This window comes from Pseudophryne corroboree, chromosome 2 (assembly GCF_028390025.1).
Source record: "Pseudophryne corroboree isolate aPseCor3 chromosome 2, aPseCor3.hap2, whole genome shotgun sequence".
Lineage (NCBI taxonomy): Eukaryota > Metazoa > Chordata > Amphibia > Anura > Myobatrachidae > Pseudophryne > Pseudophryne corroboree.
Window position 1 is genome coordinate 824,738,563 of NC_086445.1, and position 72,089 is coordinate 824,810,651.

Here is a 72,089-nt window from a genome sequence, read left to right on the forward strand (position 1 = left end):
GATCAGCAGAGCAAACTTTAAAATATGTTTCTTGACTCAATTCCAGATCTGTTTTTCTTGTTTTAAAATTTTCATTTAATATTAAAATATTCCTTCTTTAAATATATCTTAGCATGACCTACATGGTTAAAGCTTTGCATTTCATTTGTGTTTGTTGAAAAATAAAAATAAAAAAAGCCACCAATCAACCTAATTGTAAAAATAAGAGAAAACTACAGGAGGAAGCAGAGAACATATTATCTTAATAAAGGAAAGTCATCTTTAATTAAAAGTTAACCCAGTGATGTATCCTAGGTTAGGCTCAGTGATAAAAAAGTCTAATAGTAAAGTAATACATTTAACATTCTAAGACCTATAAAAACTATAAGGGATGTTATTGTGGTTATGTGTTTTATTTAAGGTATAATATACTGTATACAGTATATTGGGTCTTTGCTAGTTGGAGAAAATCTCTCTTGGTGCTATATCTTGTGTCCTTGTGCTTTTACCAGTATGATGGTCTGCAACAAGCTCACGGATTATAAGGATGTAAGAGTAATATGGAGGAAGTATTCAAAGCCTTCCCTGTTCCTTAGGGTATAAGAGACACATATCTGTGAGACATAGATACAAACATTAAGGGCATCCCTAGTGGTATACAGTATAACTAAAACACAAAGTTATTTGTTGAAAACTTTATGATACAAACAATGATGAGCATTGATTTTGTAGAGATTTTGGAAGATTTAGATCTATGAGGAGTATGATGTAAATGTTCTTATTGTGAAATGGCGAATGGATAACCGGCCCCGTAAAGAGAATGACGGAGGCCCTCATGTCGGCCCTAGTAGAAGGATCTGGACTCAGAGGAGAGGCTGTCGCGCAGGTGCCCTAGTGAGGTGGCGGTGGCGAGGGCACCGGTCTGCACTTCCCGCGATCCTGCTTTCGAATGTGCGCTCACTGGCAAACAAGTTCGACGAATTGTCCCTCCTTCTGGGCAGCGCTGGGTCAGGCATTACAGGGTCATCCGTTCTCTGCTTTACGGAGACATGGCTGGACGACCATATTGTGGACAACCCGATGTCTCTGCCGGGCTTCAGTCTCTTCAGGGCCGATCGCTCCAAGGTTCTCTCAGGAAAAACGAAGGATGGTGGCATCTGCTTCTACATCAACGACGGATGGTGCACCAATGTCACGATCATAGGCAAATCATGCAGCCCTCACCTGGAGATGCTGAGTATCAACTGCAACCCCTTCTATTCCCCCCGGGAATTTGCCTCAATTGTCCTTGTGGGAGTGTACACCCCCCCCCCCCTCGCCTGCGCGAGCGAAGCCCTGCACCACCTGGCCGTATGTATATTCGACATAGAACAAAAACACCCAGACTCTCTGCTTATAGTACTGGGTGACTTCAACAGAACTAACCTGAGCAAGGAGCTACCTAAGTACACACAACAAGTCACGTGTCCCACCAGAGAAGGGCGCACCCTTGATCACTGCTATACTACCCTCAAGTCTGCCTTCCGGTCTATCCCGCGTGCTGCACTCGGCCTATCTGACCACTGCCTCGTCCACCTACTCCCTACCTATACACAGAAGCTGAGAGCAGTTAAGCCTGTCGTTAAGACTGTTAAGAAATGGACCAATGAGGCCAAGATGAAGCTCCAGGCCTGCTTTGACTGCACGGAATGGGGGGTCTTTGAAGCCTCGGCAACCGACCTGAATGACTTGACAGACACTGTCACATCCTACATCAGCTACTGTGAGGACATGTGTGTACCTACCAAGACTTACCGCATTTACAACAACAACAAGCCCTGGTTCAATGCCCAGCTCAGGCAACTTCGTCGAGCCAAAGAGGAGGCCTATAGCAGCGGTGACAGAGCACTATACAACCGTACTAGGAAATCTCTGACTAAAGGAATCAGGCTAGCAAAAAGCGGTTCTCGGACAAGCTGACAAACGATCTCTCCACCAATGACCCCGTATCTGTATGGAAAGGAATGCAATCCATAACCAACTATAGGAAAACATCAAAATCCACCGCCATGCACCAAGACCTTGCAGATGAACTGAACCACTTTTATTGCAGGTTCGCAAAAGAAGTCCCCTGCAACCCAAACAATCACCTCTACGATGCCCCGAACACCGACGGCCAACCCCAGGCACTGCAAGTCACCCAAGAAGAGGTGGAGGCATTGTTCAAAAGGGCCAAAACCAGGAAAGCTCCGGGTCCTGACGGAGTGTCACCATCTGCCCTAAGAGCATGTGCGGGTCAGCTCGCCCCCATATTCACCAAGATCTTCAATAAATCGCTGGAGCTACAGAAAGTACCTTCCTGCCTCAAAAGGTCTACTATAGTCCCGGTCCCCAAGAAACCCACTATCACGAACCTGAACGACTACAGGCCGATAGCACTGACGTCTGTGGTCATGAAAACGTTCGAGCGTCTGGTTTTGAATCACCTGAAAACTGTGACTGGCCCCCAACTGGACCCCCTGCAGTTCGCCTATCGCTCGAATCAGTGTGTCGAGGATGCAGTCAACCTGGGCCTGCACTACATTCTACAGCACCTACACATTCCCGGTACCTACGCGAGGGTCCTGTTTGTCGATTTCAGCTCGGCCTTAAATACAATCGTCCCCAGCATCCTCCACCCCAAATTACTTCGCCTAGGGGTCCCAGAAGCTACCTGTTCCTGGATAATAGACTTCCTGACAGATAGGACACAGATGGTGAAAGCGGGGGAATTCACCTCTTAAGCACGGTCCATTAGTACAGGGGCCCCTCAGGGCTGTGTCCTCTCACCCCTGCTCTTCTCCCTGTACACAAATGACTGTACCTCAGAGGCGCAATCAGTAAGGATCATCAAATTCGCCGATGACACCACCGTCATCGGCCTCATCAAGGATGGGGATGAATCGGCCTATAGACGGGAAGTAGACCGGCTGGTCCAGTGGTGCATCCACAACAACCTCGAGCTCAACCCCCTCAAAACTGTCGAGATGATAGTGGACTTCAGGAAGAAGTCATCTAGTGCACCTCCACTAACGATTGCTGACAGTGTGGTATCGCTAGTGGACTCCTTCAAATTTCTAGGGACCACAATCTCCCGGGACCTTAAATGGGGGTCCAACGCTGACGCCACTGTTGGGAAAGCGCAGCAGGGGTTGTTCTTCCTCAGGCAACTAAGGAAGTTCAACATCCCACAGAAGCTTCTGCTCCTCTTCTACTCCGCGATTGTGGAGTCGGTACTGTGCTCCTCGATACTCGTATGGTACAGCTCCGCCAGCGCGAGAGACAGACGCATGCTCCAAAAGGTGGTCAGAACCGCAGAGAAGATCATCGGGGCCGACCTTCCCTCAGTCAAGGACCTGTACTTGTCCAGAGCTAAAAAGCGGGCAATGAAGATTGTAAAAGACCAGCTACACCCCGGCCACAGCATGTTTAACTTGCTTCCTTCAGGCAGGCATTACAGGGCTGTCCCCGCCAGATCCACCAGAAGCCTCAAAAGTTTCTTTCCCCAAGCGGTCCGCCTGCTGAACTCCTGAACATTGACTGACTAGACCTACATGTAACTCACTTGTGTTCCTACCGTATACCTATCTGTGTGACTTTGCTTACCCCCCCCCCCCCACCTGCTTATCTGTTACCTACTTGGCTGTTGTATAGCAAACCGAAGACAAATTCCTAGTATACGCACGTATACCTGGCCAATAAAGCTGATTCTGATTCTGATTTTGAAAGCATTAAACATGACTGCTTACTTTTGTTTGAAGCTGGTTAAGCAGTAAGTAGCATCTCTTTTTTGCTCATCAACATCCTATGGGCATTATCTCTTGTAGTTTGGGCAGCAAAATCCAAATGTTTGTGTAAATAAAGTACACCATCTGGGGACATCATTTCATCCAGACACTAGAAACACAGTAATTTTTACAATTTATTTAAATACTTACCCCTCCAAGGTTGAGACCTTCAGTGTCGTGATGCACTCTCGGTCATGTGACCGCCATCATCCTGACCACTGGTATTTCCTACCAAATCAGTTTTATCAACTGCATTAACTTGTTCAATAATGATTGTAAAATCATGTTTAGCTGTCATTTTGAATAAGATAGTGAGGGGTTAATTTATATAGTCACACTGTGTCCACACTAAAGTTCTCCTCCACAGATACTTTGTCATTGAACCTGTATTTGATTGCTGAAGTGTATTCAGTGTTATCTTGGAAATGTTTGGAGTGTGATCACTCTGTTTAGAAAAAAATAAAAAAGGGCCCAGATGTCAAGTAGTCTTTCCATCAATGGATTGAAGTGATTTAATGTAAGCTGGTGAAAACTGGCTGGGTGGAGAAAGCTCTTTGGCTAAGTAGATATACTATACTAGTGAGATAACAAGCCATGCCCCCATTAAAGAAGTATTTTATCAAAATAAAATCAATAGTGACTTAAGTGACAAAAACAAATACATTAGTTATTAAAACCATGTAAATATTGGCAAATTTAAAACAATTCCATTTTGACTTAAATTAATTTTGTTTGTTAACTGGCTTAGTTTTCTATTAACACAAAACAACATTTGCAAGCTTGTAGTACAAAACAAGCGATATAGCCAATGCAAATTAAAAAAAAAAAGGTGTTTGTGAAGCTTTATCATATGCATATCAATTTTCATGGAGTATTCAAATTTGTCACTTTAACTGGATCACTGCACGGCAGGAAAAGTCTCTTTTTATGCTCCAGGCAATGCTCGCTGGGGGAAATACGAAATGACCATGTTGCCATGCATTGTACTAAGGATGATGCATCTACTGTATGGCTCTTCACACTCTTGATTAAAACACCTGCTTTTCACTGATAAGAACTAAGGGCCAAACTGGATGTGACTGCAGTTGGATGGCATGTGTCAGATACTTGTGTTGTCTTTTAAAAACCCAACGGATGTGTAATAATTTCTTCACATACATGGCTGGGTTCACTTTTCCCTATATATATATATATATATATAGTCCCTTATAAATGAAACAAGTATTATAATACCAGAAAAGTTCATGTTATCAGGATAGTTAAAAAACTTGCATTTTTTATTCTTCACTATGTAAAGGCGAAAACTCACTACGCTAATAAATTTCAGATTTCGACAACATTTTCATTCATGAATACTGAGACTCTTTGGAGGATTTATTGTCTCTCCAAGATGTTCTGAAGTCCATAAAGGTAGAGACACTTGGTAAATGTTAATATTCTAATGCATTCAGTATCTTATACTTCAAGTGATCTGAGGCAGTCTTTCTTTTGGCTTTTCATTCCAATTATTTATGGACAATAAACCCCCTGCCCTAATGAGGTAAATAGCTTATAGTGTTTCCAAAAGTGGGGATGTAAAATTATAGTTATCTCTCTACTTGACTAACTTGAGTTTTCTTCTCCAGAAATGTATTGAATACATTGCAATAGCTCTCTGGTTTACTTCATTGCAAAAAGTTGATATAATGAAGGGCTTTTTGTTTTTGTTAAGAACTTCACAAATATTCCATGTTAATTTTAATTAGGAGTTTATTCAAATTATTTTAACTATAAGTGTTATTAATGCTTAAAGTGTGCAATAGCATTTTTCTTTTTCCGATATGGTACTAGAAGCCTCAGCATAGTAGCACCCCTTATTATGTTTAAAAATAGGATGTGTGGACTTCCGGTTCCAGGCGCATGGAGTGAGCATCGCAGCTTCTCAGCTCCGCTCCATGCCCATCTCACTGTGACTGTTACATGGCTAATATTAGCCTCCAGACACTCATTGCCTTACTGCCTGGGGTACATCATGGACAAATTTGTGACTTCGTCCCAGCCGCCGCGTTCTGAGCTACAAGCGCCGAGACAGGTGAAGCGTGGTGTGAACCCTGCAATGGCGCCGGACTCAGAGGTACATACAGCTTCCCCGGCCAGCAAAAAATATGTTATGGAGGCAGAAGACACTGACCCCACACACCCACTTGAGTCCTCAAAGACACCACTTACCTATACAGACCTGGTTGATGGGACAACTTCCATGGTCGGCCCACTGCTCTCCAAGGCGGTAAGTGATATAACAATGCAGATACCGCACTTAAATTCACGTTTCTCAGGCGCTGAGATTAGAATAGGTTCCCTTGCCCATAATATGGCTGACTTACAATGTGAGGTTAAGTGCCTTGAGAAAGATAATTATAATCTAATCAAACACATGGAAGACATCGAAAATCGCTCAAGGTGTAACAATACGCATATAGTCGGGCTTCCAGAAACACTCAAGGGCCCTGCTCTGGAACAGTTTGTTAAACAAACTTTGCCCCAATTACTGGGTATTCAAGATGTGTGTAAAGACATGATTATAGAAAGAGTACATAGAGTGGGACCCCCAACACGCCCAAACACGCCCGAGGGTTATGCTTTTCAAATGCCTGAGATATACGCACAAACTAGAGATCTAGAAAGACTCATGGAAAATACCAGTAATACAGTAGGTAGGGAAGAAGTTAAGGATTTTTCAGGATTTCTCTGCAGAACTGACGAAAGCTCCAAAGGCTTTTTCACCTATCTGCACCAGGCTTGTTGCCAACAAACAGAAATTCACCTTGATATATCCTGCTAAGCTACGTGTGTTCATTAAAGATAAACATTATGACTTTCTTTCCCTGACTGATGCTGCTGATTTCCTACAGGATCTGGATAAAGACCCTGCTGCTGACATCACTGATACAACCTGATGTGTCTGCTGTGCTCCTTAAATGTTTCTCTTCCCGGTGTAAGATATATGTCCTACCTGCTTTTCACTGATAATCAAGGTGTTCATTATACCATGCCAAGCTCGGAGGAAGTGTTGCTCCAGGTTTGTTATTGAGGATTTCCCTAGCTCTTTTACTATTACTGTTTGTTTTTTTGTTACTCACCAGAAGTTGTGTGATTTTTCCATACTGTGACTGACACGCTGTGCATGTTGTACAATGCTTCAGTTATACAGTTATTTTTTCTTCGCATATTTGTCTCTGTGTCTCCCCCACTTCATGTTTCCTCTCCCTTTCCCCCCCCATTTCCTGCATTTTATGGCATTCTTGACTTCGACTTATAGATATGTTTGGCTCGGAATGCATTGTTTTGAATATCCTCCCTAAATCACTATGTCAGGACTCCGTATAGGTTCAATTAATGTTGGAGGTTTTAAGTCCCCTGCAAAAATGAGAGAAATGCTAGTTTACTTTAATACTTTAAAATTGGATTTAGTCTTTATACAGGGGGCCCACCTTATACCTTCTGAAATGTTAAAGCTCAAAATGTTGGGTTGGAATCTACTTTCCTGCGCTTCCTACACTTCTAAAGCTCAGGGTGTAGTTATATTAAGCAAACATACATTCCCTTATGATTTGATCACAAAGAAAGAAGACCCTGGTGGTAGATTTGTCATTTCTCACATATCTTTACACTCCCAGGTATTTACTTTATGTAACATCTGTACTCCCACTGCCTATAATAAACAGTTCTTCCAATCATTGCTAGCAGACCTTATTCCTTTTGCATATGGCTCCCTTATAGTGTGCAGAGACTTTAATTTAATTTCGGATAGGTACTTAAATAGATCTTCTCCTCCCAGATCTTAATTCTCACTACCTAATCTAGGAGTCCCTCAATTTGCCTTACAGCTCTCACTTATTGATATATGGAGAGCTTCAAATCCTACAGTAAAGGAGTATACTTGTTTATCGGCTGCGTATCAAACCCTATCCAAAATCGACTATCTCTTGTTATCGCAAACCTTGTTCACTAGAATCTCAGCTGTAGAAATTGAACCAATAACAGTTTCAGACCATGCATTACAATGGTTTGATCTAATTCTAACTGATGAAAGGCCCTCTTGGAAGTTCCCATCTCACCTCCTTACCTTTCCTGAATTTAAGAATATGCTTGCCAATAGCTGGAAGGATTTTCATGCTGACAACCAAACCTGCTCTATTGCTGAACCCCCGCCCCTTTTTAATTTCCTATATGTCTTGGTTAAATAAAGAGTATGCTGCTTCATATCTCACTTTACAATATTCTCTTTCCTCTACCTACTCTAAATTCCATTGTGATCCGACTCTTACAAATAAATGTAGATACATCCTGGCTAAAACACACTTCAATGAATTTCTAAATAAACGAGGTGATAAATATCTTTACCGCATGAATTACCGATATCACAGATTCGGCAATAGATTGGGTAAACTTCTTATTAACATTTTACATGGCTGTAGGCCCTCAGCAATTGTGAAGCCTCTTAAAAAAACTAATGGAACTCTCACTTCCTCTAATAAACAAATTGCTGAAACTATGAAAGATTTCCATTCTAAACTATATTCTCCTCCGCCAGTTGCCTCAGACGGCCCTGACCCATCACATAGTACACAGGGATGGTTGTGGCCTAATATGCCCTTTCCTTCTCTCACTCCAGACATGCAGAAGACCCTGTGTGACCCTGTCACACCTGGGGAGGTATCCAAATCATTAGATCCTTGAAGCCAGGGAAGGCATCGGACCCAGATGGTTTTTGAGGGAGTTTTTATAAAGCTCTACATCATAATATCTTAGATACCTTAGTAAATACCTATAATTGTATTTTTACAAACTGGTAGAGGCCCATTATATTTTAACTCTGCTTATATCAGAATTCTTCCTAAGCCAGGTCATGATCCCTTTTTACCTGAATCTTACTGACCCATTTCAGTCCTAAATTCCGATTATAAAATTCTGACCAAATTGTTAGCCAATAGGTTGAAGGAAATACTACCTACCATAATTCACCCGGACCAAACCAGCTTCATCCAAGGCAGGCATTCAGTTTTAAATGTCTGGAAAGTGATAACTGCTGTTCATTGCATTCAGCGTTCTGTGGATGGTCCTCCCCCAGGTGTGATAGTGTCTTTAGATGTAGAAAAGGCCTTTGATTTAGTCCTGTGGCCCCATTTATATAATTCAATGGCTCGTTTCGGAATCCCCACCAGTTTTATTTCATTTATCCAACTTCTATACACCAATCATTTATCACAAATCCTATGTAATGGCCAAATTTCCTCCTATTTCCCTATATACAGATGAGTCCATATTTATCTTGACCTTTAATAGGATTAACTGAGACTGGACAGTCTGACTTAATCCCCTGCTGTTTTGTTCTCTGCATTGTATTGCAGCTGAGAACAATAGATAAAGGGTTTATGTTAATAAACCATGTTGTGTCTAGGTGCAGCAAACTGGCCAACATAACCGTGGACCCATCTGTACAATAGTACAAGACAGGGTGCTCCCTTTCACCCCTCCTCTTCGCAATATCAAACGAACATCATAATTCTACTGTTTTTAAAGGTATTATGGTTTCTTCTCATGAATTAAAATATCCCTATTCGCAGATGACATGCTGCTTTTCGTGACTGACTCTTTACATTCACTTCCTGCTATTATGTCAATCATTGCTGATTTTGGGAAAAGTTCGGGTTATAAAATTAATGTAGACAAATCCGAAATTTTACCACTTGGTTCTTTTATCTTAGACTTGACTACTTTCCACATGTTCACGCAATTTAAAATTAACACTGCTCAAATAAAATATTTAGGTGTGTATATTCCATAAACAACTGACAAGTTATATGCAGCAAATTTTTCCTTCCTTATATCTAAGGTTTCAACCCTTCTGACCACTTGGAACTCCATGCCCCTATCTCTTTTGGGAAGGGCTGCTGCGGTAAAAATGATAATATTCCCTAAATTATTTAATGTGATTCAAATGTTGCCTATTGCTTTGTCCAACAGAGACATTATAGGTATTAAATCTGTGATCTCCTCCTTCCTGTGGAATAGCAAGCGTTCTCGAATTGCCCTCACCAAAATGACTCTCCCCAGGTCTCAAGGAGGCTTGGGCATCCCTGATTTTAAGGCATATTCTTTAACTGTATTTTTCAGATATGCTAGTGATTGGTTGTTGGACAGCTCTACCTATACTGATAACTCTTTAGACCTAGCCCTATTTGCTCCCTATTCACCGGTGGCACTACGTTATATCAAATCATCCAACATACCCAAATCCATTTATGCTAATGTGTTGTTTCATGACACTTACATAAATTGGATTAGTTTGCATAAAAAAATTCAATAGAGACTTCAGATTATCACCCTATTTGGCTATATGGGGCAACCCTTTTTTCTCTTCCTCCATCTACAATCCAACCTACCAATTCTGGAAGAAAAATGGCTTACTTTTAGTGAACAAGGTTTTTGATCCAGGTGGCCCCTTTTTTACCTTTAGTGAATTCAACAAACTTACTCCCTACCGAACAACCACTTTTACTTTTATTTACAACTCCGACACTATATTCAATCTCTCCCAATGATTTTGCATGCTTCCCCTAATCTAGATACAATACTTAATACACTGCATAGTTGCAAGATGAAACCTTATAAAGTGAAACAACTATATCTACCATTAATAGACTCTAGAATACTCTTACCCAACCACGCTACTCATTTTATGATGAAATGGAAATCTGATATTCCATCCCTTCCCCCTCTACTGTATATTGGCCTATAATAAATGCAATAAATATTTTAAGTCGGCCTATCTCCAAGAGGTACACTTCCGCTTTATTCATAGGGCTGCCGCTCAGAGGAAATATATATCAGATGTAGATTTTGGTAGCTGTACTAAATGTGGTATGCATAATGCAAATTTTTTTCACTGTTTTTTGGATTGTACCAAAATTCGCAGATTCTGGAACAAAATTGTATTATTTTTGAAATGTACTAGGAATATCATTGTCTTTAGAGCCTATAGCTTGCTTGCTTCTTTATTTTGATAAGTGGTTGGAAGACAAATCTTAATGCATATTTCTGCCGTTTATTGTGACTGTTTTGACGTTAGCTAAAAAATGTGATCCTAATTCATTAGGTAAAAAAAAATCTGCACCTACGATCCAAGAACTACAGTCAAAACTATTACAATTGGTTTATTTTGATATACGTTCTTTGTTACACAATGAGGACTTGTCTCTGAAACATTTCCACTATAAATGGGACATGTATATATTAACCTTGGATGATTATTATTTTATTATTTATTTATTAACAGTTTCTTATATAGCACAGCATATTCCGTTGCGCTTTACAATTAGAACAACAGTAATAGAACAAAACTGCTCGCAAGCTTACAATCTATAGGGAAATAGGCATAGATACACAAGGATAGATGCTACCTATTGCATAATGGTCCACCAGATTGCTAGGTTCTTAATGGGTTGTATGATGATACCCCACAAAGTTGGCCAAGTGTCAGGAGGGTGTGAGACTAAAGAAAGACAAGATATGTGATGTTATGAATACTCTACAGAGGATGTAATTAGATAGGGAAGCACTGAAGGTTATGTGGGTGGGTCTGGAATTTGATAGGCTTGTCTGAAGAGGTGAGTTTTCAGGGAACATTTAAAGGTTTGGAGACTAGAGGCGAGTCTTACTGTGCATGGGAGGGCATTCCACAGAGTGGGTGAAGCCCAGATAAAGTCCTGTAATTTTGAGTGTGAACAAGTAATGCGTGTGGATGAGAGACGTAGATCTTGTGCAGAACGGAGAGGTCGGGTAGGGAGATATTTTGAGATGAGTGAAGAGATGTATGTTTGTGCAGTTTGGTTAATAGCCTTGTATGTGAGTAAAAGTATTTTATATTTAATACGGTAGAATACCGGTAACCAATGGAGGTACTGACAGAGCGGATCTGCAGACGATGAACGTCTGGCAAGGAAGATTAGCCTCGCAGCTGCATTCAAAATGGATTGTAGTGGTGAGAGCCTATGTTTGGGAAGACCGGTCAGGAGACTATTACAATAATCAATGCGGGAGATAATGAGAGCATGGATTAGAGTTTTTGCTGTGTCTTGTGTAAGATATGGTTGTATTTTGGATATGTTTCTTAGATGTATGTAACATGATCTTGAGACAGATTTAATGTGGGTAACAAAGGACAGTTCAGAGTCAAGAATGACACCTAGGCAGCGAGCTTGTGGGGTAGGGGTGATGGCCGAGTTCTCAACAGTGATAGAGATATCAGGTTGGAAACTACTATTGGCCGGTGGAAATATAATTAATTCTGTTTTGGAAATATTAAGTTTGAGGTGGCGAGATGTCATCCAAGATGAAATGGCAGAAAGGCATTCAGTGACATGGCCCAATACAGATGGTGACAAATCAGGGGAGGATAGGTAGATTTGAGTATCATCCGCATACAGATGGTACTGAAATCCTAAAGAGTTGATTAGTTTTCCAAGAGATGTGGTATAGATAGAGAAAAGCAGAGGACCTAGGACTGAGCCTTGTGGTACTCCAACTGAGAGAGGTAGCGAAGGATCTCGCTCACAAATTCAACAATACTTGGGTTCACAGGATTTGTCTAGAGCTCTCTCCTCTGATCTCATTCCCAACACCCTGTGACAGAGGCACTAAGTTATATCTTTGCTGTTATCCACAGTATGGTATCATTGTACTATTTGCAGGATGTTTATATTTATCCTTTCCTGGTCATACACCTTTATTACGTATGTTATATGATATTGTTTATTTGATTTCATAAATACCTACAATACCATTGTGGATCCATATATTTATCCCCTACTCCCTCGCCTTCCTCCCCCCTCTTGGTATCCCTTTTGTGTATGTTTTTCTTGTCTTCTGTAAACTGTTTCATGTCTTTTGTATACTCTGCAAAAACTTAATAAAATGTATTTGGAGAAAAAAACAGGATGTGCACTCCAGCCCTCAGCCCCCATCTCCTCTATATTTGTGTATGTATTGTACACTTGAAAGTGAGGCTACTTCATTCTGGTATTGGCACCCATCCCATCTACCCTCAGGTATTTGAATTAGCACAAGTTCCTACATTGCTGACTACATATTATAATGGGCTCTATTCAAAGGTAAGATCTGGATACATTTATATCATGTGGTAGAGATGTTAGCAACCCACTGTTAAAGAAGGAGAGTATAGGCCCTTTAAAAGACAAGTTGGGAGTCTTAAGCAAAAATGATAATGACATAGCGGACACACTAAATTAGTTTTTTTCAACAGTATTCACTAGAGAGGACCCAATTCAGGGACTGACACACAATCTCAATAATGAGAATATCCCACTGATAGGTACTTATTTAAGCGAGGAAGTAGTCTGTGACCGATTAATACATTTAAAGATTAATAAATCACCAGGTATAACCCGATGGTATTCACCCAAGGGTTCTAATGGAGCTTCACTCTGAACTGGCAAAACCGCCACTTTGATCTTTAAGGATTCAGTTATATCAGGTATGGTTCCCAAAGACTGGCGTATAGCGGAAGTAGTGCCTATATTCAAAAAGGGAAGTAAAGCTGAACCAGGTAATTATAGACCAGTTAGTCTTACATCTATAGTGGGGAAAGTATTGGAAGGTATTCTAAGAGATAGTATTCAGAAGTTCCTTGAAGTCAATAAGGTCATTAATAGGAATCAACATGGGTTTATGAAGGACAGATCCTGTCAAACCAACTTACTTGGCTTTTATGAAACAGTAAGCGCAAACCTAGATCAGGGTAAAGACGTGGATGTAATCTTTTTAGACTTTGCCAAAGCGTTCGATACTGTACCACACATGAGACTTATCTACAAGCTACAAGAATCAGGGCTAGGAAGCACAATATGCACTTGGGTCAAAAACTGGTTAGATAATAGGAAGCAGCGCATTGTGGTTAATGGATCTTTTTCAACTTGGACTGAAGTGCTAAGTGGTGTGCCGCAAGGCTCAGTATTAGGACCGCTATTGTTCAATATTTTCATTAACGACCTAACAGAAGGTCTAGAGAGCATGGTGTCAATTTTTGCAGATGATACCAAATTGTGTAAGGCTATAAATACAGAGGAGGATGCCGAGTCTCTTCAGAACGACTTAGTTAAATTAGAAGCATGGGCAGCCAAATGGAGAATGCGCTTCAACACAGACAAGTGTAAGGTAATGCACTGTGGTAACAAGAACAAAAATTACACCTACCTACTAAATGGGGTAAAATTAGGGGATTCTGTACTGGAAAAGGACTTAGGTGTCCTCATAGATAGCAAGCTAAGCAGTAGTACCCAAAGTAGGACTGCAGCAAAGAAGGCTAATAAGATATTAGCATGCATAAAATGGGGTATTGATGCTAGGGACGAGAGTATTATACTCCCGTTATATAAATCACTAGTGAGGCCACACCTTGAATACTGTGTACAATTCTGGGCACCGTACTACAAAAAGGATATCCTGGAGCTAGAAAAGGTACAGAGGAGGGCGACCAAACTAATTAAGGGCATGGAGACGATGGAATACAAGGAAAGGCTTGAAAGACTAGGCATGTTTACATTGGAAAAGAGGAGACTAAGAGGGGATATGATCAACATCTACAAATATATAAGGGGACAATACACAGAGCTTGAGCGGGACCTGTTTTTGGTTAGATCAACACAGAGGACTCGTGGACACTCGCTCAGGTTAGAGGAGAGGAGATTCCGCACAATACGGCGTAAAGGCTTTTTCACGGTAAGGACAATATGTGTTTGGAATTCCCTGCCCGAGGGAGTTGTAGTAGCGGAATCTGTAAACACCTTTAAGAATGGGTTAGATAAATTCCTAATGGATAAGGATATCCAGGGGTATGGTGCATAGTCATGCATTATAGTTACTATATATAGGGATAAAATGCAACGGCTGACAGCAGCATCAGTCAGAAATTTTAGTCAAATCATCATGCATAGGAGACCACAAATAGGTTGAACTCGATGGACAATTGTCTTTTTTCAACCTCAGATACTATGTTACTGTTCTGCCTTTCACTAAGTCTATTTGACAAATTCTAAACTCACAGTTTAACCACCTCTACTTTTCAATAATCCCAATCAGATGTGATTAGGTGCAGAATGGTGTTTATTATGCAATAGAGGAAATTGGTACAACTGTAAAAATACAAATAATGAAAAGCAATTACAATATGCAAAGGTAGGAGGCAATGTAAACATAATGTACAATATGGAGAAACATGACCAAACACTGTATGCAGATTACATGAAATGACATATGGAAAGTATTGTCTTCAGTGTAAAACAATAATAATAATAATAATAATAATAATAATAATAATTTTATTTATATAGTGCTCTTTCTCCAACAGGACTCAAGGCGCTTTACAGACTTCAAAAACAATGCACATAATACAGAAGATTTAAGTAATACAGCAATAGATAAGTCACGCAGACATAAAAGAAAACTTTGAGCACATAGAAAGTATAATGCATTATTCATGTAGGCATTTTGGCTAATAAATTCCAAGGGTTTGTATTCCACCCTCACAAGGTATCAGGTGCGACAGCCATCTCGGGTGCACTGCGTAAATTTACCTAGGGTTGAATAGTCTACCCCTAGAAGAGATAACACAAATGGGGAGATTGCAGAGTCCTAAAGTTCAGAGTAGGGTCCCAACAAAACCATCAGGTCCATGTATTTTTCATCCCATCCACAAGCGCACCAGATGAGGCAGCCATGTTGGGTGCACTACAAAGGTTACACTGTGGGAGATGAGCCATACAAGGGCCAAATGCATGTATGGGAAATCTGACACATGTGTAGTAGTATGCTATACCCTGCATGGAAAGATCCAAATGAAACACACCCTGCCACAGAGGAACCATCTGAGGCAGCCATCTGGGGCACACTGCTTAGGGAATAGCCCACAGTGGGGTTGAAGTACACTGTAAGAAGAAAAAAAAGAGAAAAACCCATTTGCAGGAACCAAAAGATGAGGAAAATGGTAATAACATTATTTTGAGAAAATTAGATATGTCCTGGTTTCATGGAGCAATGCGGGTGGGTTTGAGAATGTGGGGAGGACACTAATGTCCAATGGAAATTACACTACTGGTCCTGGTCCTGATGCTCACTCCCTTCAGTTCCCTGCTCAGCTTAAGGGGTAGGCCCAGGGCCTGTCATGATGTTATTGGACGGAGGGGTAGTAGGCATTGGTCCCGGTGTTCTTATGGCAGAGGTGAAAAGCGGCCATATAATGCTCCTGAGTTGCCATGTTTTTGGAACTAGTTTAATTAGAGATTCTAGTATAGTCCAAAGTCCAATTCCGGTTTAAACTCCGGTTATAACTTCATCCTTAAAATACATCCTTAACAAATGCATACTTCAAAAATGCTTGGAGACCAAGTTCTGACTGCAGGCCTTAATGATATTGCTCTTAAATGCTAAAACTATGTCAGCTGGCACAGGGGGGGGTGCAATAAGAAGTTCTGCTAATTAACAGAGGGGATTATGCATTGAAAACAGATCACAGACAGTTACAGACAAACTTTCTTGGGGTGTGAAAAGTGTAGCCAGAGAGAGATGATAAACCCAGATATACAAGCATGAGGATGTTTTTTTAACCTGTGAAGAAAGGAGAGATCGGTTTCCGTTCAGTGTCTATCTTCATCCTTAAAATACATCGTTAACAAATGCATACTTCACAAATGCCTGCAGACCAAGTCCTGACTGCAGGCCTTGATGATACAGTTAGCATACAGGATATAACATTTAGCAGATAGCAGATTTAAAGGTCAGTATCTCTTACCATTACAGTCTATACTGAGGGTGAGCACATGTTAGGCCTGGCTAGTACCATGTGGGAAGTAGAAAATGAGTGTTCCCAGTTTTCTCTTACCAAGAATACACTGAGATCCTTGCTATGGTGGGCTGTGAGGTTAAAAATTGAGCTGCAGTACTTCTGTGCTGACCACTAGAGGGAGCTGATAACATAAATGACTGTAAACAGAAGTAAGATGTACAGTATATGATGAAGGCATGAAACACAGAAATAAGACATACAGTATATAACAGACATATGCTGAAGGCATGACACCCATCTAATGAAGCTCACCTGGACATTGGTGGATGGACTTACATACTGTATTTGGCCAAATGTGTGCTAAGAACTGTACTTATACTCCATCTTAATTCTAATACTTTATCAAAATGATTTTGACTATCAGTGTTCCTGGTGCTTAGAGTGCGCATCAGTATTTTTCTTATTCTTTCACCTTTTTGATTTTGTTGCCATGGGACAAGGCACATTTTTTTGCCTAGGTTACCATTATGGTTACAACTGTTCATAGAGAGTTTTTTGTCATACAAAGTGGAAATGAACATCGTTGTCTAAAAGTATGCGTAAAAAGGGTTGTAGCCACATGTCTGGATGGCAAATCCTTTATGACTGCACTGCAGGCTTATTGTGCTTAATACTGCTTTACACTAAATAGGACATCAACACAGGATGTGGATGTATGGCTGAAACTCATCTGCAGCCAAGCCCCCTGACAGTCTGGAGCCTAGATAATTTATACTCCTCCGCTTCCTATTTGGTGTCCATGGTCCTAATGTGAAAAACACTTTTGTAATAAAAATAACATACTGTATCTGCTTTTCTTCAGTGAATATTTACCAAATATCGTAAAATTCCTAGGTTACATTGCCTCAGTGAGTTTTTTTTTATTGGAAATCTTTTGAAGTCTTGTCAATGGAGCTAAATAATTATCCTATGATCTATTCAAAATATGAATCATATGGAAGAAAATTCACAGCTTTAAGAATACAATGCAATCAGAAAAAAAGACTAATGTTTTTTGTAGAATAACATCCAGCTCTAAAATTAATTCTTGATGGATTACACAAATAAAATTCCATCTGCGATGGATTTCTTTGCGTTTTTGTTCTTCTCAAACAGAACAAAGACACAATGTTCTACTCTTTATTTGATTTTTAAACCATCTGTTCTTTCTAGGCCCTTGTACTTAAATTATTAGTTGGATAACATATACAGTAATTCTCATGTTAAAAGTTCAACTTGACAAATTATCTTGGCAATTTATTTATTAAGAAAATATTAAACCTAAATTATTTTTTGAGCACATGACTCAGTAAGGTGAAATTGATGATGGGAAAATATATATAACAAATTGCATCTTATTTTCTGAGTGGAACAAGCTAAAAGTGAAAAAGTATTTTAACTGTCTATTGAAGAGATATCTATTCATACATGCTTAAGTGATATATGCGTAATATGTAATGATTAACAACTGCACAAGTACCACAATGCCATGATGATATAATATCTCCCAATATGACAGTACTGTGCTGTATTTTCAGAAAATAAATATACTGTAATTGTTATCATTCCAAATCAGTGACTTCAGATATGTTACAAAGTTTCACAAATAGAGTTACACTCATAATTCTTATTTTTTTTCATTCTACTGTATGTATGATAAAAAAATTAGTTGTGCTTTTAACTATCAGGATTAACAGGTCCATGCAAATAAGTATGTTGTGCAGCATTCTTTATTTTGGGAGCTGGATTAAGCAAATATGTGTAACTTGGAAGGGTCCCTCTGTCATGTAGATGTAAGTTGGATGGTAAATGAGACATCTTTTACAATGACCCCGATGTAGTTGAAGGCGCTGCTTACATAGAAGCAGTAGTGATAGCACTAATATGGTAACGCAGCAGGAGGTATCATGTCTCCTGCTGCATTACTGATCCAAACTATGTACTAACGGTTTGCTGTGTGACCCATGAGGTCTGCCACCCACCGCAGGAGCTGCCTTGAGGAGAGAAAATCTCTGTTTTCTGATGGAAATCCTGGCCTTGTCTCCCCTGCAATGGCAGGAACACACCGCCGTTTGGAGAAACAGAGGCCATCACTGCCCCTCCCTTACCCCCAAATGGCATTAGACTGTTACTCACTGACAGTTTCATGCTGACCTGGGTCATGCATTTGTGCAAAGTACGGATAATCAGTAATTATGAAGGACACAGTACCTCCAACCACATCTGAATAAGGGCCAATGTGTTGCAGCAAAAGTAGAAAACCCAGTTGCATTTCAGTAGGTCTTACCCAGACTTAACCAGACTTACCATGCTTTAACATTATTGTACATGAGTGTCCTTTTCAGCCACTGTAGTAGCAGTAGCATATACCCTATGATTTCCTTTTGTTAATGATTTTTTTTAGCTGTGAGAAACACAGCTTTGTCCTATACATGTGATGGAGAGGTTCTGGAGTCTCTTGTGTGATGAATGCATAAACTGGTATAGCTACAGTAACTATGAATAATTAGAAATCAATTGCCTGCAGTATCCTGTCACACCTAGAATGATGCAGCCTTGCTTCTTATTGTTTGATAATAAAAATTATAGCACTGCCCCATTATTGTCATTTGGCTCTGTTATCCACAATTGATTTTAAATTAAAAAAAATGGATAAGTAATTGAAGTGCATTTTTATACTTAGTCCCTTGTTTTGAGGGTCACATATCTAATTGGACACATTAACATAATCAAAAATAAAATGTTAATTTTTAATACTTTGTGGAGAATCTTTTGCAGACAATGTCTTACTAAAGTCTGGAACTCAAGATCATCACAAAATGAAATGAAGGGATTTCTTCTTTGTTATGCTTTGCTTTGCAGGCCTTTACTGCAGATATCTTCAGTTGTTATTTGTCCATGGTTCTCTCTACGTTTAGTATTATTTTTAGCAAGTGAAATGCTTGCTTGATTGTATTGAGATCAGGTGATTGACTCTACAATTGCAGAATATGCCACTCCTTTGCTTTAAAAATCTCCTGGGTGGCTTTTGCAGTATAATTTGTGTCAATGTCCTTCTGTTCTGTGAAGCATCGTCCAATCAACTTTGCAGAATTCAATTGTATCTAAGCAGAGAGTATCTCTCTATACACTTCAGAATTTATCTAGATGCTTCTGTCTTCTGTCACATTATCAATAAACACTAGTGACCCAGTGCCATACAAAATATGTAGTATGCTTTCAATCATGAGCCATTCAAATCCTTCTTCACATTTTTTAATCCTTTGCTTTAAAAAGCTCCTGGGTTGCTTTTGCAGTATAATTTGGGTCAATGTCCTTCTGTTCTGTGAAGCATCGTCCAATCAACTTTGCAGAATTCAATTGTATTTAAGCAGAGAGTATATCTCTATACACTTCAGAATTTATCCAGATGCTTCTTTCTTCTGTCACATTATCAATAAACACTAGTGACCCAGTGCCATACAGAAGATGTAGTATGCTTTCAATCATGAGCCATTCAAATCCTTCTTCACACTTTTTTTAATTCCCATCATTCTGGTACAGTTGAAATTAGTTTCATCTGTCAAAAGAATGCTGTCCAAAAACTGGGGGGAGGCATTTGATATGCCAGCTGTTTGTGTTGCAGAGATCTCCAGTCCACTGTTTTACCCTCACAATGTACCAAACTGTTGATTTAGCCACTCCTAGGGGTCTATTCATGAAGCAGTGAGAAGGGTGGAGTAGTGAGCCAGTGGAGAAGTTGCCCATGGCAACCAATCAGCATTGAAGTAACATTTATAATTTGCATACTATACAATTGTATGGACCAGTTGACTGGTTGTCATGGGAAACTTCTCCACTCTTTTCACTACTTCATGAATAGACCCTCTAATGTCCCTACTATCTCTATGATGTTTTTTTGTAGCCTAGCAATGGCCTGTTTCACTTGCTTTGAGAGCTCCATTAACCACATGTTGTGGGTTCACAGCAACAGGCTCCAAGTGCAGATATCACACTTGGAATCAACTCTAGAGATGTGCACTTGAAATTTTTCGGGTTTTGTGTTTTGGTTTTGGGTTCGGTTCCGCGGCCGTGTTTTGGGTTCGACCGCGTTTTGGCAAAACCTCACTGAATTTTTTTTGTCGGATTCGGGTGTGTTTTGGATTCGGGTGTTTTTTTCAAAAAACACTAAAAAACAGCTTAAATCATAGAATTTGGGGGTCATTTTGATCCCAAAGTAATATTAACCTCAAAAACCATAATTTCCACTCATTTTCAGTCTATTCTGAATACCTCACACCTCACAATATTATTTTTAGTACTAAAATTTGCACCGAGGTCGCTGGATGACTAAGCTAAGCGACCCTAGAGGCCGACACAAACACCTGGCCCATCTAGGAGTGGCACTGCAGTGTCACGCAGGATGGCCCTTCCAAAAAACACTCCCCAAACAGCACATGATGCAAAGAAAAAAAGAGGCGCAATGAGGTAGCTGTGTGAGTAAGATAAGCGACCCTAGTGGCCGACACAAACACCTGGCCCATCTAGGAGTGGCACTGCAGTGTCACGCAGGATGGCCCTTCCAAAAAACACTCCCCAAACAGCACATGATGCAAAGAAAAAAAGAGGCGCAATGAGGTAGCTGTGTGAGTAAGCTAAGCGACCCTAGTGGCCGACACAAACACCTGGCCCATCTAGGAGTGTCACTGCAGTGTCACGCAGGATGGCCCTTCCAAAAAACACTCCCCAAACAGCACATGACGCAAAGAAAAAAAGAGGCGCAATGAGGTAGCTGTGTGAGTAAGCTAAGCGACCCTAGTGGCCGACACAAACACCTGGCCCATCTAGGAGTGGCACTGCAGTGTCACGCAGGATGGCCCTTCCAAAAAACACTCCCCAAACAGCACATGACGCAAAGAAAAAAAGAGGCGCAATGAGGTAGCTGTGTGAGTAAGCTAAGCGACCCTAGTGGCCGACACAAACACCTGGCCCATCTAGGAGTGGCACTGCAGTGTCACGCAGGATGGCCCTTCCAAAAAAAACTCCCCAAACAGCACATGACGCAAAGAAAAAAAGAGGCGCAATGAGGTAGCTGTGTGAGTAAGCTAAGCGACCCTAGTGGCCGACACAAACACCTGGCCCATCTAGGAGTGGCACTGCAGTGTCACGCAGGATGGCCCTTCCAAAAAACACTCCCCAAACAGCACATGACGCAAAGAAAAAAAGAGGCGCAATGAGGTAGCTGTGTGAGTAAGCTAAGCGACCCCAGTGGCCGACACAAACACCTGGCCCATCTAGGAGTGGCACTGCAGTGTCACGCAGGATGGCCCTTCCAAAAAACACTCCCCAAACAGCACATGACGCAAAGAAAAATGAAAGAAAAAAGAGGTGCAAGATGGAATTGTCCTTGGGCCCTCCCACCCACCCTTATGTTGTATAAACAGGACATGCACACTTTAACCAACCCATCATTTCAGTGACAGGGTCTGCCACACGACTGTGACTGAAATGATGGGTTGGTTTGGACCCCCACCAAAAAAGAAGCAATTAATCTCTCCTTGCACAAACTGGCTCTACAGAGGCAAGATGTCCACCTCATCATCATCCTCCGATATATCACCGTGTACATCCCCCTCCTCACAGATTATCAATTCGTCCCCACTGGAATCCACCATCTCAGCTCCCTGTGTACTTTGTGGAGGCAATTGCTGCTGGTCAATGTCTCCACGGAGGAATTGATTATAATTCATTTTAATGAACATCATCTTCTCCACATTTTCTGGAAGTAACCTCGTACGCCGATTGCTGACAAGGTGAGCGGCGGCACTAAACACTCTTTCGGAGTACACACTTGGGGGAGGGCAACTTAGGTAGAATAAAGCCAGTTTGTGCAAGGGCCTCCAAATTGCCTCTTTTTCCTGCCAGTATACGTACGGACTGACTGACGTGCCTACTTGGATGCGGTCACTCATATAATCCTCCACCATTCTTTCAATGGGGAGAGAATCATATGCAGTGACAGTAGACGACATGTCCGTAATCGTTGTCAGGTCCTTCAGTCCGGACCAGATGTCAGCATCAGCAGTCGCTCCAGACTGCCCTGCATCACCGCCAGCGGGTGGGCTCGGAATTCTGAGCCTTTTCCTCGCACCCCCAGTTGCGGGAGAATGTGAAGGAGGAGATGTTGACAGGTCGCGTTCCGCTTGACTTGACAATTTTCTCACCAGCAGGTCTTTGAACCCCAGCAGACTTGTGTCTGCCGGAAAGAGAGATCCAAGGTAGGTTTTAAATCTAGGATCGAGCACGGTGGCCAAAATGTAGTGATCTGATTTCAACAGATTGACCACCCGTGAATCCTTTTTAAGCGAATTAAGGGCTCCATCCACAAGTCCCACATGCCTAGCGGAATCGCTCCGTGTTAGCTCCTCCTTCAATGTCTCCAGCTTCTTCTGCAAAAGCCTGATGAGGGGAATGACCTGACTCAGGCTGGCAGTGTCTGAACTGACTTCACGTGTGGCAAGTTCAAAGGGCAGCAGAACCTTGCACAACGTTGAAATCATTCTCCACTGCGCTTGAGACAGGTGCATTCCACCTCCTATATCGTGCTGAATTGTATAGGCTTGAATGTCCTTTTGCTGCTCCTCCAACCTCTGAAGCATATAGAGGGTTGAATTCCACCTCGTTACCACTTCTTGCTTCAGATGATGGCAGGGCAGGTTCAGGCATTTTTGGTGTTGCTCCAGTCTTCTGTACGTGGTGCCTGTACGCCGAAAGTGTCCCGCAATTCTTCTGGCCACCGACAGCATCTCTAGCACGCCCCTGTCGTTTTTTTTAAAATTCTGCACCACCAAATTCAAGGTATGTGCAAAACATGGGACGTGCTGGAATTTGCCCATATTTAATGCACACACAATATTGCTGGCGTTGTCCGATGCCACAAATCCACAGGAGAGTCCAATTGGGGTAAGCCATTCCGCGATGATCTTCCTCAGTTGCCGTAAGAGGTTTTCAGCTGTGTGCGTATTCTGGAAACCGGTGATACAAAGCGAAGCCTGCCTAGGAAAGAGTTGGCGTTTGCGAGATGCTGCTACTGGTGCCGCCGCTGCTGTTCTTGCGGCGGGAGTCCATACATCTACCCAGTGGGCTATCACAGTCATATAGTCCTGACCCTGCCCTGCTCCACTTGTCCACATGTCCGTGGTTAAGTGGACATTGGGTACAACTGCATTTTTTAGGACCCTGGTGAGTCTTTTTCTGACGTCCGTGTACATTCTCGGTATCGCCTGCCTAGAGAAGTGGAACCTAGATGGTATTTGGTAATGGGGGCACACTACCTCAAGAAATTGTCTAGTTCCCTGTGAACTAACGGCGGATACCGGACGCACGTCTAACACCAACATAGTTGTCAAGGCCTCAGTTATCCGCTTTGCAACAGGATGACTGCTGTGATATTTCATCTTCCTCGCAAAGGACTGTTGGACAGTCAATTGCTTGGTGGAAGTAGTAAAAGTGGGCTTACGACTTCCCCTCTGGGATGACCATCGACTCCCAGCAGCAACAACAGCAGCGCCAGCAGCAGTAGGCATTACACGCAAGGATGCATCGGAGGAATCCCAGGCAGGAGAGGACTCGTCAGAATTGCCAGTGACATGGCCTGCAGGACTATTGGCATTCCTGGGGAAGGAGGAAATTGACACTGAGGGAGTTGGTGGGGTGGTTTGCGTGAGCTTGGTTACAAGAGGAAGGGATTTACTGGTCAGTGGACTGCTTCCGCTGTCGCCCAAAGTTTTTGAACTTGTCACTGACTTATTATGAATGCGCTGCAGGTGACGTATAAGGGAGGATGTTCCGAGGTGGTTAACGTCCTTACCCCTACTTATTACAGCTTGACAAAGGCAACACACGGCTTGACAAATGTTGTCCGCATTTCTGTTGAAATACTTCCACACCGAAGAGCTGATTTTTTTGGTATTTTCACCAGGCATGTCAACGGCCATATTCCTCCCACGGACAACAGGTGTCTCCCCGGGTGCCTGACTTAAACAAACCACCTCACCATCAGAATCCTCCTGGTCAATTTCCTCCCCAGCGCCAGCAACACCCATATCCTCCTCATCCTGGTGTACTTCAACACTGACATCTTCAATCTGACTATCAGGAACTGGACTGCGGGTGCTCCTTCCAGCACTTGCAGGGGGCGTGAAAATGGTGGAAGGCGCATGCTCTTCACGTCCAGTGTTGGGAAGGTCAGGCATCGCAAACGACACAATTGGACTCTCCTTGTGGATTTGTGATTTCGAAGAACGCACAGTTCTTTGCTGTGCTTTTGCCAGCTTGAGTCTTTTCATTTTTCTAGCGAGAGGCTGAGTGCTTCCATCCTCATGTGAAGCTGAACCACTAGCCATGAACATAGGCCAGGGCCTCAGCCGTTCCTTGCCACTCCGTGTGGTAAATGGCATATTGGCAAGTTTACGCTTCTCCTCCGACAATTTTATTTTAGATTTTTGAGTCCTTTTTTTACTGATATTTGGTGTTTTGGATTTTACATGCTCTGTACTATGACATTGGGCATCGGCCTTGGCAGACGACGTTGCTGGCATTTCATCGTCTCGGCCATGACTAGTGGCAGCAGATTCAGCACGAGGTGGAAGTCGATCTTGATCTTTCCCTAATTTTGGAACCTCAACATTTTTGTTCTCCATATTTTAATAGGCACAACTAAAAGGCACCTCAGGTAAACAATGGAGATGGATGGATACTAGTATACTTATGGATGGACGAGCGACTGCCGACACAGAGGTAGCTACAGCCGTGGACTACCGTACTGTGTCTGCTGCTAATATAGACTGGATGATAATGAGATAAAATTAAAATATATATATCACACTAGTACTGCAGCCGGACAGGTATATATTATGTAATGACGGACCTGCTGGACACTGTCTGTCAGCACTGCAGACTCCTAAAGTAAGCTACTAGTATCAAGAAGATAGAAAAATAAAATAAACCACGGGTAGGTGGTATACAATTATGGATGGACGAGCGACTGCCGACACAGAGGTAGCTACAGCCGTGGACTACCGTACTGTGTCTGCTGCTAATATAGACTGGATGATAATGAGATAAAATTAAAATATATATATATATCACACTAGTACTGCAGCCGGACAGGTATATATTATGTAATGACGGACCTGCTGGACACTGTCTGTCAGCACTGCAGACTCCTAAAGTAAGCTACTAGTATCAAGAAGATAGAAAAAAAAAATAAACCACGGGTAGGTGGTATACAATTATGGATGGACGAGCGACTGCCGACACAGAGGTAGCTACAGCCGTGGACTACCGTACTGTGTCTGCTGCTAATATAGACTGGATGATAATGAGATAAAATTAAAATATATATATATATCACACTAGTACTGCAGCCGGACAGGTATATATTATGTAATGACGGACCTGCTGGACACTGTCTGTCAGCACTGCAGACTCCTAAAGTAAGCTACTAGTATCAAGAAGATAGAAAAAAAAATAAACCACGGGTAGGTGGTATACAATTATGGATGGACGAGCGACTGCCGACACAGAGGTAGCTACAGCCGTGGACTACCGTACTGTGTCTGCTGCTAATATAGACTGGATGATAATGAGATAAAATTAAAATATATATATATATATCACACTAGTACTGCAGCCGGACAGGTATATATTATGTAATGACGGACCTGCTGGACACTGTCTATCAGCACTGCAGACTCCTAAAGTAAGCTACTAGTATCAAGAAGATAGAAAAAATAAATAAACCACAGGTAGGTGGTATACAATTATGGATGGACGAGCGACTGCCGACACAGAGGTAGTTACAGCCGTGGACTACCGTACTGTGTCTGCTGCTAATATAGACTGGATGATAATGAGATAAAATTAAAATATATATATATATATCACACTAGTACTGCAGCCGGACAGGTATATATTATGTAATGACGGACCTGCTGGACACTGTCTGTCAGACTCAGCACTGCAGACTCCTAAAGTAAGCTACTAGTATCAAGAAGATAGAAAAAAAAAACCACGGGTAGGTGGTATACAATTATGGATGGACGAGAGACTGCCGACACAGAGGTAGCTACAGCCGTGGACTACCGTACTGTGTCTGCTGCTAATATAGACTGGATGATAATGAGATAAAATTAATATATATATATATATATATATCACACTAGTACTGCAGCCGGACAGGTATATATTATGTAATGACGGACCTGCTGGACACTGTCTGTCAGCACTGCAGACTCCTAAAGTAAGCTACTATTATCAAGAAGATAGAAAAAAATAAATAAACCACGGGTAGGTGGTATACAATTATGGATGGACGAGCGACTGCCGACACAGAGGTAGCTACAGCCGTGGACTACCGTACTGTGTCTGCTGCTAATATAGACTGGATGATAATGAGATAAAATTAAAATATATATATATATATATCACACTAGTACTGCAGCCGGACAGGTATATATTATGTAATGACGGACCTGCTGGACACTGTCTGCAGAATGCGTTTATAAAAACACCACACGATGAGTGTTTAACTTTTTCAGGCAGACAATCACAATATACTGGTGGTCAGCAGACAATCACAATACTGGTGGTCAGTGGTCACTGGTCAGTCACACTGGCAGTGGCACTCTGGCAGCAAAAGTGTGCACTGTACTTAAAATATGTACTCCTGCTATAACTGCTCCCCAGTCTCCCCCACAATTAAGCTGTGTGAGCAGTGAGCACTCAGCAGTCAGATAATGATATACAGTATATGATGCAGCACACTGGGCTGAGCACAGATATGGTATGTGTGACTGTGTCACACTGTGTATCGTTTTTTTTCAGGCAGAGAACGTATTCATTAAACTGGTGGCACTGGTCACTGCCACTGGTCACACTATCAGCAGCAAGTAGTACTCCTCCTATATTATGCTCCCCAAAATTTGTGTCTCTCTCTCTCTAGTACTATTAGTCACTCTAAACGGAGAGGACACCATCCACGTCCTCTCCCTATCAATCTCAATGCACGTGTGAAAAATGGCGGCGACGCGCGGCTCCTTATATAGAATCCGAGTCTCGCGATAGAATCCGAGCCTCGCGAGAATCCGACAGCGGGATGATGACGTTCGGGCGCGTTCGGGTTAACCGAGCAAGGCGGGAGGATCCGAGCCTGCTCGGCCCCGTGTAAAAAAAAGCTGAAGTTCGGCGGGTTCGGATTCAGAGAAACCGAACCCGCTCATCTCTAATCAACTCCAGACTTTTGCATGCCTAATTGATGAAGACATACAAAGAAAAGCAACAATCTGTCAATTAAAATCTTTGATACAATTGTTCATTTGAAAAAGAGGGGGCAACATATTAAACAGCTGCTATTTCTAATCACTTCCTCCAATTTTGATGTGAATACGCTCAAATGAAATATGATAGTCTGCATTTACAAACCGTATTCATTATATAACTGTAACTTAAATATGTTTAAACAGCTAAAATAACAAAAATTGTGTCAATGTACAATCATATATGAGCTTAACTGTATGCAATTCTTGAGGTACATAGCTTGACTCTAGATGCATCAGGCCAGATGTAATAGCGTTCAAGATTGATGGAGGTACAGGATGCCGTCCAATCTCAGACATTTTTTTAAAGCAGCAGTCATTTACAAGGCATACTAAACCAAAAACCAAATATAAGCGCTAGACTGGAGTGTGTGTCAGCTGTCACAATTTTACCTCAATTAGTACTAATCTTCCCTATTGTGGACTGCTGTCCTCCAAAAATGGGTTGTTGAGTCCCACTAATTATAACACCAAACGAAAAAACAAATTGAAGGCGCTGTCCAGAATAGAGACTATTTATTAAAATAATTTGTAATTAAACATGAAAAATACTATACCCTTTTGCTACTATTCTTCAATTATTCAATAAAACATCAAGTTTATTAAAAAAAAACACTTAGCTTAAAATTTACTACTAGCACAGCTGTGTACAATAGTTACACTTGCTAAATGGTAATGTATCAAAGAAAATTGCAAAAGGTTTGGAGACCAGCCCCCGCTTTTCATATTTCAATACAATTCAGCTGCACAGCAGATTAAATCTATTGTTGAAAGGAATATGCAACTGTTAAAACATGATAAATTTCTAGCCCTATATTAAAAGAGAGAAGGAAGGTAGTGTTTAGGAAGTCCAGAAACCTAAAACAAAAACTGGCACCCAGTATGTTACGAAGAAAAAAATTAGGTGATTTAATGAACCATAATATGACATAGATTAGCTACCACCAAAACCTAAAGGGTTCTTTAGGTGTGGACGGAATGGATGCATGACCTGCCCACATGCAGAACATAGAAGTAATATGGTCACTTCCTATACAGATGGAAAATCCCATCCATTAGAAGACTTTATGAATTGCCAGTCTGCATATGTGATCTATGTTCTAACATGTGGGTGTGGAATTCAATATGTGGGTCGCACCATTCGTAGTCTGAATGTCAGGTTCTTAGAACATAGGAGAGGGATAGTTAATCAATCTAAAAATCATAGTTTACCAAGACATATAATGAATTGTGAAAAAGGGAAATTAAAAGATTTACAAGTGAAAGCTATTGAACAGATCAAAGTGACTGCTAGAGGGGAGATATATATTGTGAACTATGTAAAAAAGAGGCCTTCTGGATATTTAAGTTGGGGACATTGGTACCATATGGTCTTAACGATACTATTGAACTAAATACTGTCTAGGGGGGTTTAGAATAGGATTATAGTCCGTCCTTGTCTTTTTTTTATTATTATATTATTATTAATAATAGATAATTTAGCCTTAAGTAAGAATATATTTCTATTAAAAATCCTTTCTAAGGATTGAAACTAGTGATTCTGTACTGTGATTGTTATTAGGGTTTATTATTAGATCAATAAGTATTAAGATAAGGGTACAGTCTTAGAGGGATTTGGATCAATACCCATATCCTGCTTGTTATATTAGATTAGATCTCATAGTTTAATTGTCAATTACAGTGTTCTATATGAATGAGAGATATTTACATAGAAATTATTAATTGATAAATAATGATTACTGGATAATAATTTTTAATTGTTGACGGATAATTATTGATTGATAATAAGAATTTATAAATAATTGTATAATGTTAAATATTAAATAGTGATGTTCTGTGTGTGCCGGCTGTCACAAAAATGGTCCCAATAAATAGGGACTCTATTAGTAAGATTTTATTAGTAAGATAATGTAAGAAAGTTTATATGTCTCTTAATTTTACTATTTTATGCGCACGTTGCTGAAAACTAATTGATAGTGAAAGGGTTAAAGCACCTGTTGAGATGATGATTGCTGCATTCTGTGAGGATAAAAGCAGTGAGTCTGAAGGGGGAGATATACTTCTGATGAAACAGCCATTAACATGAGGCTGAGAAACGCGTTAAGTGTTATCCCTACACTTATGGATACAACCATCTGAAACGAGATTAATCTCCAAGTGCCGGTGAGATTTCGTTTTACTCCCAGAGATCGTGAGGTGATCCTGGTCAGCCGCTAAAGCCGCCCCCATATCAGCCGAAAGAGTGCCCCGGTTCCAACTGCCTGCACCTAATTATATTGGAGGCGGACTACGAGACTTCCACTGTGAGACTTCTGGCGCAGAGGTCAGCGGTGGAACCGCCGAGCTTAACGTGGGGACGAACGCTTGACAGGAGATGCAGCTCTAGGCGGCCAGATTTGAAAAGACACAGGTGAGCACTAATTACAGATAGCCTTAGCGGCTCCACAATTGACTGTGAATTACATCTGACAGTCTCCACAACGCAATTGCCATTTGAAAGTGTCAGTAAACGGGGACAGCCGTTAAAATCATATACAAACGAGATCAGTAAAACTGACAGCTTTTCACCTCATTTGATGGATTTTATTTCAACAGCACTGTGAATAATAATTACCTTCTATCAGCGGGAGGATATAAGCAATTATAAATACTATTGTATGTGGTATTTTAATCCTCTAGATAAGTCTGGACTTATAGGTTTCAGCAGGCTGTATTGAAATTAATAGTGTTTCACTGTGGTATGGAATATGAAACAATTGTTTCAGATGGTGTAGCCAGTGTTGATTTATTAACAAGTGTAACTATTGTACACAGCTGTGCTAGTAGTAAATTTTAAGCAAAGTGTTTTTTTAATAAACTTGATGTTTTATTGAATAATTGAAGAATAGTAGCAAAAGGGTACATTATTTTTCATGTTTAATTACAAATTATTTTAGCAAAAATAGTCTCTATTCTGGACAGCGCCTTCAATTTGTTTTTTCATTTGGATTTACAAGGCATGACAGCCACTCTAAAAAAAAGTCCAAGATTTGCTGGCAATCTCGTCTGCTATTGCATGTCGCCTTTTATGTCTGTAATGTGTCAAGAAGGTGAGCAATTCTTCTTTATCCTGCATAATGGCCAGTTTAGATAGAGAACAAAACATAAGCTCATTGACATACAGTACTGTACGTGGGTAGAGCCATCTGAAGGAATACAATTGGTTATATTATGACTTATAGCCTGGGTACAAAATAATTATCTATCAGCAAAACTCTGAATCAATCTTTTGTCGGTAAAAGCAAAAAGATGTTGATTATCCTGGTGTATGGGAATAAAGAAAAAACAGAAGAGAAATCCTGAGCCTTTCCTAAAGCATCTTTTTTTTTAAATACATTCTTTTTGTTAATATTTTGTCCTCCCAGTATACTGTATACATCCAATGTCTGCTGCTGCTCTGTCCAGCTACCTTGGTGCAACCTTTTGGCCTAAACTGGATAAAAACAATATTGAGAGATGTGAGGTGTTCAGAATAGTCTGGCAATGAGTGGAAATGAATGTTATTGAGGTTAATAATACTGTAGAAACAAAAACACGTCCAAATTATGTTATTTTAGCTGTTTTTATGATTTTTTTAATACAGATCCAAAACCAAAACCCGCAAGGGCAGTTTTGGCAAAACCAATACAGATTCAAAACATGAAGGACATACAGATCCAAAATAAAAAAACAAAACCCGAAAAAATTGCCCGGTGCACACCTCTAGTGAAAATGGAGGTGTGTTTCCACCATTTAGGGAAGAGTTCAGGGATCTCCGTCATTGCCTCTGTGATGGGCGGATTGCATGGCTCCATAGGTGCCATAAGCGTGCGATGGTGGGAGTATGATCCAATGCTGCAACCTAGGATGCAACTCGGATCACTGCTGCAGCAGGATGCATCTACTTGCAATAGACACCTCCAGCTACATCACATACAGCGCTCTTACTATGGCAACTCCAACCACATCTGAATGAGACTCATTATGACATTTTCCAGTACTGCTCTAAAGAATCAGCAAGAACATGAAGTAAAATACTTAGAAAAACCTTTATGACAGGCATTTTGTTTGGATGCCCTAGTTGATGACTTATCAAACATATAACTTCAGTGTTATGAAGGGTTAACATACTGCATTATAATACAGCTAGAAAACAGTGGATATATTTACTGAAGTGGGTTTATAGAATTATAATTATCATTTATCTAGCACATTCTAGAACATAGGTCTTCAACATGCAGCTCTCCAACTGCTGTGGAACTACACATACCAGTATGACTTAGCTCAGTTTTAGCATGCCTTAATAGCAAAACCATGTCAGGGCATGCTGGGATGTGTAGTTCCCAGCAGCAGGAGGGCCGAAGGTTAAAGGCCCATGTTCTAGAAGATAATTGCTAGTATCTAATTGGTTGCTATGGGCATTTTTCCACTTCTAGAAACCTGCACTTTAGTAAATATACCCACAAGTCTCACACATACATTACATCTAGTACATTAATTCCATAGTTCCTTCTTTCCCCAAGCAACTATCATGTTGAACTCGACTATTGCCTAGACCATCCCACAACCTTACACGGAAGATGCAACTCAAGCACCGCCATGTTTCCCTTCTCTGTGTTGTGTTATGCTGCATTTTGTCGTTGCCGTCCTATTCTGTTGTCCTTTTGTGTTGTCTGAGAGCAGTGGTCATCGGAAACAAATTCCTTATGTACTCTGTATTTGGTACTGATATACTTGGCAATAAAAAGTGATTCTGATTCTGATTCCTTGCTCAAAGTTTTTATTGTTGGACAACTTTTCTTACATTTTAGCCAACTATATTAGCCATACTGCTATATAATTGGTTTACAGTAGCAAGGATTTTATTTTACTGTGTATGCAGTAACACTTAAACTCTGGTATAAACCCTAATGGACTCTGCCACCTGGACCTATTTAATGAAATTTGCTAGAGTGATTTTGAATGAAGATTTAATATACTTAAAATGTAATGTTTCAGATGCAAAATAGTGTATAAAATAAAAGGTTTTACTTTGCAAACGATGACTCTTTTCTGTGAACATCTGCTATAAAGCATGCTACAGTATATAATGAAGTATTTACTACATGATACGATGAAGACACCATTTCTATTTCTAAATCACTATGTGTAATCTGCCACTTATACAAATGTTGTTCCTGTTTACTTTCAAATGAGTTGCATTATGAGACTTAATATAAATTTTGCTTATTTCAATGAATATGCTTTTATAATAGAAAACAGCAAATGCAAACTAAGTGTTATCAAGTTTGAAATGTTACTTTTATATTTACTTATTTATCTTGTAAATAGTTTTACCTACACTATGTTTCCAAGCATGTACTGTTATTAGAGATGAGTCAACTCTTAAGATCTTACCCTCTATAGTAAGATCAGACTCAAACTGGGTACAAACCTATGCAATCAAGCTTTAGATGTGATGGTTTGATTGACAAAATTTCCAATCAAACATCCCCAAAATACAGCTATACCGTTGTATCCCTCTATCGAAAGAAAATGATTGTACCACCATAAACATTTTCTAATCAGGTTACAGTCACGGCAGATGTAAACAGAATCACCATAATGGGCAGGAAAAGGGCATGATTACAGAACCTAAACAAGCAGAGAAATTACAACACATCTCCATTTTCTACTCTTCTGGTGTGGAGAGAATATGTTCAATCATTTTAATCCCCATCATGAGATTGAAAAGAATTAAGGCTCATGCTTGTATTGTTGCTGATGTGGTGACAACACTAAAAGTTATTAGAAAAAAAAGAGGAGCAAGAATCGTAGTTGTTGGACCAAGGAATGGCTGCTGAGATTTGACACCTTCTTACATATGCCATTAGTGCAGGAGATCCATGAGAACAACCCTGGGGACTTTCAGAATTTCTTGTGTATGGATGAAACTACCTTCCAGGAGTTTCTCACACTGGTCACTCCATTTATAGAGAAATAGGAAACATATTTTAGGAGGCCTACAGTATTTCAGCTGAGCAAAGGCTGGTGGTTATACTATGCTATCTGGCTACTGGGAGGTCACTGGCAGATCTGAGGTAAAGCATGGCTATATAATCACAAACCACAAAATATATTTAAACAAGGGAGCGCTAAGAACAGGGTCAGTTTAAATCACACATTTATTACAATCCACATATAAACAGCAAATAAAATCAAGGATAATATCCAGATATTAAAAACAATATAGTGCACTCTTTATTTAGTCCCATGCCCTGAGCTCGAATTAGTAATTGTCTATTCACACGGATAGATCCGTACAATCTCCACTGGTACGCATTAATTGTGTCCAATTGTAACCATGCTGTCTTGATAATTAATTGGCTTTAGACAAGGCAACCTTCTTATTATTTGTATCCAGCAAAAATGTATCAGTCACTGGAAGGCTCCTTAATAGATAGCAGTAGGGGGAGAGCGCTGTGTAGTAAATGGATGCACAGCGGTATGCTACGACCCCTACGTCCCAGCCGCAGCACGTCTTTTAGAAATATAATCACAAACCCTGGGAAAAATCATGCCTGAGACCTATGATGAGGCCATCACTCAAGTATTGCAGGACAAATACATGAAGGTAAATAAAATGACCAACACAGTAATTAAAATTTTATTTTATTTTATTAAATTAACAAATGGTGAATAATTTGAAACAAGAATTACGATCCAAATAAATATATACAAATATATAATTTAAATTTGCATATACATTCTAACTTGCTTTAAAATATTAAATATAACTTCACCTAAAAACTTCCAAAAAGTAAATGTAACTATATAAAATTAAAGAATATAAATATATATATATATATATATATATATATATATAAACAACACAATTCCAGAGTGTGCTAGTACATAGTGCCAAATTCAGACCTGATCGCTCGCTAGCATTTTTTTGCAGCGCTGCGATCAGATATTGGCCGCCTACAGAGATGTGTATTCTAGCTGTGCAAGTGTGTGAACGCATGTGTAGCCGAGCAATACAAATAGATCTTTTGCAGTTTCTGAATAGTCCAGGACTTACTCAGTCACTGTGATCACTTCAGCCTGTCCGGGACTAGAATTTACGTCATACACCCACCCTGCAAATGCTTGGACACACCTTAATTTTTCCAACCACTCCCAGAAAACAGTCAGTTGCCACCCACAAAGGCACTCTTTCTGACAATCACCTTGCGATCGGCGGTGCGAATGGATTCTTTGTAAAACCCATCGCACAGCAATGATCAGCTTTGTACCCGAGCGATGCACCTGTGCATTGCAGTGCATACGCATGCCCAGTTCTGACCTGATCACAGAGCAATGAAAGAAAACTAGCGTGTGATCAGGTCTGAATTACCCCCTAAGTGAGGATGTATTATACCCTATTCTCATCAGTATAAAATATTTTCTTGGAGGATGAATTCCTTATGAGTATAATTCTTATTCTATCAATCTTAGTCCAGTAATGGTATGGAAGGAAATCCTGTAAGAAATGCCCTCTCACCAAAGAAGATAATCCAAAAATAGAGCCAAATGGCCAATATGTAAAAGATATCAAATATTTATTTTCAGTTTTAAAATGGTTCAATAGTCTTTCATAGAATGGTAATTTTTACATACATAAAGTCAATGATCCACAACCAATACAGGAGAGATGTTGCAGTAGCTCAGGGAAAAATACTGATTGCAGTGGACAATGAACTTTTAACCATACACGTTTCATCCTGAGTACTTCTTCAGGGTTAGGTATCTTAAATGGGTGAATAAACATAAGGCATGATGAGCATTGAGGTGTGTGATGGAGCACACATGACTTTAACTGTGATGGACAAAGCTAATACATACCAAAGGACATCCAAAGGGTAAGTATAGGATGATTTCAAATATGCATTTGTTTAACAGGTGGATTGTGTCTCCAAATATATATACTCTAAAATCTAATAAGGAAGAGTATCCCAATTGGGAATGGTAACTATCGGAACATGTTAAACAATATTTGTGGTTTAAGTAGAAGCTTAAATAACTTAAAATAAGTGGTACATACCAGATTCAGTTTAAAAAATAGGAAATGGAATGTTCTTGTCCAAAAAAAACATTAAATCCTACTACTGGAGCATTATAGGTGAACTGGAGCTTCTTCAAACTCTATATTGCCTAATAGGGAAAATATTTAATTTTAACACCATGCACATAGCAATTGGGTATTTCATTGTTCTTATAAAAGAGGGGCTATATAAATAACCAAATAAAAAAGTAAAAAGATTATCCTATGATAGTTTTTTTATGTTTGTCCATAATTGGCTATATTCTGTTAATAGATCATTTGTAGATAAAATGTGGTTTCTTTAAACTCTGTAAATCCTAAAGGAAAGAGATATTTACTTTAACACTATATACAGTATATGGTTATCAACTACTTAGATATTTTTGGAAAAAATGCATACCCAGATAAAGAGAAAATAAGATTTATCCTATAATTGCTTTATCTGTAAATATAATTGAAGTGGTACACTTAAAAGGACCTCAAAAAAGTAACAAAACTAGAGATGTGCGGCGGGCACTTTTCGTGTTTTGGTTCTTGTTCCTTCCTCGTGTTTTGGATCTGGATTGGTTTTGCCAAAACCACCCTTTCGTGTTTTGGTTTTGGATCTTTTTGGATGATTTTTGAAATAAACAAAAACAGCTAAAATCACTGAATTTGGGGTTAATTTTGTTCCTACTGTATTATTAGCCTCAATAGCATTAATTTCCACTCATTTCCAGTCTATTCTGAACACCTCACACCTCACAATATTGTTTTTAAGTCAAAAGGTTGCACCGAGGTGGCTGTATGACTATGCTAAGCTAAGGAGTGGCACTGTATTGTCAGACAGGATGGCAGATTTAAAAAATAGGCCTCAAACAGCACATCATGCAGGAAGTAAAAGAGGTGCAATGAGGTAGCTGTTTGACTAAGCTAAGTGACACAAGTGTGTGGCACAAACACCTGGCCCATCTAGGAGCAGCACTGCAATGGCAGACAGGATGGCATTTAAAAAAACAAGGCCCCAAACAGCACATCATGCAAAGAAGAAAAAGAGGTGCAATGAGGTAGCTGTATGACTAAGATAAGCGACACAAGAGTGCGGCGCAAACACCTGGCCATCTAAGAATGCCACTGCAATCCCACTGCACTAATGGCGTATACCATATGCACGTCTAACACCAGCATATTTGTTATGGCCTCAGTAATCCGCTTTGCAACACGATATATATATATATATGGCAGGATCACTGGAATTATACGGCAGGATCACTGGATTTATATGCCAGTACCACTGGAATTATACGACAGGATCACTGGAATTATAAGGCAGGATCACTGGAATAATACGCCAGTAACACTAGAATTCTGCAGCAGGATCACTGGATTTATACGACAGTACCACTGGAATTATATGGCAGGATCACTGGAATTATACGGCAGGATCACTGGATTTATATGCCAGTACCACTGGAATTATACATCAGGATCACTGGAATTATACGGCAGGATCACTGGATTTATACGCCAGTACCACTGGAATTATATGACAGGATCACTGGAATTATACAGCAGGATCAATGGAATTATACAGCAGGATCACTGGATTTATATGCCAGTACCACTGGAAATATACGGCAGGATCACTGGAATTATACAACAGGATCACTGCATTTATACACCAGTACCACTGAAATTATACGGCAGGATCACTGGAATTATACGGCAGGATTACTGGATTTATACGCCAGTACCTCTGGAATTATACGGCAGGATCACTGGAATTATACGCCAGTGCCACTGGATTATATGACAGGATCACTGGAATTATATGCAGGATCACTGGATTTATATGCCAGTACCACTGGAATTATACAGCAGGATCGCTGGAATTATACGGCAGGATCACTGGATTTATATTCAGAACCACTGGAATTATACGGCAGGATCACTGGAACTATACACCAGTATCACTGGAATTATACGGCAGAATCACTGGAAATATACAGCAGGAACACTGGATTTATATGCCAGTACCACTGGATTATACAGTATGTCAGGATCACTGGAATTATACGGCAGGATCACTGGAATAATACACCAGTACCACTGGAATTATACGGCAGGATCACTGGAATTATACGGCAGGATCACTGGATTTATACGCCAGTCCCACTGGAATTATACGGCAGGATCACTGGATTTATACGCCAGTACCACTGGAATTATACAGCAGGATCACTGGATTTATATGGCAGTACCGCTGGACATATATGGCAGTATCAATGGGCATATACAGTAGGATCACTGGACTGGACTTATACGCCAGTACCACTGGAATTATACAGCAGGATCACTGGATTTATATGGCAGTACCGCTGGACATATATGGCAGTATCAATGGACATATACAGTAGGATCACTGGACTGGACTTATACGCCAGTAGCACTGGAATTATACAGCAGGATCACTGGACTTATATGGCAGCATCACTGGATTTATATGGCATTACCGCTGGACATATACGGCAGTATCAATGGACATATACTGCAGTACCACTGGACATATACAGCAGCACAGGGATACCACCACTGGACTGATGCATGACAACACAGCACCACTGCAATGGACTGGACTTATACAGCAGCACTGGACATATGGCAGCAGAGGACACCACCACTGTGACTGAACTGATGCAGCAGAAGACACTACCACTGTACTGATGCAGGACAACACAGCACCACTGCAATGGACTGGACTTATACAGCAGCACTGGACATATGGCAGCAGAGGACATAACCACTGTGACTGGACTGATGCAGCACAAGACACTAACACTGAACTAAAAGAAATGGTATAGAGAACTGCTGCGCCTCCGAGAGCTGCTATAGAAATGTCTACAAGGTGTCACTTAACAACCTCAATAATGTAAACCAGAAAAATGTAAACATTACTTCTGCGCTCATCAAATCTATAACTATACACCACGATAAAATAATGAGAAATAACAAAAGTCTTTCGGTAGATATGGGGGAAAGTCTATTTGAGTATAGTCCCTCCTTCCTCAAATGTCTCCCATGTGAGGGTGAAACCGTAGCTGGAAGTGTTGACGGGCGTACTGTTACTCACGTTGTATCATAACGTTTTCCTCCTATAAAGGTATCTTTGATTCTTATATCTAATGAACATCCAGATTTCTTTGCTGCTCCGGATGAAGAGGTAAACTTCTCGATACCTCAGATAAAGGAGAGGAGACAAACGACCAATGGTGTAGTATGTAACAAATCTGGAGGGTATGTCTACTGAACCGTATCTCTAAATAAGTGATGTGCGTACCTTACTCACATCACAAATGGGTGACGAATACATATAATGAGTATCTTTCAATTTTTCAGGATTCCCCTCTGTGAGATTCTTCTAATCCCATATATCCCCACATGGGTCACCACACACACGTGAAATAATAGGTATATAATATATATATATATATATATATCTCACAGAGGGGAATTTGAAAAGACCTAGGGGGTCATTCTGACCTGTTCGCACGCAGCGGTTTTTCGCTGCAGTGCAAACGGGTGTGGAATGCGCATGTGCGGCGGGCGCAGTGCGCGATGTTGCCCGGCGATGGGAGTTGCCGGGTTACGTTGTGGCTACCGACGGAAGCGGTCGCAGCGGCGACCGCCAAGAAGATTGACAGGAAGGAGGCATGGATGGGTGGATCCGGACCTTTGGAGAGCGTTTTCGGGAAGTGGTGAGTAAAATGCAGGCATGTCCAGGACAACGGAGGGTGGAGGTGTGACGTCAAATCTGGGCCCATCATCACTGGATCCATCACACAGGGTAAGTATGTCCAGGGCTGCTCTACTTCTGCTTGCATTTTTTTTAGCTTAGCAGGGCTGCACAAGCGATCGTAGCCCTGCTAAGCTAAAATACACTACCCCATAGGAAAGGACTATTGATCGCAGCAGCAGCTAAAAGTTGCTGGCTGCGATCAACTCGGAATGACCACCCATGGCCCATGAGAACTGAAAACCAGAAGACTGAATTTACCAGAACAAGCTCAAAATACACATGGCCTAATCTTTGTGTTTGTGGGTGATGATGCTTTTGCATTGCATGCTAATGTTGTGAAACCCTACCCTCAAAGGGCACATAATCGTGAATAAAGAATTTTCAATTACTAATTATCCAGAGCTAGGCAAGTGTTAGAGAATGCTTTTGGCAAACTGAGCAACAAATGTTGCATTTTTTATACTGCCATTAATTTGCAATTAGGCAAAATAGACAAAGTGGTTATAGCGTATTGTCTCCTGCACAACTGTTTTATTTATGCCATAAATTACAGAATATGCTACAGTTTCTAACATGGATGAGTGTGAAACTGTTGAGTAGGCAATAGGGTTAACTCCGCTGGAGAACAATCAAAGCAAAAATTCTAGTGAATGGGCTAATATGACCAGGGTAGAGTATTCGTAGTACTTTAATGATGTATCTGCAGTTGCATTGCAGGATGACATGATATACTCTAAATGGTTTTATCATATGCTACCTTTACATTTAAATTGTGATAGTGGAGTATTTTTTATATAAAAATAAATTTTTGAAACGTGTGTTCTTTGTTATTGTGTTCTTACAGCACCACTTAAGGTAAACTCCTCCAGTTCAGGGGTGGTAGACATTTAATCCAAGATTAGCGATGGATGGCCTTGGCAGCTCCTTGTTGATGGTGAGTGCCAGGAGATTGACGTTCCACAACTTGGGATGAGAAAAGAATGAATATTTAATAACATGTGACATGATGTAATGCTGCCCGAGTAAGGCGGATGTGTGGAATGCCGGCCGAACTCTGAGGTTTTTTTTAAAGGGGCAATCACTTACAAGGCATAGTTTTGTCCCTTTAAAAAAAATTTGAGTTCGGCCGGCATACCACACAGCCGGCGGACTCGGGCCGTATTACATCCCGCCGATGGTATTGTTTACATGTAGTGCTGAAGACAAGACTATGTAACGTGGAGACGCCTACAGAGGCAGCACTGCTGCAGGAGTATAATTGCAAGAATGGCCAGAACATCAGTTAAACGCATACACACTATGACTTTCGCTAATCTGCTCTGCAACTGAATGCAACTGCTATGGGGCCCGGCCGCTTAGCGAGTAGGCCCAGCAAGCAATCACACGTCATCTTTTGTTTGTTTTTCTGTAGTGTTTTATTGGTAGTGCACCGCTACCCGCAGGTTCCTGGCCGGGCAGTTTATTTACTTCATGGTGGGAGGGGTGTCACCAGTACTGTACAGAAAGAGACTCAATGTGTGCCTAAAGCCACCTATTGTAGAGGATGACTCACAAGATGGAGATGTCATCATCTTGCGAGTCTGGAAGTCTGCACTTTTATGTAATGGCACGGCTGACAGACAAATCCAGTTCTCAGTGAGAAAGCAGTGCCTGCCACTCAGTAGTCTTGGTGATGGTGCACCCCCCTTCCAAACAGGTAAAGTGCGATGTACATATATGTATATTGCTTCACATGTAGTAGATGTCATACCCAGGTCTTTATACTTTTAGATAGAAATAGCTGAAAGAAACATATATTGTATATAGTGCAAATCTGGTTTCTACTGTACTGTAGGGTGACCAATGAGAGTCCCAAAATATTTCCCATTGATACATACTGTACAAAAAGGTTACTGCATCTGCTTTTGGCTGAGATCCCCTCTGGTTACCTTGATAATCCTCAAGCCAATAAGAATGCAGAGGAACCATAAGGACGAGTATTTGAACTGTGTCTGTCCAGGAAGAAACACAATCTATGATAAAATATTCCAAAAAGCATATAAGCAAGGTTGATTAGTCAAATGACTAGTGTAATGGATCCACTACAATCACACTTTTCAAGTCAGAAATTATTTACAATTGGTATAATACTCATTAAAGGCTTAGGAGCCATAGAGGCATCAGAGAGTTAATGAGAGTACAGGAGGGGGGGGGGGGGGGTTTGTTCAGCACTAGGTTATTGTTTCAGACAGCAAACCTCCAGGAGGATGTATGTCTAATGCAGACTATGTATTTAAATATGCTATGTTCCACAGTCTATTTCTCTGGTGTCGGTGGTGCTCCCAGAGTCAGTGAGGAATATAGTATAGTCCATGACCAGTGAACAAGCCTTAATACAGGTGAAACGGTCCGTCTGGTGGTGAGGGTAAATGGGCACTGCGCAGCCCATACCCATCTCGGGGGTACCCTGGAATAGTAAGTGCCCCGTTGGGGCTCCAAATTGTATGCAAGTTAGCTGTATATACTTTTTTACCCTTTCATAAGTTACTATATTATGTATTTGATTACCTCTGTTGCATTACTGTCTCTACCTTGTAGAATTTTGTAATAGAAATTATTTCTTGGTCTGAGACTTGGTCTCTATATATTCAGTCATTTTAAACAGCTAACTTTAAGACAATTGGAAGGTTACTGTGGGGCTTTAATGTGAGGAATCTCTATGCAGAGAGATATGTGTATGCACTGATTATGTCTGTTGCCTCAATCTATTAAAACCTATGATAAAGAACTGTCTGATGATATATGGTTAGAGATTCAGTGTTTCTCTGGAATTTTATTGGTGCAAGAGATCTGGCTATATAATTACCCCATGTCTAAAACAGACAATATTTCATACTTGATCTGTTCCCAGCAATCAGTATTACAATAATGAAGGAACTACTACATATTTTCTTTACAAAAGTCTTTCATTTACTGTAGTAGGAACATAATACCTACCTGTCTACTGTTATTATTTTTTTTACATAACAGCACCAGTACAATATACACTTGTGATATCTTGCATGTTCTGTTTCTGAACTTTATCTTGCTTGACTTTCTAAGCACCTTATTGTGCTCTCTCTCATCCAGGGAGACCTTGACCTTGACTCTGACCTTGAGACATAGTTATCCAACAGTTCCCTGGACAGCAGAAGCGTCATTTTCTTTTTCTTGTAGAAAGTACTCTCTCTTTTAGCAGATTACTGCCATACTCCACAGGATACGCCCAATCTCTTCCGGCCTTGGAAGCTAATCAATGGTAGGCCTGGTTAGTATTTGGTTGGGAGACCACCAAAGAATACCAGGTGCAGTAAACAACTTTGCTGAAAAGCAGTATGAAGATTTATTCTACCCTTTACATATAATTCCGCGGTGTGTTAGGCACACATACTCAACTCCCCCTCTCAATTTTCTCTTCCTTCTCATGACAACCTCTAACCAGATCATATAATTGACACACACACACACACACACACACACACACAATCACACACATTACATTCTCTCTCCGTTAATTCTGATTGTATTTTTTTCAACATTAAGTGTATTATATCAATATCAATTTTGAGCATTTACTAACAAGGTCACTCACCATAAAATTGAGTACCTTGTTGAATAAAATGCCAAATGGAGACACTTCTGCTAAGCATTGATGCAGATAGTGACTAATAACCAATAAGGCAACAAAATAAACTTTTTTACACTTATTTAAATACTTGGGATATGAGTCAATATAATTGTTGTAAATTAAAAGGGTACCCATAGAATAATACCTGACCTGTCAATCATATATTCATATCAGACTGGATATATTTGAGATAATAATTTTTTCCTAAGAAAATTTTCACCAAGGCGATCACAGGTGATTTTCTGTAAGGACGCACGGTAATGCGAAGTGTATGTGCAGTACTTATCCTTACTCTTTATTAATGTTTGTTTGTCTTTTGCCACATTAATTTTAGACATATACAATTAAAAGTTACATTTTATCTTCTATTAATTATTCATTACAAGAGTGCCCCGACAAGGAGTCTTTCTTTTTTGTTTTTTGAGTTAATGAGAGTACCACTATTTGTATACAAGTGGCAGAGGCAGAGAGCGCTTCTGCTTTTGGTTATCTATCAGGTTTAACGATAAAACCTGAAAACCAATGAGCACAGAGGGGAGAACTGATAATAAATATAGGGGGGGTATCTGGATAACAGTATGTGAATTCCCTGGTAGTGGGTCCAAGGGTTGCAGTAAGTGCTACTACATGCATCCTTATGTGACATGTACTTCACATTTCCTACACGTGTTTCATCAAAGGTAGGGCTTTCTCAATGACATCAGTGTGTGTGTGATGCCTTACTCCCCCCTGGTGTGTGTGTGTGTGTGGTGGTTGCTTTCCCCCTGGTGTGTGTGTGATGCCTGCCTCCCTCCTTGGGTGTCTGTGGTGCTTGCTTTTCCCATGATTTGGGTGGTGCCTGCTTCCCCACTGGAGTGTGTGTGTGTGGTGGGGTATGCCTATCTATCCCCTGGTGTGTGTGTGTGGTAGTTGCCTTCCCCCTGGTGTGTGTGTGTGTGTGTGTGTGTGTGTGTGTGTGTATGTTTGTGTGTGTGTGTGTGTGTGTGTGTGTGTGTGTGTGTGTGAGATGCCGGCTGCCCTCCTTGTGGGTTTGTGGTGCTGGCCTTTCCCATGGTTTGTGTGGTGCCAGCATCCCCTGGTGTGTTTGTGTGGTGCTAGCCTCCTTCCTTGTGTGTGTGTGTGTGTGTGTGTTTGTGATCCCTACCTTTCCCCTGGAGATTGTGTGTGTGGTGCCTACCTTCCCAATGATGTGAGTACCTTGAGTTCCTGGTGGAGGGGGGAATCTCTACTGTTTTCCCCCTTTTCACCAAGCACCAGCCTCTGCTCCACTTCATCAGCTCTGCTGCTCCCCCCTCCTTTTCACTGTTGTGGAGCCCTTTCAAAACTTTGCTATAGGTCCCACAATGGTCTAGTTTAGCCCCTTATGACATATTATACTAAACAATGTACAGTATAAACATAGACACCCAAAGGGTATAAATGTTTTTAAATTAAAACATCTTAAGCAGGTGAATATCACATAGAATTTAGGGTTAAGCTACTCAGGAAGGCTTTTCACATATTTAATGAAGATATTGCCTTAATAACTCAAAATGTTAAGTGATGGCCTACATCCTAATACTGTATTGCAGGAATTCAATTAGCCACGGCTTAATTGAATTCCCCCTATATTTAATTAATATTATTTGTCCACTAAAGTACTAGCACTAAAGTAGCAGTAATCACCAATTAAAGCACATTAATAGAAATGTCCACTACTGTATGTTTTTTTTTTAATATGTAAATAGATATAATTTATATTTAATTATTGTCAAGGGCTATACCTTGAACAACCTATTGACTGATAAATGATTGTGATATTAAATTCAGATACATCAATAATAATCTTAACCTAATTAAAAGAAAGCCGATCCCATTCATTAATCTTAAAATTTGCCTTTAATTTCAACCCTCCATTATCATACTGTACATCTTTATCTTCTGATGACAGATCATGATGCAGATGTGTCAATATAATAACCTTAATCTTAATCTAATACACAATAGCACCCATTAGTATGCAGATTGGCAGTAAAATTATCTGCTTTTTTAATAATAAATGAAAAAATGGCAAATGACAAATGAAAAAATCGTACATATCACCACTTGACCAATTCAAAAGAAACTTCCAGTGAGTATTGGATGTTGCGGGATAACTGACCCAGGAGCATAAACTAAGTAACATAAGTTATCCAGTTCTTATTCCAGTGACACCTGCAAGACCCATCTGGCAGGGTGGTGTCATTTACTACAGTAATGTGAAATCAGTCTAATACATATTTTGAAGGATAGTTCACTCCAACATGCAAATAAATGTAAGATGGCCAATGAACTGTTGTCCTTTCCCATTTAAAGATAGTAGGCAAGAACTGATGACCACCACCATACAGTACTATTCTACAGATACTCAGTAACTCCTCTAAAAAGACCCTCAAGAAACAATAAAAATACATTCTTCTGTCACAGTGATCAGGTCTATAAAAATGGGCATTCTTCAACCTGATCAAAGGGTAGCCAAGTCACTCACCTTCTTCACCAACTGCATCACCACACTACTTTGGCAACTATGCCAGTAAAGTCTTGTTATGGGACACAACCAATCCCATCATAGGCCATGCCCCTCAATGAACTCCGGATCCTGCACACAAAAAAATGCATTACTATCGTGAATTCATACACCCATGGTCATTGCCACTTAGAGGTACAGTACTACAGAATATCATTAAAACCTTTGGTAAATAAAAAAAAGAATCTTCTCACAAAAATCTGTGCTACAGGCAAATCAAGCACATGCTGCAGAAACCCAGCCACCGTGCATGACCAACTTCTGAAACAAAGCTAGATCAGAGGATTCAGGAGATCTCTTAGTCCAAAACATAAGTGAATGGTCCATCAACCAAATGCATTTAAAATCAAATCTTACACCTGCAATGTATTGGTAAAAAGTAACTTGATGAGGTAAAAATCCTGAAAAACCTACCTTCTGTTCTCTCTGGGACTTCCTCTGCCATACAAGCGCTGCAGGTATCATGGTCACCCCAATTGTGAGTCATTTGCACAGGACTCTGAACATTATCTGGTGCCTACATACTGTATTTCTTGTGGCTTTGACTGTAGGAGTGAATATATGTAAAGTTGCTTTTTTGTTGCTTTGTTGTTAAAAATGTTTCAATATTTTCAACTTTCTCAACATATATTGTATCTGCGTAACCTTCTGGTGAGAAACTGCTAATCAATATATTGTACAGTATGAGCAGGATTGATATTGTTTCCTTATTAATCACTGAAAGTTGGTTAATTTATATTTGGCTTGTTGGCAGGAGGGTTTTATGATTTTCAATTGTTTGACCATATAAATTAAGTGTATGATATCCTACTATGTCAAAAGATTAATTTAATTTTTGGCATATTACTATATTAATAAATAATGACAATTTTATTATAACTACAGCATTTTCTCCTATGTAATGATTTTTTAATAGATTGATAGTCCCTTTTTTAAGAATAGAGAAAACCCTTGAGGGTGCCCACACTTAACAGTGGTAGGCAGTCAAAGCCAAAGTCTGGATTTAGGGAATGTAGGTACCAGCGAGCTACTCTGTGTACTGGATGTGAAGATTGTAACAGTCTGAATTAAGATTGTTCCATAGTCTGTAGGGGATAAACTGAGTGCCACAGTGCAGTCCCTAAAGACCCAACCAAACTGATATTTCTTCACAGGAGAGTTATCCACATACATCAGCAATGCCCTACCCCAGGGATAGGGAACCTTCTGCCCCCCCAGCTGTTGTTGAACTACACATCAAAGCATGCACTGCAACAGTTTTAGCATAGCTAAATAACAAAACTGTAGAAATGCATTCTGGTATGTGTAGTAAAACAACAGCTGGATCAACAACAGCTGGAGGGCTGAAGGTTCTCCATCACTGCCGTACCCAGTTCCGCCAAAGCCAGTGACCCAGTCAAGTTCTGCCCATCACCTCAGACTGCCAAAGAAACACAGCAAACCCTACAGATGGTATGTGTTCGGCATCCCAGCGGTCGGTATGCTGGTGGTCATGTCTCAGAGGCTGGAATTCCGACACCACTAAGGAGACCATTATTTTATTTATTATTTATTAACAGTTTCTTATATAGTGCAGCATAATTAATTGTGCTTTACAATTAGAACAACAGTAATAGAACAAAACTGGGTAAAGACCATCGCCGGAGCACAGACAGCTGACATCCCGAAGGTATTGGGGTTAGGGTTAGGGCCTGGGGGCAGTTAGGAGTAGGCACTAGGGGAAGTTAGGGTTAGGCACTAGGGGGATAGATAGCCCTAGCTGACACCCCATGAGGGTTAACCCTAGCCCCACACCCAGAGTGTTAGCCCTAGTCATTACCACTGGAGCATTAGAGTTAGGGGAGGGGATGGTTAAAATACTTACCCCATCTGATGTTGGATCTTCAGTGTCAGGATACTGCTGTTGGTGATGTGACCACTGGCATCCTGACCACTGGAATTTCATACTGAACCCCTACAGATTTGTCATTCTGAATCCTACACACAATGAAACCTTGCTTATTTGGACAATGGAGTACATTGAAACAGCTGATGTTGTTTTCACCAGTGCAACCAGTTCATATACGCAAAGTCAAATGGGCTACTGTATAAAAACAAAACTATTTTGGTCACTTGGAGTTTGGCCACCTTTAAACAGCCTTTCAAGCCCTCTGAGCAAGCCTTTAGTGATTTCACAAGAGCCATATATGCACATAAAATAGGAAAAATGTGGAAGCAACTGAGTAACACCCTTTCTGGACTTGCCATCCACATAGTGGCCCCATATTTAAGATACCAACTGATATATTTAAATTGGTCCTTTTATCACATGGAACAGCAATCACACATACCATGTGGCTTTAAATGCCTTTAATGTTCATAGGGTGACTGCCAAATTATCTAAGATGTTCATGTCAGCCTGATAAGCTGAAAAACATATGAAGGACACAGACTGTTAGACAAGGCAGCATTCAGCATTAACTCCCTATATCTGCCCAATTTAAACATAAGAGCACTTCAGTGATGGATGTGTGATACTCTGATATATATATATGAACTCTAAATATATCGTCCCATTGGCTCCTAATGAGCCCAGCAATACGGAAGGGGGTAATACCCTTTTACTTGGTCCCCGGAGGATGTGAACTGCAGCCTAATGGAACATGGGGGGCACAAGGACCCAGGAGTTCTCGACCGCCGCTACACAGAGCGGGAAGCATCCGGGACTTTGAAAGAGGAGTTTTAAAAGAAACGGGCCGCGAGGAGAGCAGTGCTGTGCTGAGGGGACTTCTGATCGGGACGGAGCTGCGCTGAAGAAGAGAGACGGAGCTGCTGACAGGGAAGGATCGCGCTGCTGTGAGGAGAAGAGGAGACGGTGCTGAGGAGAGACTGGAGCCGTGACCGACAACGGGACCCGCCAGCCGCCGCCAAGAAGAACTCACCAACCACTGCTAAAGAGGTCCCGCCAGCCGTCGTGAAGGAGATACAGTGACCGCTGACGGAGGGAGACGGAGCTGCCCCAGCAAGTACCCGCCAGCCGTGGTAAAGGAGACACAGTGATCGCTGACAGAGGGGGACGGAGCTTCCAGCCAGCGCTATAAGGTAGTAAAAGGGGCCGTCGGGCGCTGTGGGGATGGAGCCCCCATCGAGGTGAGAGACCCTAAGTATTGCCCAGTAAAGGAGAGCCGCAGTGAGGGAACCGTAAACCGGCCAGTGATTAGGGAGCCTCCAGCTGACGGCCGCACATAACCCGTCCCAGCAACTTCACCTCTGCATATATATCTGAGGGAGCAAGAGGGGTAAAGTGGGTCACCCTGAGAGTCAGGAGAGGTAGTATTAAAGAACTTTTCACCTCCATACTACTAACCTTTCCTGTCAGAGATAGACAGCATCCAGATGCTTTAAACTTTTCCGTACAACTATTACAGCTCTAACAGAGAAGAGACAGAGGGAAAGCGTAGTTCTTTTATGTACTCCAGCCCGACACAGGGAGAAACAGTGAATCGAGGGCAAGCGTTCCTTTAGAATAGCTCAGACTGATAAACAAGATAAAGAGGCCAGTTTATGGCAGAAAAGTAAAAGGGGATGTATTTTTTCCGTCATCTTTCTATTTCCATCTGTTTGCTTTGCAAAGATATTGGCATATAATACGTCAACGTGTGCACTGTCACTAACATCTGCTATTTGCATGCCAAGGAATTCCTGTCAGCTATTTCTGCATTCTCGTTTTCCTAATACTCCCCCTAATCTGCTCGCTTTGAACTGTAACCCATCTTCTTTTTAAAGCACCTCTGACTTTGCTTGAGAGACACTCAAAGTTTAGACACAGTTTATGCGAAAGCTTATTACTTAACTAATTAACTAATTAGTCGCCATTTTAAGTTTAATTGTTATATAGATAACCTGTCCTGAGGTAGTTATCTGCTATATCGCAATAGCCTTATGCAGAACCAATACTGTGTAGCATAGATTTCATAGTGCCAGAGATAAAAGTGTTGGTAAATGTCATGCAAATATTAATCTTTCTAACTAATGTTATTTATGTACTGAATTTATTGCTTATACAGAAATTGTGAATGTTTGTTATTTCTGATCTAAGTCTGAAATTAATAGCGGTGACCACTTCTTCTGATCCTGCATAATAAAATTCCTAGTCACCGTCCAAACGTGTGGTGACTTGTGTTTAGGGTTGGGGTTCCTTGTTCCTCTGCTTGGGGTTCCAGCAGCTGATCCGGTTCAAGACAAGATCCCGGGTGAAAACTCCAAGTACGACCACCGGCATCTACACCTGAAAGACCTGATTGTTACAGATGTACCTGTTAACTATTATTTTTGTGTCCGTTCTTTACTACTACTACTACTACTACTACTACTACTACTACTAATAATAATAATAGTATGCATAAATAGTAGCATTAACACGTGTATTATTATTATTATTATTATTATTATTATCATCATCATCAGCAGCAGCATTATTATTATTATTGTTGTTGTTATTATTATTATTATTAATAATAATGATTATAATTATTATAATAATTTTATTTTATATGTTCACTAAAGTATAAGTTTAAAGACAAAATAATGAATTCAAATAATACAAAAACTAAGTGTAAAGTACCTTTTAAATTGCAGTCAGTGCACTAAACCAATTTAGCAATGTTAACTGAACAATCCAATTTTGTTTGGGTAGAAGTTCAAGGAACTGTTTAAGTACAAAAATAGAGATTAAGACTTAAATCATTATAGTGAACTAGACAAAATACATTATTGTGAACTAGACAAACTTTCAAATTAGAGATATTGCACCTGACATGGAACCTAATAAAAAATAATAAATATGATGCTCAAGAAGTTCAGATTAACTGTTCTACAGATAATTTGTAAAAAGGAAAATGTATCTACAACAATGTAAACAGTCTGCTTTTTTATTTTTATTGTTAGCCTTTCTGTGGTTTATGACAAATTTCAAATCAGTACTAGCACTACATGTCTTGTTTTTTTGCATTCCGTCAGTACCTCTGGGAATAGCTCTATTGCTTACATGAAGAAAAACGTATGACTATATTTATTTCAAGACGTATAACACTCAACTTACTTGATATAGTAAATTTTTTGACCTGGTACTCAAGAAGGCTGCCTCACCTTTTGCACGCTACTGAACAACTCCATAAAACAGCTTAAATTCAACACAACTAACCTCTGAATCATCATAAATATTCAAGGACTTACCTTTAGCTTATTCTACCCTATGCAGATATCTCTCCACACTGCATTGAAAACTCTGCATCCCTCCACTGAGGGTTTGGCATCTACTGTACTCTGCACTGGATATCCTGGACATGGTACTATTTATCTTTGGCTTCATCCAGCCCCTACCTTAAACATCATTCACCTCTGTTCTCTGAGAAACAAATAACTCAAATTTCTTGCATTAATACTAATATATAGTATATTCAGTCTCTGAATTACTGTAGGGTCACTTTTCATTTCAAATTGCAGGATCCCAGCTATTCCCCAGGACACATGTTATTACTACATGCACATGGAATGATCACTTCAAAGGGCTCTTACACTGGTATTTTTACACCTACACAATAGGAATTGAATTCTAACACTTTTCCACAAGCTTGCTTTATCCTGGAATAATTGACAATCAAAAACAGAAAAGTTAGTTTGTTTATAACTTGTTTAAAATATACGCTTTAAATTAAAGAGAAGCATATGTCTATACAATAATTGTCTCTTTCTTTGCAAAAATAGTTCAATGTTCTTTCCAGACAGGCAATTTTCCTGAACCCCGAAAAGGATCAATTGTTAGACCCCCTTCTTAAAAAAAACTAATTTAGATCCCGACTGCATGGACAACTACAGATTGGTATCAAACCTTCCTTTTCTAGGAAAGGTTAATGAGAAAGTGGTTACAAATCAAGGGGGTAATTCCAAGTTGATCGCAGCAGGAAATTTTTGTAGCAGTTGGGCAAAACCATGTGCACCGCAGGGGGGGCAGATATAACATTTGCAGAGAGAGTTAGATTTGGGTGGGTTATTTTGTTTCTGTGCAGGATAAATACTGGCTGCTTTATTTTTACACTGCAATTTAGATTGCAGATTGAACTCACCACACCCAAATCTATTTCTCTCTGCACATGTTATATCTGCCTCCCCTGCAGTGCACATGGTTTTGCCAAACTGCTAACAAAGTTCCTGCTGCGATCAACTCAGAATTACCCCCCAAGTGAAACCCACCTGTCAACCCATGATATTTTGTGATCCATTCCAATCAGGATTCAGGAGAAAATATAGCACTGAAACACCTCTGGTGTCTGTGTTAAATGATCTTCTGATGGTAAGAGACATTGGTGACTGTTCAATCTTACTCCTTCTGGATCTCTCTGCAGCATATCACACCATGGGGGTAATTCCAAGTTGATCGCAGCAGGAACATTTTTAGCAGTTGGGCAAAACCATGTGCACTGCAGGGGAGGCAGATGTAACATGTGCAGGGAGAGTTAGATTTGTGTGGGGTGTGTTCAAACTGAAATCTAAATTTCAGTGTAAAAACAAGCAGCCAGTATTTACCCTGCACAGAAACGAAATAACCCAAATCTAACTCTCTCTGCAAATGTTATATCTGCCCCCCTGCAGTGCACATGGTTTTTCCCAATTGCTAACAAACTTGCTGCTGCGATCAACTCAGAATTACAGAATTACCCCCCATGTACCATGGGCTTCTCATGGGACACCTGAAAAGTTTCCGTTGACTGGATGGCGCAGTCCTAAACTGGTTCAAATAATTTCTCACCGACAGGTCAGAAGTTTCCTCTGGAGTACAGATGGAGAAAAGCTAATCGTGGCTCCATCTGTCCCTGGGCGCACCCATCACAGCGTCTGGGCCGTGCACACATCCATGATGTGCACGCACCCTATTCACTAGAATGGAAGCATCTCTGTGAACTCCCATAGTGGGGCTAGGTGCCGGATCGCCTAGACCCGCTGGGAGTGCACATCTGCGATGGAGCCACACTAGATGAGTGCAGCTCCATCTGTATACTTATCATCACCAATACCACTTCCATGTGATGTCCTACCAGGTTCTATACTTTCCTCGATGCTTTTTACAGTATACATGATACCACTCAGTGAAATACAGTAATTAGGCACCATGGCCTATTCTACCACTGCTATATCAATGATACACAATTGTACCTGTCCTTTTCTCTGGGTAATAAGAATGCAATAACAACCCTAAATGGCTGTCTAGCTGAGCTCTAGGAGTTGGCTGCAAATGAATCCTGATAAAACAGAAATCCTTATGATAGGACCTCAACATCAAAGGACAAGACTGCAGCATAGCCAACCAACTGGACTTACACTGTGGGGTTCAGAATTACAAAACACTGATAATGTGTGGAATCTTGGTATTGTCCTAAATTGTGGCTTGACACTTATACATCAGGCATCAACCAAAATCAAATCCTGATTATTTCATCTGAGGTACTTACCCAGAATCAAGCATTTAATTCACTCTGAAGATCTGCCAGAAGTCATACACGCATTTGTATCATCTTGATTAGACTATTGCAATGCCATCTACCTTGGTCTCCAAGCAAAAGAATTGCACTGCTTACCACTGGTACAAAATGCAGCTGCCAGGCTGTTAACCAACCAGTCCCATTCCAGCCATATGACACCCATTCTCTACTCTCTCAAATGACTGCCTGTAAGATGTTGAATAGCTTTTAAGATTGGCTTACTGACTGTAAAAGCCTTACATGAGCTGGGCTCTAGGTACCTGAAGCAGCTTCTGTCCTACTCGAGTACTGCAGTCTGTAAATGAAGGACTTTTAGCTCTACCTAGAACCTCCCATATTTCATCTAGGGGTCGAACTTTTAGCCATGCTGCCCCAACTCTATGGAACTCACTTCCCCACACAATTGAGAGGCTTCCACTCTAGAATCCTTCAAAAACAGACTAAATACTTTATTATTTATTTACAGTTTCTTATATAGGAACGCAAATTCCGTTGTGCATTACAATTGGAAATAATTATATAACAAAACTGGGTAATAACAAACAGTCATAGAGGTAGGAAGGCCCTGCTCACAAGCTTACAATCTATAGGGAAATAGGCATGGATACACAAGGATAGGTGCTATCTATTGCATAATTCTTCACCAGATTGCAAAGGTTCTTGGTGGGCTGTATGATATGGTCATACAGCAATGATGAACTGGGGTCGAGAGGAAGGATGAGAAGACATGTGGGGATATGTGGTCTGTGCAGAGTGGATGCAATTTGATAGGAAGAATTATGAAAGTTATGTGGGCAGTTCTGTAACTTGATACACTTGCCTGAAGAGGTGAGTTTTCAGGGAATGCTTGAAGGTTTGGAGACTAGAGGAGAGTCTTATTTTACGTGGTAGGGCATTCCACAGAGTGGGTGTAGCCCGATGAAAGTCCTGCAATCATGAGTGGGAGCGAGTAATGAGTGTGGATGAGAGACGCAGATCTTGTGAAGAGCAAAGAGATCGGGTTGGGAGATATTTTGTAACAAGCGAAGTGATGTACTTTGGTGTAGTTTGGTTAATGGCCTTGTGTGTGAGTAAAAGTATTTTATATTGAATAAGGTAGAATACAGGTAACCAATGGAGGGACTGACAGAGTGGATCTGCAGACGATGAACATCTAGCGAGGAAGATTAGCCTCAAAGCTGCATTCAGAATGGATTGTACTGGTGAGAGTCTCGTTTTGGGAAGACCAGTTAGGAGACTATTGCAATAATCAATGCGGGAGATAATGAGAGCATGGATTAGAGTTTTAGCAGTGTCTTGTGTATGGTATGGTCGTATTTTGGATATATTTTTTAGATGCATGCAACATGATTTTAAGACAGATTGAATGTCGGGAACAAAGGACAGATCAGAGTCAAGGATGACACCTAGGCAGCGAGCTTGTGGGTTAAGGTAGATTGTCGAGTTTTCAACAGTAACAGAGATATCAGTGACACTGCACACCCACTGCACTGCACAGCACTGTCACCTTTTAGACTGTTTCAGCATCCAGACATTACCCTTTGTGATATCACCCACTCTATCCATTACATTAGCCATCTCTAGGTGCTGTGTTGCAGAGTCAGGGCCTCTGGGGATCTGTGTACGGCTGTGGCGGGGAAGCACTTCTGTGACATCATGCGCAGAGGATGCTCCGGGGATCAGAGAGTATGTGGTGCAGGGAGGGCTATGAAAGCCTTCCGCTGTGGCGCTTTCATACACATCTATGCCTTTGGCCACAGCAGCTTTTGTTCTACCTGTGCCGCGGCTATTGAGTGGGGATTGTTGATGCCGGAGGGGGTAGGCGGAAAGGCAGCAGGACTTAGGACGCTGCAGTAAAAGGATTTTTTTTCCCTGTTCTACAATGCATAAAGTTGCTGCAGATGCAGAGGCATGCGCTCCAACTGTTCCTTTTTGGCAGGTACAGTACCTTTCTTTGTGGTCTGTACCGATTTTTGGCTCTCCAAACTTCCATTGAAAGTAAAGAAAAAGGGACGTGGCCACGGTTGGAAGCCACCATCTTTCCCAACAATTAATTGTGAAGATGAATGGAGACTCAAGCAGGTCAGAGCACCCTGCAAACCATTTGTTGAAGTGTTCTCACTTTTTCCTCTAGGAGGTACACTTTCTGTGCTACAGTATCCAGTAGCATCCCCAGAAACAAGAGACACTGAAATGGTTCCAGGTGGGACTTCTGTAGATTGAGGATCCACCCATGGTGAGACATAAGTTGGATAGTGCGATCTATATGGAACAATAGAAGCTCACTGGAGTTCGCTTTTATCAGCAGATTGTCCAGGTATGGAATTACATTGACCCCCTGGACCCTGAGTTGAAACAACATTTCTGCCATCACCTTCGTGGACACCCTCAGAGCTGTAGACAGGCCGAAGGGTAATGCCTGAAACTGGTAGTGATCGTTCAGTAGGGCAAACCTCAGATAGGCCTGATGCGGAGACCAAATTGGGAGATGTAGGTAAGCGTCCTTGATATCCAGGGACACTAGAAATTCCTGTTGTTCCAGGCCTGCAATCACCACACTCAAAGATTCCATCTTGAATTTGAAAACCTTCAGGTAAGGATTCAAGGACTTCAGATTCAGAATGGGTCTCACAGACCCATCTGGTTTTGGTACTACAAACAGACTGGAGTAGTAACCCTGTCCTTGTTGCAGCAGGGGCACTGGAACAATGACCTTGGACTGAACCATTTGTTTATGGCCAGTAGTAGCGTACCACGCATACTTTTCAAAGCTGGTAAGCCTGATTTGAAAAATCGTTGAGGAGGAGAACCGTCAAACTCCAGCTTGTAACCCTGAGAGATAAGGTCCCTTACCCAAGCATCTTGGCAGAAACTGTCCCAGATGTGGATGAAGTGATGTAACTGAGCTCCCACCACAAGATCCCCTCAGGGTGGGTGGGCACCCAGTCATGCTGAAGTCTTTGCGGAAGCAGAACTGGAATTCTGGTCCTGAGATCCGGTGACGGCTGGTTTCTTAGGTTTCCCCCTGGAGCCTCTAGCTGTTTTGGAGGCCCCTCTGGCCCTAGATTGAAATCTGGAGGACCAAAAGGACTGAGTAGATGGTCCCAGGTAGGTACGTCTAGCAGGTGGAGCCCCTGAAGGGAGAAACGTGGATTTTCCAGCAGTAGCTTTGGAAATCCATGTATCCAGTTCACTTCCAAAGAGCCATTCACCTGTGAAGGGATGAGATTCCACAATCCACTGACACAACCATATGGCTCAGCGGGTAGACACAGCCATAGCTATGGTTCTAGCATTAATATTGCCAATCTCTTTAAGGGAGTCACAGAGGACATTTGCCGTGTCCTGAATATGATTCAGGAAGGTAACAGTATTAACTAAGGTCATATCACTCGAGTGACCTTTTGTAATTTGAATAGCCCAGGAATGAATTGCATGTGTCATCCAGCAACCTGCAATTACCTTTCTTTGAGCTACATCTGCAACAGTGTAGATTGCTTTCAGAGTGGCCACAATTTTCCTATCTGCCAGGTCCTTTACCGTAAAGGAGCCATGAGTAGAGAGTACCACCTTTTTAGAAAGGCGAGAGACTAAGACATCTACTGCTGAGACTCATCCGAGAATTTCCTGCTTTCAGGGGCAAAAGGGATCTGGATGTTTCCAGGCTATTTTAAATAAGTCATCCAATTCCTTGGAATTAGGAAATGTGACTGTCATTTTGTCTTGTAGGAGGAAAAATGACTGCTGAGTATTAGCATCCTCCAGGGGGAGGTTAAACACATCCCGAATAGCCAATATAAGGGGTTCAATACCCTGGGTAGGGGTGGGATCCCCACTTATGGGATCCCCATCATCCTGTATATCATCATCTAATAACAAATAACAAATGTGAGTCACTTACTCTTCAGATCACTCACCTCCAGATTGTTGCATTTGATTAAATAGCACGGAACTACCTTACTTGGACATTAAAAAACCAACCATTTCACCTACAAATGCTTGTATCTGTATTATTGTAATTTTGTTTTTTATGCACAGCTGCACCAATGCACTTTTACCTACAAACACTAAAAAAATCTTACAGAATTACCATTGCTTCTTAACCCTTTCACAATCCTTTCATTTCTTACAGTCCAAATACATTTCTGCACCCACTTTATCTACGCTTTTGACTCATGTCATACTAAATCTACACCCATTGAGCCTACACTGCTTTTCTCACCTGCATTTCTGCAATTCTTCTGCTTGGATTCCCTTACAGTCTCCTCTCCTACTTCCACTTTCCCTCAACCTATTTACCTACTTAACACCATGTCAAGGCTTTCTTATACTCCCCACATCACTCAGTATCTACCTAATGATGTATCTTTATCCTTCCCCCTAGTCTCCTACACCTCTCCTCGCTCCCCTCCTCTGTCTCCCCTCCATCCCTCTGTTTACTTCCCCCTCCTTTCCTGTTACCCCACTTTCATGGTCCTTCTACCCCACAACTCAGCCCTGCTCCCTCTCTCCCTTTACTGTCACCTCCCCACACCCCCCATCCACATCACACTAACCTCACTCACTGCCCACCTTCTGCAGTTTCCCCTCCTAGCTCAAGCACCTGTACCATCACTACTCTCTCATCATCCCTGCCCTCAAAGTTAATCTCACCTCATCGCTACAGCAACCCTGATAATCTCATTCACATCTCTCCCACAAACTCATACCCCCTATCCTGTGCCCTCTGGATTGCCAGATCTGTTTGTAACAAACTGGTCCCTACTCATGACCTTTTCATTTCCAACTCCCAACACCTATTAGCCATTACTGAAACGTTCATTACGCCCTCTGACACTACTTCTCCTGCTGCTCTCTCTGCTGGGGGCCTCAAACTCTCACACACACCCCGATCTGGGGGACGCCATGGGGGTGGTGTTGGGGTCCTTTTACTTTCTAGTTACTCCTACCAACTCATACCACCAGAACCATCCATTACATTCTCTACATTTGAGGTCCATGCCATACGCCTCTTCCAACCAGTCCATCTTAGAGTAGCTGTCATTTACTGCCCCCCTGGCACTGCTTCCAAATTCATTGACAACTTTGCTTCCTGGCTTCCTCACTTCCTCTCTTCTGACATTCCCTCCATTATCCTAGGTGATTTCAACATCCCTATTGACTTCCCCATACAATCTCCTGCCTCTAAACTCCTTAACCTTACCTCTTCACTTGGTCTCTCCCAGTGGACCTCCTCACCCTCCCATGTGAATGGGAGCTCACTGGATCTGGTTTTCACTCACCGCTGTGATATTTCTGATTTTTCCAACTCCCCATATCCCCTCTCTGACCACCACCTGCTGTCCTTTAACCTGCTTCCCCATCTCTACCTCCTAAGGCTTCCATCACTAAGCGTAACATTGAAGCTATTGACACCACATTCCTTTCCTCCCTGTTTGACTCTCTCCTATTCTCTCTCTCTCATGCCCTGAACAAGCCACTTCCACATACAATGCATCCATTACTTCTGCTCTTGACTCTGTTGCTCCACCAACCACTATTCACCCTCGCAAATTAACACCTCAACCCTGGCACACCAAATGCACCAGATATCTGCAAAAATGCTCACATACTGCTGAGCGACACTGGAGGAAATCACGCTCTAAGGCAGACTATCTCCATTTCAAACGTATGCTCTCTTTTTTTCAGTGCTGCCCCTTCTCTTGCTAAACAGTCATACTTCAAGAACCTCATCTCCTCCCATTCTTCCAACCCCAGGTGCCTCTTTGCCACTCTCAACTCATTCCTCTGCCCACCTCCACCTCGTCTCCCTTTCTCACTCTCTGCTCTTGACTTTGCCACTTACTTAACATCCAAAATTGACTCCATACATCAGGACATCACATCACACAAGACCATCTATGACCAGCCTTCTCCCATCCCTTACCAAACCTCCCCATCCTTCGCACCAACTCTGACATCTTTCTCCCATGCATCTGGAGAGGAAGTCATGGCCCTCATTCATTCCAGTCCCCTCACCACCTCCCCACTTGACCCTATCCCCTCACGCCTCCTCCGCTACCTCTCTCCTTCTGCTTGTTCCCATCTTTCCCACCTTCTCAATCTCTCCATCTCATTAGGCACTGTCCCCTCTGCCTTCAAGCATGCACTCATCTCTCCTATTCTAAAAAAAACCTACCCTTGAGCCAAACACTCTCTCCAACTACCGACTCATCTCTCTCCTCCCTTTTGCCTCCAAACTCCTTAAGCGTATTGTCTACAAACGCCTTACTTCCTTTCTTTCCTCACACTCACTGCTTGACACATTCCAGTCTGTCTTCCGTCCTCTCCACTCCACTGAAACTGCCCTTACAAAAGTATGCAATGACCTCCATGCAGCTAAATCTAAGGGACACTACTCTCTACTTATTCTACTTGATCTCTCTGCTGCTTTTGACACTGTAGACCATCCTCTCCTACTGCAAATCCTTCACACCATTGGTCTTCATGACACTACCCTCTCTTGGCTGTCTTCCTGCCTTTCTGACCATTAATTTTCTGTCTCCTCTCATGATTCCACCTTCCCCTAACTTACATTAACTGTAGGGGTACCCCAAGGTTCTGTCCTTGGTCCTCTTCTCTCTATATATGTCCTCACTAGGTAAGCTCATTAGTTATTTGGCTTCCAATATCATCTCTATGCTGATGACACCCAAATCTATCTTTCCTCTCCAGACCTCTCCCCTGCTCTCCTCACTCATATCTCCAAATGTCTCTCTGCTACCTCTTCCTGGATGTCCCAGCACTTTCTTAAACTTAACATGTCTAAGACCGAGCTGATCATCTTCCCTCCCTCCCACATAACCTCACCTCCTACAATCTCATTATCTATTGAGAATCAGAAAAACAGGTATAATACACACACAACACAACCTGATATAGATGTAGTACAAGCCTGCATATTGCATGTGAGAGGAGACACGGGAGAGAGGACCCTAACGCACTCAGCGCTGCACAGCCCTAGTGAGGCTGTCAGCAGTTTTGTATAAACAACTGTGAGACTGTAATATGAGAAATCCCTCAGAGGGATTTTACTGGTGCACAATTATAGCGGCTCTCCCCTTCTACACCCGGTACCAGCGATCCAGGGACTGATATGGAGTAGCTGTGAGGCTGCTGCTATGCAGAGGAAGGTGCCAAAATGCCGCTGAGCCTGCTCTCGTGTAGCTCTGACCCCCGCCATGGTGCCCAAGCTACCTTTGAATATTTATACTGGCCATGTCTCCCAATGTATGTAGCCTCACATAAATGTTTGGTATAACTTATTAGCCAGTCTGACGCAGGGGCTACAGCGGGTCTCCCACAGGAGGGACCCATACACCTCACCCGTGCTTCAGCCACACATTAACCTGGGGGACCCCCTAGCGGGGTTCCCGGTTGGTACTCACCACCGATGATCACCTTCAGGCAGGGTTAGGGGTGTGCAGCATGCTGTGGCTGTGACAGCCAAGGTGCCATGTCCAGCTGAACAAACAGCCCCTCAGGATGGTGGTCCAGCAGCGGGGAAGTGGCTCTGAACCTCAAGAGGCCAGTGACCGCCCCCCCCTAACTTCCACAGTGCAGGTATGCTGTTGTCCAAACAGCATACCGAAATAAATAAAACTTTTAAAAAGAAATTGAAGAAAACTCTTGCAGCTTGTGCATCCTATTCTAAGGGCACTTTTTTCTAAACTGAGCTGTAGGAGGAGGCATAGAGGGGAGGAGCCAGCACACCCAGTTGAAAAAAATCAAAGTGCACTGGCTCCTTTTGGCCCATCTATATCCCATCATACTAATCTGTTCCCCAATCTCCCTTATGGATGCTACAGAAATATGGTGGGATAGGCATCACTGCTAATTATATCTCAATAGCATTTGAAGAGATAGGGTACATAGAAGAAAGAAAATGATAGTAAGTATACAATTAAAATACATTAATCATTTTGTAAAAACATAGATATGGGTGATCATATCTAAAATATTTACATCATTTACATTTAAATAGACAAAGTACATTTATGGGTATGTAGTGATGGAAACTTAGCTTCATTAGATGAAGATAATGTATCCTGTATGTTTACATTTCATATTAAATTAGTTAATTCTTTAAACCCGCAGCTGACAATATTTTTTTACAAAAGGTCATCACAAATAGTTGATTGAATGTAATTCAGATAGTAATATAGTGTAATATGCATAGTGCACTCCCTCCCTATGTCTAAAGGCCCTTATTGTAACACTAACTTCCATTGTCATGAGTTGAAATACAGTATATCCCCAGTTCTAATACATCCCTAGTAGCAATGCTGCCTAACCTTCAGTGATGTCCATAGGCCCACATTGTGGCTTTACATTGTACCCTAGTGCCCTGTAACAATTTTTAAGTATTTTGCAACCCCCTATTCCTAGGTCCAACAAAATATTTATGGGTAGAATCTGTGGCTGAATTAAACTAGGTGAAATGCTGGCTTGAAGTCATCCAGCTACAGAACCTGTGTAATTATTATTATTATTATTATTATTATTACTACTACTATTGTTATCAGGTTCTTATATAGTACAGCATATTCCATTGCACTTTACAGTTGGGGCAACAGTAATAGAACAAAACTGGGTAAAAACAGACAGACATGGAGGTAGGACGGCCCTGCTGGCAAGCTCATAATCTATAGGGAAATAGGCATTGATACACAAGAAAATGTGTTACCTATTGCATATTGGTCCTGTCAGACTGCAAAGGCTCTTAATGAGCCATATGATATGATTACCCAGCATTGTTGTCCAAGGGTCAAGAGGATGTGAAGGTGAAGAAATAAAAAATATGTGAGGCTATGTGTGGACTATACACAGAGGATGTAATTAGATAAGAGACATTAAAGGTTACGTGGGTGGGCCCAGATTTTGATAAGCTTGTCTGAATAGCTGAGTTTTAAGAGAATGCTTGAAGATTTGGAGACTAAGGTGAGTCTTATTGTGTGTGGGACTACATTCCACAAAGTGGGTGCAGCCCATAAAAAGTTCTGTAATTTTGAGTAGGAGAAAGTAATGCATATGGAGGAGAGACACAGATCTTGTGTAGAGCAGAGAGGTCAGGTAGGGAGATATTGTGAGATGAGCGAAGAGATGTATGTGGGTGCAGTTTGGTTAATAGACTTGTATGTAAGTAAATGTAATTTATATTGAATATGGCAGAATACCAGTAATCAATAGAGGGACTGACAGAGTTGATCTGCAAACGGTGAACATCTACCAAGGAATATCAGCCTTGCATCTGCATTCAAAATGGATTTTAGTGGTAAGAGCCTATTTTTGGGAAGACCAGTTAGGAGACTATTGCAATCATCAATGCAGGAGATAATGAGTGCGTGAATTAGAGTTTTTGGAGTGTCTTGTGTAAGATATGATCATATTTTGGATATTTTTCTTAGATGTATGTAACATGATTTTGAGACAGATTGAATGCGTGAAACAAAGGACAGTTCAGAGTCAAGAATGACACCTAGGCAGCGTGCTTGTGTGGTAGGGTTGATTGTTGAGTTATCAACAGTGATAGAGATTTCAGGTTGGTAACTTTTATTGGCTGGTGGAAATATAATTAATTCTGTTTTGGAAATATTAAGTAGATAGGTAGATTTGAGTATCATCTACATACAGAAGATACTGAAAACCAAAAGATCTGCTTAGTTTGCCAAGAGTTGTTGTATAGATTGAGAAAAGCAGAGAACCTAAGACTGAGCCTTGCAGTACTCCAACTAATAGAGGTAGCAAAGAGAAGGTGTAATCAGAAAAATGAATACTGAATAGAGATTAGACAGGTAGATTGAGAACCAAAATAGGTTTGTGCCCTGGAGACCTAAGGATTGTAGTGTTTGCATGAGAAGAGAATTGTCAACAGTGTCAAAGGCAGCAGAGAGATCAAGGAAAATAAGAAGTGAGCAATGGCCTTTAGATTTAGCAGTGACCAGATCATTACTACCTTAGTCAGTGCTGTTGAGCACGAAAGTTTGACTGAAGTGGGTCCAATAAGTTGTGTGAGTTAAGAACGTGTGTAAAGTGAGTGTAGGCATGTTTCTCAGTTCCTTGGATGGGCATGAGACCCAAGAAATGGGATGGTAATTTGTGAGAAAGTATATGGGCCTACACACTGGGCGATGTTTTCAATCATCAAAATTACTGACCAACCATATTATAGATGGTCAATTTTACCTACACGCTGGATGATATCGATGGTCAATTTGGACGATATGAGAGTACATACATCTATATCGTCCAAATTGGCTGGCAAGTATCAACGATGACTAATCAACGATGAACGATTGTGAATTGTTCTTCATTGATGCATTCACACTGAAAGATTTGAATGATTTATCATTCAATTCTGAATGATATTGTTCATATCTTTCAAGATATCGCCCAGTGTGTAGGCTCCTTCAGGGTCAGAATTTAGTTTTCTCAGAATGGGTGTAATAAGTGCATGTTTGAACAGGGATGGAAAGATACCAGTAGACAAAGAGAGATGACAGACTTTAGTTAAGATTGGGATGAGTACAGGAGACAGAGCTTTACTTGTTTATGATGGTGTAGGATCAAGAGGAGAGGTAGTATAGTAGTCAGATACAGGGCCAGTGCCCCCTGCAAACTGTAAATTTGCGCCCTCCCATATTTTGCAAAGGTACTGTGTGCGGCAAAAAGGATGTGGTTTTACAAGGAAGGGGCATGGCCACACAATAGCACCCCCATTTCAAATTACGCCACATAGAAGCACAATCTTATTCACATTACCCCGCGCATAGTAGTGCTGTTTATACACTTAATGTCCCCAGTAGTGGCACCGGTTATACACATAATACTCCCTGTAGTAGCAAAGCTTATACACATAATATCCCCTGTAGTAGTGCCACTTATACACATAATAGCCACTGTAGCAGTACCGCTTATAGATATAATAGCCCCTGTAGTAGCGCTGCTTATACACATAATAGCCCCTGTAGTAGCGCTGGTTATACACATAATAGCCCCTGTAGTAGCGCCAGTTACATATAATGCCACAGTGGTCGAAGTGGAAATTTTGAAGTGGGAGTATGGAAAAATTAAGGTTGCAATTCTGTACTCTGGAATAGGGGGTATGGCCACTCAAAAGTGGTAGTGTCCATAAATGTAGTGTACAACACCATATACCCCTTATACACATTATGCACCACAATAGTATGACCCCTTATACTATCTAGTACTGGTGCCCCTTTCACATTATGCCACAAAGTATGAGCCAAAATTCACATTATAGCACACATTATGAGCTGAAATTCACATTATACCACACGGTATGATCCTAAATTCACATTATAGCCCACAGAATGAGCTAAAATTCACATTATAAAAACGGAATGACCCAAAATTCACATTATAGCAAACAGAATGAGCTGAAATTATCATTATAGCACACAGAATGAGCCAAAATTCACATTATAGCACACAGAATGAGCCAAAATTCATATTATAGCACACAGAATGAGCTGAAATTCACAGTATAGCACACGGAAGTAGCCGAAATTCACATAATAGCACATGGTATGAGCCAAAATTCACATTCTAGCACATAGAATGAGCTTAAATTCACATTATAGCACATAGAATGAGGCAAAATTCACATTATCGCACACAGTATGGCATTATAGCAGAAGATGGGAGCAATAGTTTGGTGCAGGATGGGAGCAGTGGTGTGGAGCGGGGGGTCAGTATGGGAGCAGTGGTGTAGAGCAGGGGGGCAGTATGGGAGCAGTAGTGCAGAGCAGGGGGGCAGTATGGGAGCAGTGGTGCAGAGCAGGGGGGCAGTATGGGAGCAGTGGTGCAGAGCAGGGGGGCAGTATGGGAGCAGTGGTGGAGAGCAGGGGCAGTATGGAAGCAGTGGTGTGGAGCAGGGGGCAGTATGGCATCAGCGGTGCAAAGCAGGGGGGTAGTATGGTAGTGAAAGGTGCTCGCTAAGTTAAACAAGTATGTCCCCTGCACCCTGTACATCCTGGGTCTTGGCCGCCATCATTCCCTCAATGGACACTGCTCCCCATAGGTCCCATCCACCATTGCTCCCTCCATGGATGGTGGCAGCAGCCTCACACAGTAGCCACGGTACCGTGTCATGCTCCTCCGTCTTCACACTGCACGGCACATGAATGAGACCTGACCGGGCGCCTCGAGGGGGGAGGACATTAACTGGCAGCAGGGGGGGACATTAATTGGCAGCAAGCATGTGAGTGGGGGGTGCGCATGCCTATGGTCTGCACTGCATACTACTATTAGTTAAAAAAAACTTCCGGGTCAGTGGCGAAGTGCTGGTATGCCATATCGTTGCATACCGGCCCACTTCAACCACTGTAATGCCCTCAGAAGTGCCATTTATACAAATTATGCCCCCCACCCACACACATACACATAGGGCTCAATTCAATTCGATGACCAGTTGCCAATTCCGCTAGTTTACTTAAGTTTTGTCGACAATTGGAATTCCCACCAATTCAATTCTCACCAATTGACTGTTTAGTCGGCGATGTTCGGTTAAAGACGGCGATGTATATACAATTCCCGACAATTTGATCTCCCTATAGGTTATAATGGTCGGACCAATTCAATGAACTCGCGGGTGGGGAGAGAGTTTGAATTCCCGACAATTTTAGACTTAAACTCTCCCTTTTTTTCTCTCATCCCCCAAGGGCTGAAAGTTTTTCATAATTTAGATTTTTATGTAAGCTTTTAATTGTGTTATGCCTTAGATAGTCCCTAACTCTCAAACAAACTACTTTCTACCCCCTGGCTTAGTTTGAAAGTGGTTTTTCCCTCCCCCTTTTAAGTTGTGTCAAATTACATATCAAGCTGCAGAAGAGGCTTTCCAGCTGAAGAGGGAGGATTGCTGGACCAGTAGTGAGGAGAATTCTGAAGAGGACCTGTTCCATCCCTGATCTTTTTGGAGTGTGGTTTTGTATAGTTTGCAGTTTTGTTTACAGTTCTGTTTTCACATTATTGCTATGGAGTTTTTCCCAGATTCTGTGTGGGTGTTTATGTTTGCAGCCTATGCCAGTGAATCCGAAGGCAATGGCTGGAGGAGCATAGTGCTGATAACATAACACCAAACACCAACCTGCAGCCAGCCCGTATTCCCCGGCCTCGTTTTTATCCTGAAAGATGTTTGCTAGATGGGATACGAGAGGATCATGTGGTAAAGCTTTACCGCCTTTCTCCCTCAGCAATTTATGAGCTATATGAGCTCTTGCATGAGGATTTGGAGCCCAAAATGCCAACAAACAAAGCAGTGCCTAGGATGTGTAAACTTCTCGGTGCATTGCATTTTTTGGCATCTGGCTCATATCAGCACACGTTAGCTGAAGTAGCTGGTATGTCTCAGGCAACGTTTTCCCGGTCCATGAAACAATTTCTCAAGGCTATATTAAAACACACTGGGAAATGTATTAAATTTCCACAGTGTGATGCTGAGTGAAGGTGGATTTTTATGAGCTGGCGAATATGCCCAATGTGATTGGAGCAATAGACTGCACCCACATTGCGATGACAGCGCCAAAGCAAATGGAAGAATATTATCGCAACAGAAATTTTTTCCATTTGGTTAATGTACAGATGGTTTGTGATGCAAACCTAAGGATAATGAATGTGAATGCCCACTTTCCTGGATCCACTCACGATGCTTTTATCTTGCAGCAGTCTGCAATCTGCCGTTTGTTTGAGGAGGGTGCTTTTCCAAATGGCTGGTTGTTAGGTAAGTGTAGGCATGTTGCTTTTATTTTTTTTGTAGTCTATATACTGCACATTTGCAAGTTACTAGTTATCTTCAAACATCTCTTTTGTTTTATTAAAGGTGATGCTGGATACGGCAATCAGACGTGGCTACTCACTCCTCTCTCCGATCCACATGGTACTGCCGAAAGGAGGTATCAGAAGGCTCACATAAAGACCAGAGTTGTTATAGAACAAACTTTTGGTGTTCTTAAAAGCCGCTTTAGGTTTCCTAGACCACGGCAAGGGCCTGCTTCTCTATTCTCCTGACAAAGTTTGCAGTATAGTAGTTGCATGCAGCATTCTGCACAACATCTGTATTGCAAATTAACTGGTTCCTTTGGATTTGAGCCTCAGTTCCGCAGTACCTGATGTGGTTGATTTGGGGAGTGATACCAGGCAGGATGTGATTGCGGGCTTCTTTAGTTATTATAAGTATAATCTTCTCTGATGTGTATTCTTGGTGCAGTTTTTAATGTTTTTCCCTTTCAACATGGATTCGTTTATTTTGTAGGAGGTCAAAGATCCAAAGCAAGTTGGTCGTTCTAAGTTTCAACGTGTTGACAGTTTTATGTTACTTTTCAAGTGAACTTCGTTGCATTCTAGTTACTTGCAAGGGTAAGTAATTTTGACGTTTTGTATTTTTGCTAAGTGGCGTTCTAGCATGTTTCAGGGCTTTCATTTTTTAATTTAATTTTTACAGCCTTGTTTTGTTTGGCCTTTAATACAGCGGCTATCTGTTTTGGGAATTTCTGTTCGGCTGTGGTATTTGGTAAGTATGTCTCTGTTTTTTGTTTAAAAAAGTAATTTCCTTGGGTGGGATTTTTCAAATCTCTTTTTGAATTATTCTTTAGATTGAGCCATCCCACAGGTAGTGCAGCAGAGTTACCCCACTGCTTTTCGAGTACCTATGTTAATTTGGACTGGCAAGCAGAGGGTCTTTGGGCCAGCGGAATCCGGCACACAGGTGAGTGTCCTTTAAATGTGGCTCCTCTTCCTCTTACAATAATGTGGGGCACAGCTGTATTTGTGCTTGCTTAAGTCTAGGTAGGGCCAGGCCACTCTGTTAGGACACAGCCTCGGTCACACCTTCTGAAGACTGGAGACCGAAAAGTATTTCCAGAGTCTAACCACCTTTTCCCCTTTTTTTACCAGCATCAGCCTGTCACGATGAAAGAACTCACCTGGATGAAGCAGCGACTGCCCATGGATGACCATCTTGGTGAGGATTCCTCGCACGTGTGTATTGTAAAGTACGTAGGGCCAGATGTATTCATCTTCAAAAGGCAAAAGAAAGTGATAAATGCAGGAGCCAGTCACCTCCGGTTTGGCTGATGGGTTTATCATTTCTTTGTGCCTTTTCCAGGTTAATACATCTGGCCCCTGGACTGCTCTAAAGTTGGGAAGAGTGAGTGTGTGCGTGTGTGGGCTTTTGGTTGCCTTTTCTGTTTTATAGGGAGCCTTCCTCCATAAGTGGCGCTGCGGAGACCCACTTCGCCAGTCAAGGCTGCCCAAATTGGACCCCTGGATAGATGATGTTTGGCATGCAGAGGGGCTATGGGCTTGCGGAATCCGGCACACAGGTGAGTTTCTACCATTTGTCTAACTAACTGTCAAATAGATGATGGTAGACAGTGTCAGTGTGCTCATTACCTTTAGACTTCCTGGACATCAGGAGTGTAAGATAATTCTCCTGGTCATTCCGCATTTTGTAATTAACAACCTTCACGTAATGTATTTTGAACACATGTAAAATAGTGTGAAGCATTACTCTTACAATGTAAAGGCAGCAAATGCTAAGTTTCTGCATAGCTTCCCACACGTGCATTAGCACTACTGGACCATGGTAATCTTTCCACCAGTCTAACCAAAGGCCAGAGGAAGAGTAGCAGGCCATGAAATATTTTGCCTTTTCATTTTGAACTCAGATTTTTCCAGCACTGAAGATAAAAGAGTGTAAGTTGAAATATGGGCCCATCCCTTTGCTTTATTCAAGAATCCTGTCCTCTTGTAAAGGCCCTAACCTATTATTTTTAAAATAGCAAGATTTTGTAAAGATGCATTTGTACACATTTCAGGCCCTGATCTGTTCAATAGCTAGCTGGAAAGTAGTTGGGGTTTGTAGGACAAATGCGGTCAGATAGTAAAATGCCTGTGTTTTTTGTCTTAACTTGCAGATGCAGATGTGTGTTTTGAAGTTCCATGATAACCCTACAGTCTATATCCATCACAATGTGGAGCCAGGAAATCTATAATGCCAATCTAATTATCTGTTGTTTTGATGTTGGGCAGACAGCTGAAATACGCTTGTTCACACCAGAATGCTGGCCATTTTGGCCCCCCTGCAAACAGGTGTAGTATGGTATGCCGGCGTCCGGGCTCCTGGCGACCAGCATACCGGCGGCGGGAGCCCGATCACCGGCATACCGACAGCGTGGCGAGCGCAAATGAGCCCCTTGTGGACTCACCACGCTGTGGGCACGGTGGTGCACGCCACGCTATTTATACTTCCTCCAGGGGGGTCGTAGACCCCCATGAGGGAGAATATCTGTTAGTATGCTGGGTGTTGGGTTCCTGGCGCCGGTATACTGTGTGCCGGGATCCCGACATTCGGCAACCTGAAGACCACCCCTGCAAACGCCTCTGTCTGTTTCACAAGGCAAGTGGCTTTTTAAAGGCCCCCCCCCCACACTCAGGTGACCAATTCTCAACTCCAGAGGCCAACAAACTACTTGGATTCTTCAAAACCTTTCACAAAATTGCCAGTATCAGATTAAATCCAGACACCACTGTTAACTGTTTATGCATAACTTTTATCCATATATTAGAATATATATATTTATATATAAATCTGGATATCAAAACAATTTAACAGTATAAAACATTTCTTGTACATATGAATTAGAAATCTATGAATAAGGTGCAATTTGCTTTGCAAAGTTAACTTGTAAACAATAAAATTTTGTTCAGATTCCTTAAATTGTGTGCTGAACTGCAAACTTGAATAAATCTTCAAAACTTGGATAGTTAGGTGTCTGGAAATCAGAATTGATCTACAAGAGAAAAAGATAAGAAATATTCATGTTTTAGATATACGTGAACTTACAAATAGCATCACGTTGCAAAACACTCTTTAACATACACCAGTTTGATTTTACAGACCTCTTATGACCCCTAATTTTACCCAGGGTAGCCTACATATGTGGGCAGCCAAATATATTTCACAAAGTGTAAATTGATCATGGCTGGTGGCCAGCAGCATTTAAACCTACCCTTTGACGTAAAAAACATGAGTATCCCAATTTAAACACCATATTGATTAAAATTAGATTTGCAAAGCCCTAAGCTTCTCCTGTTTGAAATTAGTCAAATGTACTACACACATTAGTTCGCTATGAATACGTGGTCGGTACAAATTCACAGATAACCCCCAATATTATGTAGAGATGAGCGGGTTCGGTTCCTCGGAAACCGAACCCGCCCGAACTTCATGTTTTTTTACACGGGTCCGAGCGACTCGGATCTTCCCGCCTTGCTCGGTTAACCCGAGCGCGCCCGAACGTCATCATCCCGCTGTCGGATTCTCGCGAGGCTCGGATTCTATCGCGAGACTCGGATTCTATATAAGGAGCCGCGCGTCGCCGCCATTTTCACACGTGCATTGAGATTCATAGGGAGAGGACGTGGCTGGCGTCCTCTCCGTTTATAGAGAAGAGAAGAAGAGAGTGAGACTAGAGTAGAGAGAGACACAGTAGTAATTTTGGGGAGCATTAGGAGGAGTACTACTACTTGCTGAAGTGATAGATAGATAGTGTGACTGTATAATGTATATCTGACTTGTGGGGGAGACACTGACAGTGGGGAGCAGTTAGAGTCTGAGAGCAGGACTCAGGAGTACATATAACGTACAGTGCACACTTTTGCTGCCAGAGTGCCACACTGCCATTGTGACCACACTGACCACCAGTATAATATATATTGTGATTGTCTGCTTAGGAGTACTACTTGCAAGTTGCTGATAGTGTGACCAGTGACCTGACCACCAGTTTAATAATCACCACCAGTTTAATATATATATAATTGTATATAATATATATATAATATTGTATACCACCTACCCGTGTTTTTTTTTTCTTTCTTCTTCTTTATACATACTACTATAGTAGCTTACTGTAGCAGTCTGCGGTGCTGCTGAGCTGACAGTGTCCAGCAGGTCCGTCATCAGTCATTACATAATAAATATATATACCTGTCCGGCTGCAGTACTAGTGATATTATATATATATATATATATTAATGTCATCTCATTATCATCCAGTCTATATTAGCAGCAGACACAGTACGGTAGTCCACGGCTGTAGCTACCTCTGTGTCGGCAGTCGCTGGTCCATCCATAATTGTATACCACCTACCTGTGTTTTTTTTTTTCTTTCTTCTTGATACATACTACTATAGTAGCTTACTGTAGCAGTCTGCAGTGCTGCTGAGCTGACAGTGTCCAGCAGGTCCGTCATCAGTCATTACATAATAAATATATATACTTGTCCTGCTGCAGTACTAGTGATATTATAAATATATATATATATATATATATTAATTTCATCTCATTATCATCCAGTCTATATTAGCAGCAGACACAGTACGGTAGTCCACGGCTGTAGCTACCTCTGTGTCGGCAGTCGCTGGTCCATCCATAATTGTATA

The 72,089-nt window shown here is 41.3% G+C and overlaps 1 pseudogene; it reads left to right on the plus strand.

Annotated features, from left to right (window-relative positions):
• The first annotated feature begins 43,096 nt into the window (after positions 1 to 43,096).
• LOC135052144 (5S ribosomal RNA) lies at positions 43,097 to 43,215 on the plus strand (annotated as a pseudogene).
• The last annotated feature ends 28,874 nt before the right edge of the window (positions 43,216 to 72,089 follow it).